Raw genomic sequence first — 72,089 nt, 5'->3', positions numbered from 1 at the left:
AGAAAGCCAGTACCGGACATTGTGTTTCACTGATATTTCCTTTAAAAAGATATACCATTTTAAAAGGCAATTTCTCTAAATCAGTGCAAATGTTGTGTAATTTCTTACCATTTTTAATGTTTATTTCTATATTTTAATGTTTTGGAGGAATTACCAGGATTTACTTAAGACAACCTTATTTTCTCTTTGATTACAATTTTACAATTGAAGCAAAGGAAATGGTACATCTGTGAATTAATGAGAGAAAAGCAAATCCCCTTTCATCCTCTTCCTTTATCTATTTAATATGCTCATTAAACCTCCACGGACATTTACATAGCTAAATATTAACAGATTGGTACAACACCTCTATCCATAGGTCACAAAAGTCTTTTAAGAGAATTTAAAAGAAGACTTCCCTGAGGGTAGTAGTCTGAATTACCAAACAGGAATGTATACATGTCCACAAATATGCACGTGCATATACACACATGTATTGTGCCTTTATTTACATATGTGTAAAGGTATATGTGTGTTCATTGTGCATATATGCTGGATTGTTATAGATAAACATATACACCTGTATCCTTAAGATTGTAAATTTTTAAGTATGTAATCTCTCAAAATTCAGGAACAAAAAAGGAAAGCAAAAACTTATGATACCTCAAAGGCTCACATATATATCAGGAAAAAATTAAATGTGGACATAACAGTATCCTTTCCTGTACTATTTCCATTTCCAATCAGAACCCCAACTTAAGGCATTCACGTACTGATCCTGTATTTTTCATATCCCTCTTTGTCCCCTCTTACAGTACACTCACAAGGTAAACCAGGCCAACTCCAGTTCTTGCAAACTTCTGATAAAGAATAAAGGATAGCATTTTAACTAATTAGGGAAGAGACCCTAAGATACCCTGCTAACAGAATAAGTAAAATATTCAGCAGTGCTGCCATTGGTGAGGTGGAAGTACTATTTCATAACCCAGGTTTGAAAAAACCATCTCACTGACTAGTACAAATAACTGCCAAATTCTGAGATCAACAAATATTTGTCTCAAATTTTCAGCCAAGTTTCATGCGATAACATGAATGATAAAGCACAGAAAAGTCAAAGGGAGAGCATCAGAGATCTACAATATCCTCCATCCATCTCATCTATAGCTATACATAACACTCTACATCCTGTCTATAGACTTCCACAAAGAATTCTATCCTGTAGATGAGCAATAAGCACTTGTCTAAGAAGCATCTGAATTGTTAACAATGGATGATCAACTTCCAATCTCTGTGATGCCCTCTCAGGACTTGTACAAAATAAATCAATCTCTAGTTAAACCAGAGGCCTTTGATCATTTGGGGATTATACCATCAGAACTATTTTTTTTTCTATCCTCTAAACTTTGAAGATAATTAGTTTCAAACCTTGGCAAGCAATTAGAAGGTGTGGCTACCAAGAAAAAGTGAGTATTTTTTCTTTTAAATGGGCAGAGTAGGCAGTTTGTTCCTCATACAGCTCTAATTATATCACCTGTGCTTATTTGGGTCCTGATATACTGATAGGCCCACTTACTTCAGCCACACCTAGGTGCTAATGAAGGCCTCCTTCAAGCCATTAAGAAACAACAAACTCAGATGTCAGAATGAGTCAATTCTTTATCATTGACTGGAAATTCCATCCTTCTACTGGTAACTCATATTCAGTTCACTTAATAAGAGGAAGGAAAGATTGCTCATTCATTCTGCTCTATATGATGAGATTATATTTTAAATACAAACAATTCTTAATAATGGAGGTAATAAAGAGTGAAGTATTGGGGGTGTTTAGAGAGGACTAGCACTTCTGGTGCATGGGTTTGACAAGTCTTTTTCAGGGCTGTTTACTCAACTCTCATCTCTGACTCCAAGAAATTAGCATGTGCAGCAGCCACACCAACAGTAAAACCATCTCAGCAAACAGGCTAAACCACATAGAGGGTAACCAATATACCTCAACTCCATCAGAGGGTTGGGGGAGTGTCTACCCCAACCATATGAAGACTTTCTCTGATGGAAGTACTTAGATCTCAGTCAGACATCAAAGATACCAAGGTGATCTACCGAATATTGAGCCATAGCCAGCTCTCCTGACTTTTGTCTTGCCACTGGACTTTGATGACTCAGGAAGAGAGAGTAAGGCTGATGACTTTGTGCAACTCTGCCTCACTTAAATCCAATTCCCACACAAGTCGAGACATCACCCCATGATGTCATTGGTCCTTTTCAAAAACAAAGAATGAATAACAACAGTCATCTGTAGTCACTTGCCAACCAAAACTTTACAGCACTGAAAAGAAAAAAAAATTCATTTATTCAAACATTCTGTCACTTGTTCATATAAAGATATAAAGATCATCAAATGGTTAAATTGTCACATCATAGAGTTAGTTAAAAGGTAGAGATAATTGGTTAGACATATAGTCTAGTTAAAAGGAATATAGATCATCCTTGACCTAGATAATTAAAGGTTAACTTTACTTTTTCATCTGACTGTGATTTGACCTATTAATCCTATTCCTGCTTTAAAAATATAGACAAACATTATTGATTCTAAAACTCAAAAAATTTTAAAAATCGAGGAAAATCAGAGTCCTTGTAGTTTTAATTCATATATAAAGTGAATTCTTTACTATATTAAACCCAACAATTCATCATTCAACTTCCATATGTTCCTCCAAGAAGAGGGAACCCATTTCTTCTAGAGGCAGTCCATTCCACTTTTAGACAGCTCTAATTGTCAGGAAGTTCCTTCTCACATTAAGTCTAAAGAGGGTTCTTCAATTTCTTCCAATTATTTCTGGTTCTGCTTTATGGAGTCAAAAAGAATATATCTAATTCCTCTTCTGGCTGCTATGTGGCTCAGTGGATAGAGCTCTGGGATGGGAATCAGAAAGACCTGAGTTCAAATTCAGAACAATTATCTTAATCCACTGAAGAAAGGAATGACAAACCACTCTAGTATCTTTGCCAAGAAAACTCCATGGACAGTGTAGGCCATAGAGTCATAAAGAGACAGCAATAATATTTATATAGATAACCTTTCAAATACTAGACTTGGATATTTCTTGACTTAGAAGACAGTTATGTTATCATTTTCCCTCTTCATTTGGCTAAATATCACCTGTTCCTTCTGCTATCCTCATATGATGTGGATTCAAGTTCCTTCTCTGTGTTAGTTGTCCTCTTCTGAATATTCTCCAACTTGTCAATGTTCTTCTTAAACCATGACATCTGGAATCCAGTTCTCAAGATAAGACCTGATAAGGGTAAAGTTCAATAGATTATTACCTCCTTATTCCTGGAAATTCCTTTGTTAAAACTTCCCAATATTTTATTAGTTTAGGGTTCTCCATGTCATACTACTGATTAATATTGACTTGTGGTCCACTAAATCCCTTAGATTTTTTCAAATAAACTGTTACCTAATTACACTTCCTCTTTCCCCCATCTCATACTCTATCATCTAGCCCATAACCTTTCATCTCACAAGAATAGTATGAGAGGTAGAAGGAAGTAAAAAGGCATTTATTCAATAGCCAGCATGTGGTAGGCACTGTGCTAAGCTCTTTAAAAATAGTGTGTCATTTGAGCCTAACAACAACCCAGGAAGATAAGGGCTATTATTGTCTCTGTTTGGTAGATGAAGAAATTGAGGTAGACAACAATTAAGGGTCTTAACCAAGGTCACACAGTTAGTAAACTTAAAAGGTTCTATATGAACTCATTCTTTCTGATTTTAGGCTCAGTGTTCTATCTACTACACTAACCCATTTCACAGGATGTTGAGGCAGACTGAGGTTAAGTGTTTTGTCTAGGGTCAGTGTCTCAAACCAAATTTGAACTCAGATCTTCTTGATTCAAGTCCACTTCTCTATTCATTACACCCTGTTGCTACCTCTGTATAGACATGATATTACATACACTAATCTATAAAGAAATTAATAAACATTGAAAAAATCCAAAGATAAAGAACAACAAAGAAAAATAGTTATATGGTGAGACTTTACAAATTGATGAAAGAAAAAAAGAAAAAGAAAAAGAAGAGAGAGAGAGAGATACAAAACTGAACATGGAAGTTCAGAAAACAGAAAGGAGAGGTAAAGTTTTCTTTAATGAGCAATGCGAAAAATAGAAGAAAACAATAAAATGGGAAAGACAAGAGATCTCTTCATGAACATTAGAGATATAAAAAGAATGTTTAATGAAAAAATGGGCAAGATAAAAGACAAAAGCAAAAAGAACTTAACAAAAGCAGAAGAGATTAAGAAAAGGTGACATGAATAAATAAAAGAACTGTAGAACAAAAATAACCTAATAGTTTGATTACTAATCTAGAGTCAGACATTTTGGGGAATGAAATCAAATGGACCTTAGGAAAAATAAGACTGGTAGAGGTGATGGATTTCTAGCTGAGATAATTAAAATCCTAAAAGATGATGCTGTTAAGTAGAGCCATCACTGGACCAGTAAATTTGAAAAACTCAACAGTGGTCACTGAATTGGAAAAGATCAGTTTTGTTCCAAGTTTAAAGAAAAAAATAATGCCAAAGAGTATTCAAATTATCAAAGAATTGCACTCATTTTTCCTACCAAGAAGGTTATACTTAAGGTTCTGCAACCTAGACTTTAGCAATATGTGAGCCAAGAATTACTAGAAAGACAGGTTAGTTTTGAAGAGGCAGAGAAATTAGACACCAAATTGCCAACATTGGTTGGATTATGAACAAAATACAAGATTTTCAGAAAACATCTACTTTGTATGGATCATAACAAAATATCTTCAAAGAGATACCAGGAGTACCAGATCATCTTACTTGTCTCCTAGGAATCTTTATGCAGGCCAGGAAGCAACATTGAGAAGCCAACAAGAAACAATTGACTGATTTAAGATTGGAAAAGGAGTATAGCAAGGTTTTATATAGCCCTTCATTTATTTAACTTATATGCTAAGTATATTATGCAAAATGATAGGCTGCATGACTCAAAAGTCAGAATTAGTTGCCAGGAGATATATCAACAATCTCAGATATGCAGATGATAATGCTCTGATGGAAGAAGGTGAAGAGGAATTAAGAAACTTCTATAAGGGTAAAGAAGAGTATAAAAGCTTGCTTAAAGCTTAATAATCATAAAAAGACTTTGATGTTGGGAAAAGTTCAAGGCAAAAAGAAAAGGAGCAGCAGAGAAAGAGATGAATAGATAGAGTGGATGAACTTGAATGAACTTGGACAGACTTCCCAAAAAGGGTTGGGCATGCTATTATAGTACATGGGGTCACTAAGAGTTAGACAAGACTAAATAACCAAAAACAAAATAACCATATATTATGCTCAAATATGTTATTAATAGGTGTGTATAATTCAAAAAAGTTGGAGATCAATGTTTCACATAAGATTTTCTACATACCTACACTCTTTGGGCTCCTTCACATAATATGGAAATTCTAGGCCATCTAGTCATCATAGGTCTCAGAATACCCAGCAAGATCAATTCTTTCAGAATAATTCTGAACATCTTACTTTTTTACTTGTTTCTTCATCTCTGCCTCTTGATTTTATGAAGAGGAATTTATTTGATAGCTGATGGTATTGAAATGCATTTCTCCTTATTAGCATAATCATCCTTTCCTTTGAAGTAGATGACTTCTTCAGAGCTTTTCTCTTCATTTCTTTTTTAGTCATCTTTCCTATAGAAACATGGGATAACAACAGCATCAATATCAACTAATAATGGTAAATACTTGAAGTTTTTCAAAGTGCTTTGCATATATCATCTTATTTGATTGTCATGACAGCTTCACCATTTTACAGATAAAAAATTAAGAGCTAAGACGTTAAATGACTTGATCTGGGTCACATAGTTAATCAGTATTTGAAGCCATATTGGAAATCAGGGTTTCTTGATTAAAATTCTAATACTATTTCCACTATGACTCCATTTCAGGCTCCTCTTCTGGGAAGCTCACATAAAAAATACTTGTTTGTTACTCTAAGTACAAATTTAATCTTGTGTCTCTAATGATTAGCATAATACCTTGCACATATTAGTCATTTAAGAGAGGCTTCTTGAATTAAATTTAATTGAACAAGGAGAGATAGCTCAGTGTGGTAGAAAAAATGTAAAATAAAAAAAAGCTAGAGTTAAAATTTGACTTTACTATTTCTATTTCTGTGATCTTTGTCAAAAATCACTTTACTTCTCTGTGCCTCAATTAATTTCTTTGAAAAATGAAGGAGTAAGAAAGGAAATAGTATAGTAGAAAGAATATTAACTATGGAGTCAAAAAGACCATCCTTGACATTTATTACCTGTGTAACCCTGGACAATTCAGAATCTCCCTGGACCTCAGGTTTCTCACCTGTCAAATGAGGGGAATGGACTAAATTTTTCTGTCAGAACCCTTCCAGTTCTCAGAATATTATTCTTCAATCTCTTAAGTGCTCTCTCCATCTAAAGTCAATTTATAAAGGAGAATGATCCCTTTATGATCTAAGAATGAAAAACAATGCAATTCTAGAGAGGAAAGCAAGTTGGAAAGATTAGAATTCTAGTTCTACCTACAACAACAGAGGTATAAGGCATAAGCCCACTTCTGACCCAAAGAATGGTACTATTCAGGAATCCAAAGAATATGATAGTAACTCTGGATGAAGCAAACTCTTAGAAATTCTAAGGATCACTATTGTTTTTACATATTCTCACTTGTTCACTTCCTATCCAAAGTTGAATTGGGGGATTCCAGGTAAGGTTTAGTTACCAGTCAATAGATTGTGCAGTTAGAAGTCAGTGCAAGGAGGAAGGCGGGGGGAGATGGTATAGATTAGTTCTACTGTTGAGTTCTTAAGCATCTTAAACAAAACTCTCCTTTCCCCTTTGATTTATTTCAAGAGACCATTAGGCAGGAAGAATCCCAGGAAAAGATCGTTACTTCATTTCCTTAAGGAAAAATGTCTAATGACAGCTAGGTGGCCCAGTGTATAGAGTGCTGGGCCTGGAGTCAAAAATACCTAGGTTCAAAGCTGGTTTCCAACATTTACCAACTGAGCAGATCACTTAAACCCTATAAGCCTCAGTTTCCTCTCCTGTAAAGTGAAGAGAATAAGAGTTTTAGTGAGGTTTAAGTGAGGTTTTAGTGAGGATTGTCAACCAGATGAACCCCCAAACCTCAAAATTCAGAAAAGTACAAGTTGCACTGAAAGTAGAACTTTATTAGAAGGAAAATTAGACATTAGTGTTGAGGCCCCTAATACAAGGTACAAAGGGACTCATAGCCCAGGATAAGAAGAGGAGATTTATAGTTGAAAATGACAAAGGGCAGGGGTTGGGAGAAGAAATGGACAATCTTTCCCAAGAATAGGTGGACCTAGAAGCAAGATGCTTTAGTGGGAATTGTTAACCATAAGGCTCAGCTCAGCAAGGTTAGCCAGAGAACACCTGCAAAGATGTCTGAGAGTGAGCAAGACTGGTTCACTGCAGTCACTGATTGACTCCTTTCAGCAAATAGGCTTATATGTATCTAGTACATCTGCCTGGTAAGGTAACTCATAGAAAACAGACTTCTAATCTCAGGGGAGCTTCCAGAGGATCAAGTGAGATAGTATTTGTATTATTAGCACCAAACCTGGCTAGTTTCTTTCCCTCTTTAAAATGGCTACCTTGGGAATAAATTTCTCCAGGATCATTTCGTCTACCCTCTTTTAGGAACCATAGCTAATGTATGTGATGCATAGAATCATCAGATGTTAGCATTGGAAAGACCTATTGAACTTATCCTGTCCAGTCTCTGATGATGATGATGCCCCAGGAGATGAAGTGATTTGCCTAACATCATGGCAGAGTCAGGATTCAGATACTGGCCTTCTTAACCAAAAATCCTGAACTCTCTCTACTGAACCATATTTTTTCTTTCCATGGATCATTTTTTCTCATAAAAAAAAATCTTTGAGAAGGACTTAATTTTGAAAGCCCACAAAGGATTACTCAATAAGTCATTGAATACTCACCCCTCCCCACTTCACCTCCTTAGCAGAAAGAAGCAATATACATATGAGTATTTTTCTAGGCACATAATTGCTTAGGAAACTGAAATAAGGAAAGATGAATTTGAATGAAAACACATGTTAATGCATGGAAAACAATAAACTTGTCAAAAGGAAGTAAGTTGGTGGTTCAAAATATATTTGCCTTCATTTAACTCAGTTCACTGTATTGTTTCATATATGATTTGTTTGGGTTCAAACTGCCTTAATGATCTTTTAAAGGCTGGTCAAACTGAAAACAATATTAACATTTTTCAGGGTCGAATATACCAACCAAGATACTTCTTGAAATTTGAAAAGATCTTTTTTTTTTTGTAATATAACCTTCACCAATGCAAATGACAGCCCACTGGTGGATATTAGTACATAGTTGCATGCTATGCCTTCTAGGCAATGATATTCTCTGAACTCAACTTGATTGGTATTAAATGGAAACACACAAAGTTGCTCACTAGGGTCAGAGCTGTAACTTGGATTTTTTGTTGTTGTTGTTGTTGTGTGTGTGTGTGTGTGTGTGTGTGTGTGTGTATGTGTGTGTGTTTTCTTACCTTGGGTAAAAAGGTTTGAAGGGAGATAAGAAATGGGGAGACATTAAGAGAAACTCTAACAGTGAAGAAAGGAAGACACATGGTTGTGGTATAGGATAGTCATATCACTGGTACATTAGCACTAGGAGAGGGTTACTACAAGTATTCTCCAGTACTTCCAGCTCATTTCCTCTCAGGATTAGAGGATAGATAAGCTCTGGGCCAGGGCTACTATACTACCATAATCCTATGAATGTTAATGTGAATTCAGTGGAATTACAATCCACAGCACAGACCAGTGGAGCACAAGGGTGAGCTTCTAGACTTTGTATCTTTAGGCAAAGTCCCAGTAACAAACCCCACACCAGTTTTTTCCCTGCTTAAAGTCTTTGTAGCATGGTAGAACTTGCTAAAACTTGGTCTGTATTCAAATGTATAGCCATAAAAAATAAGGTCACTCTAGTGGCATGAAGTCTTCAAATAGGACTTCAGAAGAGGATCAACCAATGTCATTTGATAAAATTGAAAAGTAAAACAATAATGACACTTACTGAAAAATCATTTTATAATTATTTGACCATAGCCATATTTTTCCACTCATGCAAAAAAGCACTATAGGAAGCTAATTCCTATTTTCACAATGCATGATAAAACAGCTACTGAAAAATTCCTAACAACAAAAATAACATTTCTTTATCCCACTGCAGCCTTTCAAGATTTGGTATAAAAAGTCTATAGCAGTACACAAAGTTGGTAAAGTACCTAGCATACCTTGTACTAGATTCAAACCTTGTGACATGATAGATAGATACATAGATAGATAGGATGGAGAAAGAGAATTATAGAATTATGTGTCAGAATACTATATGCCATCATATAAGTCATTTCTTCTCACTTAAAACCCCAAAGGGCTTGAACATAGAGATTTATGATTTATGATTTCATATCCTAATGTCAGAAATAATATCTAACTTTGAGTCTGTTCAATAATCCTAATATATGTATGTATGGGTCAATGTATATAATTATGTATATATTGTATTATGCATATCCATGTGCATAAATTTCATGAAGGTGTTGACCTGTTTCAGTGGAGGTAGCTTCCTTATCTTGAAGTTCCTTATAGAAATGAAATCACAGGACTATTTCATATTACATGGCTTTAAAAATCATAACAAATAAAACTGTATCAAATGTTATGGACCATTACATCAGTCATTTCTTCCAGCATCTAAAGGCAAAATTCTTGAGCTATAGGTTATATTTTCAAACTCACTGAGGACTAAAACCAGAACAAGCCCAGACAGGCTATCCCAAAGATCTTAGTGCATTTCTAAGCTTTAGTAGCTTAAAACTGCACTAAGACTTTGGGGATATCTTACACACACACACACACACACACACACACACACACACACACACACATATATATATATATATATATACCCATACATGTGTGTAATATAGGTGTACATATATTTTGTATATATGGGTGTTTCTTCTTGTTAAACCACAAAAATAAAACTATTGAATGTCATTTGCCATCATATAGGTCATTTCTTCTAGCTTAAAAACTCAAAATTCTCAAGCTTTAAATTACATTTTCAAGCTCATTGGGGAGAAATAATACAGACTTACCTCTAGCTCCAAATTCTAACATGTCATTTTATTGTCTAGTCTCTTGCTTTCTTCTGCTCGGTTTGTGGGGGGCTATGTGGGCGGGGGGAGCCTGTCTTTAAGAATTTGGTGTGGGAGACAGAGTCTAGGACTTGAAAATATTCCTAAGTTCTGGCATAGTTACACACTGCTCCCAGTTGACTTTGAAAGTACTGCTTTGTATTCCCCTAGATGACACTCACTTCAGATATATTAGTCATCTGACTAGTTGTGCTCAGGACTGTGGCTAAGCATTTTTGTTCTTAAGGGAGGATCTTGCTAAACTTTTTGGCCACAAACAAAACACTAAATTGCAAAATATATTTCTCAGACCAAAGTACAATTAAATTTTGATGATGATTTGATTTTGTAGTTTGGTAAAGAGAACGCTGGCATAATTTAGGGTAATTTATGACTTGGTTCATTAAGAGTGAGATCCCAGATACTTAATGAGACCTCTAAAGTTTTATGCACAATTTTGCTCCAGTAACACATATAGCATTGGATATTTGTAAATGCGTCTACAATGCATTTTGGAATGTGGGGGTTGAGGGGGTATGCAAACCTATGATTTCAACAGCATAGAAAATTCTTTCTACCAGTGAAAACCAGCAAATAATTCTTCCACTTACAATATTAACTAGCTTTCTGGGATATTGAGAAGATTAAAAACTTACCATGGTCACCCAGTTAGTTTTGGAGGAAGAAAGGACAGCCCTTGAATCCATCATGCCACACAGACTCTCTCCATGATGTATAATAAATTCCAGAGACAAGAAAATGCAATTGTCCACAGAGTTAACTCTCAATTAGCCATGATAATTAAGAGGAGCTTCAATTAAAATCCTTCTCCAGTGCGTCAGCTTGGCATTTAGGTGACCTAGCCATAACCATCTGGTTAGGGGGGCATCTGTTGTCTAAGGACCAGTCTAAGTCCATCAGCAAGTTGACCACAAAGTGATGGACTTGTCAGGCACACAACTCTCAAAGCTCCTACGGACAAAAACAGAAATCTCCCAAGTATTGAAATAATCAAGGGAGAAAAGGGCATTAAGTAATTTTAATTGGATAATTAAGACAACTGATGTATCACTTTTTTGAGCTGCTATTATGTAGTAAAGCAAAGAGTGATGAATTCAGTGTCAAAGGCCTGAGTTCATATCCTTGTTCTTTGATAGTCTACAATGTCTGTCTAAGTCACTTCATTTCTCTGGGTCCTCAGTTACCTCATCCATCAAATGAAGGCTTTGGACGGGACAACTTCTAGTATCCCTTCTAACTCTAAATCTATGTTACTATACTTTTCATTATAGGGTTCTAGCTTTATTCAAAGTGATCCACATACATTTAAACATAAGAATGTAGGAAGGAATGGAGTAAGGGAAAAGGAAGGAAGGGAGGGAGGGAGGAAGGAAGGAAGGAGGGAAGGAAGGAAGGAAGGAAGGAAGGAAGGAAGGAAGGAAGGAAGGAAGGAAGGAAGGAAGGAAGGAAGGAAGGAAGGAAGAAAGGAAGGGAGGGAGGGAGGAAAGTGATTGGGAGGGAGGGGAATAGGAGGGAGGGAGGGAAAGAGGAAAGAGGAACAAGGGAAACAAGAATTTATAAAACACCTACTATGTGTTAGGCACTAAACTAAATACAAAATGATCCAAGATCATGCAGCTTAACCAACATCAAAGCAAGGACTGGAATACTGTCTAATCCAGTATTTTCCCTTTACTAGCTCACTTCAATTTCCCAGAACAAAAGATTTTTTTTTCTAGTGGTATTTGAGATAGTCAATAAAAACAAATGCTTCATCTAAAAAAAAAAAGAAAATAGGGGTGGCTAGGTGGCACAGTGGATAAAGCAGTAGCCTTGGAGTCAGGAGTACCCTGGGTTCAAATCTGACCTCAAACACTTAATAATTACCTATCCATGTGGCCTTGGGCAAGCCACTTAAACCCATTGCCTTGAAAAATCGAAAAAAAGAAAAAGAAAAAAAAAAGAAAAGAAAATCCCCATCTTTGACACAGGTTTTGTGAACACTGGACAAATTAATCTCCCAATGAACAAAAGCAACTCTCCCAGAATACAAACCTGAAGACTGGTTGTGACCTACACCTTCCATTGGAAACTCCTTGCTCTTATGAAACTATGGGTCTGGACTCCATCTCCCCACACCCTAGAGAAAAAGTTAAAAATAATTATTGAGCAGTTGCATCTATAGCTGGTTTCAAATACAGTTTCCTTATATCAGTTAGAATTTATTAGTTATCCTGAACTTTCTAATAGTCTCATAGCTTGTCAGTGGTCCTTATCATTTTTGTCAACATGCATAGAAAGAAGTATTTTGGAAAGAAAGCTATTTAGCTCACCAAGTCTGTTGGTGCTCATATCATTCTGTGCTCTAGGATATGCAGTCTCATGTTTTTTGTTGGTTTTTTTAATTGAATGGAGAAGTATTAACAAAAAGAATTCTCTAAAATTCATCTTTAAAAAGTGAAATTTTGCTTGTAATATTTCAAAGTTGCTGTTTGCCTGTTTGCTCTGATTTCTAAAATTGCATTTCCCACTTCTTACTTATCCTTCCTAATAATGGTATGTTATTTACAACTCTCCTTCCAGGCTGATATTGATGGGATTGTAGAAAAAATAATCACCAAGGAGGAAAAATCTGTGGGTAAATTGATAGGATGATTATAATACAAGTAAATAATAATTACACAATGCTATATTTTGTGCTAATAAAACTTATTCTGCCCACCAAGCCTACAATTAATAGCAATGTTTTTAACATCAGCCAAATTAATTTCATAACTGACATTTCAAGCACAAAGCATTAGTAATTTGCAGTCTTGTGGTTTTTAATCCCAGCACCACCTACTAATGTTATAGAATGTTTAAAACTACTAATAACACTGATTTAGAGCTTCTGGATTATATTTTGTTTAAGTGTATATTATGTTAACTGATATTTTTATACTTATAAAGGAATGCTTCTTGGACCTGAATGATCAACCTGATCCAAATTAATCTTCTGATAGAATAAAACTGGACCATAGTCCTGTCTGGGGGTAAAAAAAGGAGGCAATTTGATATTTATGAAATTTTACTTGATTAAACAGAGGATATAATTTGTTTTTCTTTAAGACTATCTATAGAAGGGAATTTGGAGCTTGAGGATGTGGGTTCAAATCTTTACTCTGTTACCTACTATCTCACCTATTCTAATAGTAGTAATAGAGTCACAGTAATAGAGTAAAAGACCTGAGTCAGATCTTTCAATTTCTATGAACCCCAATTTCCTCAACTATAAAGTGAGAGGGATAAAACATATGACCTACAATGTCCTTCCAATAGGATATAATCAGGTATTAGAGGAAACTTCCTAGGAAGGGCAAGACTAGAAAGCCCTTTTAGAATCAGGAAGTTATCTGAAATGATTTAGAATTTTATCTGCTATTAGCTTAACGTGTGAATATTTTGGGTTTGTTTAGATTAGTTTATTATTTGACCTAAATCAGGACAAAATGGAGATCTTTCAAGCTACCTGAGAAGGAGAGCCTTCTGGATTCACTGATAAGCCCAAGGGAATTGAGTTACTTTGGTAGAAAAATAAAAAGAAAATAATAAGCAACTATGTAATATAAGTTTAATAATAATGAAGATATTAAACTGGAGATCAATGGTAATTATGATTATTAATACCTGGCTTACAAGATAAAAAAATTTATTATTTCATTTAATTTCATTCACTTCAATAATTTTACTTTCAAAAAATTTGGTAATGATTATCTCAGATTCCCCTAATTCTCAATAATTCATGAAGAAAATTAAAACAGAGTTACATCTAGAAAAAGTTTGAATTCCTTCTATAAGGCACAATAATTAGAAAGTCAGGTCTGGAATCAAGAGAATCTGAGTTCAAATCTAGCTTCAAACACTTACTTGTTATGTAATTCTAAGCAAGTCACTTAACTACTGTATGACTCAGTTTACTGTAAAAAGGGGAATGATAAGAACACTTGCTTCACAGGGTTATTGTGAGGATCAAATGAGATATTTGTAAAATATTTAGCAAAGTGCCTAGCACATTGAAAGTGATTAATAATTGCTTCCTTCCTGTAAGAATCTCTAGATTTCAGACATTTACCTCATAATCTTATTAAATTAAACAAGTACTTTGAAGGCAGAGTCAAGGTGATGGAGAGAAATCAGGAAGTTACCTAAACTCTTCCCAGTTTCCTTTGAAAATAATATTGAATCAAGCCTCTAAACAATTCTGGAGCAATAGAACCCACAAAAAAGACAGAAAAAATAATTTTCCAGCTCAAGGTATCTTAGTGGGACTTAGTTGAAGGGGAAGCACAATTCAAGATAGATGAAGTGAAGGAAAAGCCAGATGCAGACATTTAGCTAAAGCAAAGACCAAAAACTGAGTCCCCTGGGTCCTGGCTCCACCTTCTAGCAGTACAGCAGGCCAGCACTAATGGCCCCAGACCCAGTGCTGACACAACAGGTAGGACAGGATCAGGACACCCTAGCACAAGGAGAAAGCTACCAGTGCCTGAGGCCCCAGTGTGGAAAGACAGAGACTAGGCTCATTCTCCTTAGCACAAGAAACTTGGGATTGTGGCCCTTGTATCCTGGGAGCAAAGCTCAACTTTAAAAAAAAAAAAAACAAGCAAAAAAAGAGAAGCCTAACTATTATGGTGACAGAAAAGTTCAAAACACAAACTCAAAAGATGAAAATGTCAAAAAAAGACTTACATGTGGAGCCTCAAAGGGGAATATGAACATGTCTCAAGTTTAAAATGTTCCATTGGAAGAGCTCAAAGAAAATTTAAAAGTCAAATAAGAAAGGTAGAAGAAAAATTGAGAAAAGAAATGAGAGTTATGCAGGAGAATTATGAAAAAAGTAATCATCTTGGAAAAGAAAGCACAAAAATTGAATGAAGAAAAACAACTTCTTTAAAAGTAGAATTGACTAAATGGAAAAGAAGATACAAAAGTTAAATGAAGACGATAAATCCTTAAAATCAGAATTGGGCAAGTGGAAACTAATGACTCTCTGAGACATCAAGTATCTGACAACAAAATCAAAAAAACAATGCACATAGAAAATGGATCTAATAGAGAAAATTTAAGATGGAAGTTTAATGAAATAGAGGACTTTCAAACTTTCCTGATGAAATGATCTGAGCTAAATAGGAAATTTGATCTTCAAATACAAGCCTCAAAGGTAAAAAGGTAAACATGAAAGGCAAAAATGTAATTCAATAAGATTAAACCATTTACATTCCAACATGGAAGACAATATTTGTAACTCTTGAGAACTATATTTCTATTAAGACAGTTAGAAGAAGTTAGACAAGTAGTGTGGGCATAAGTTGATTTTGAGATGATGATGTCAAAAGAAATTAAAGCTTACAAAAACAGATTGTAGTGGGAGAAGAAAGATGAAAGCAAAATAGGGTAAATTACATCCCATGAAAAGGCATAAAGGACCTCTTATGATAGAGGTTAAGATGAGGCAGGGACGGAGGAAGCATTGATGAATCTTATTCTCAATAGATTGGCTCAAAAAAAGGAAATAAACAGCACTCCAAATTGGGTTTAGAAATTTATCTTACCTTAGAAGGAGGTAGGAGGTGAAAAAGGAAAGGGAAGGGAAGGAGGGACTAATAGAAAGGAGGGGCAGATTGATGGAGTTTGTGTTCAAAATGAAAACACTGGTGAGCAGGGGTAGGATGAAAAGAGAAAAATGTAAAAATGAGGGGAGGGGAATAGAGAAATAAATTTAATAACCAAAATTATGAATAAGAATAGAATAAATTCCCATAAAATTGAAGCAGTTAACAGAGTAGATTAAAAGAATTCTATATGTTGTTTACAAAAAAAAAAACATTTTTGAAGCAGGGAGATAAACACAGAGTAAAGGTAAAAATCTGGTGCAGGCTCTGTTTTGTTTTAGCTGAAGTAAAAAAAAGAGAGAGAGAGAGAGAAAAGAAGAAGCAGGGTAGCAATCCTGACCTCAGACAAAGCAAAAGCAAACATAAATTTAATGAAAAGAGATAAGGAGGAAAACTACATCTGCTATAAGGTAACATAGACAATAAAGTAATAACAGTATTAAATGTATATTCACCAAGTAGTGTAGTATCCAAATTCTTAGGGGAGAAATTAAATGAGCTATAGGAAGAAACTGTCAGCAAAACTATACTAATAGGGGAATTCAAACTTCCTTTATCACAATTAGATATATCTAACCACAAAATAGACCTCTGAAAAAATTTCAATGAGGAATAAAAAGGAAGCTGTAATTGGCACTTACACAAAAATTGAGCATATATTAGGACATAAACACCACACAATCAAATACAGAGAGGAAGAAATATTAAATGAATCCTTCTCAGATCTCAATGAAATAAAAATTATATAAATAAAAGACTATGGAAAGATAGACTAACAATTAATTAGAAACCAAATAACCTAATTTTAAAGAATGAGTGGATCAAACATCAAATCATAGAAACAATCAATAATTTCATCAAGAGAAAGACAATAATGACACAGCATAGCAAAGCTTATAGGATGCAATCAAATAAGTTTTTAGGGGAAATTTTATAGCTCTAAATACTTACATGGAAAAAATAGGAAAGAGGAGATCAATGAATTGGGAATGTGACCAAAAAAAAGTTAAAAATGAAAAAATGTTCAAATAAAAGTCAATTAGAAATACTGAAAATCAAAGAAGACTAGAAATTAGAAATCTACTGAACTGATTAATAAGACTAAGAGTTGATTTTATGAAAAAAAATAACAAAATAGACAAACCTTTAGTTAAATTGACAAAAAAAAAGAAAAATGAAAAGCAAATTACAAGTTATCAAAAGTGAGAAGTGTGAATTCACTACCAAAGAAGAAAACATTAAAGCAATAATTCAAACCTATTTTTGTCCTACTATATGCCAATAAATCTGACAATCTAGGTGGAATGGGTGAATATTTACAAAACTACGTTGACAAGATTAACAGAAGAAATATATAATCATATTTCAGAAAAAAGAAATTGAGTAAACCATTAATGAACTCCCTAAGGAAAAAAACTCCACAGGTCAGATGGATTTAAAAATGAATTCTACCAAATATTTAAAGAACAATTGATTCCAATTCTATATAAACACATTAGAAAAAGAGGTGAAGAAAAACTGCCAAATTCCTTTTATGACACAAATATTGTGCTATTACCTGAGCCAGGAAGAGACAAAACAGAGAAAGAAAATCATAAACAAATTTCCCTAATAAATATTGGTAGAAAAATTTTAAATAAAATATTAGCATAGATATTATAGCATTTTATGACCAGGAAATATAGTATGACCATGGGATTTATACCAGGAATTTAGAGTTGGTTCAATATTAGGAAAACAACCAACTAACCATATCAATAATAAAATTAGCCGAAATCATATGATTATATCAGTACATATTGAAAAGACTTTTGACAAAACACATCACCATTGCTATTAAGAACAGTAGATAGTAGAGGAATAAATGGAATTTTCCTTAAAACGACAGGCAGTCGGGGTAGGTGGGTAGTGCAGTAGATAGAGCACTGGCCCTGGAAACCTAATAATTGCCTAGTTGTATGACCTTGGACAAGTCACTTGACTCCATAGCCTTAAATTTTTAAAAAATTGTTTTAAATTATAAACAGTTAAAAACCTGCAACAAGCATTTTATATAATGGCATAAGCTAAAAACATTCCTATTTAGATCAAGGGTGAAACAAGAATGCCTGTTATCACCATTATTACTCAATTTTGTACTAGAAATGTTGACTTTAGCAATAAGAGGGAAAAAACAAATTAAAGGAATTAGAATAGGCAATGAGAAAACAAAAGTATAATTCTTTAAAGATGATATGACAGAGAATCTAACTTACAGAATCCTAGAGAATCAATTTAAAATGACTTGAAATAATTAACTTTAGCAAATTTGCAGAATACAAAAGAAAATCACATAACTCATCAGTATTTCTATATATTACCAACAAAACTTCACAGAAGTGAGGACTACAAAGAAAAACTCCATTCAAAATAACATTAGACAGCACAAAATATTTTTGAGCCTACCTGCCAAGAAAAACTCATGAACTATATGAATATATTTACAGAAATTATTTTCAACAGAAATAAAGTCAGGTCTAAACAAATGGAAAAGATATCAATTACTCATGTAGGCTGTGTTAATATATTAAAATGACAATTCCGATTAAATTAATCTATTCAGTGCTATACCAATCAAACTACTAAAATGATAGTTTATAGAGCGAGGAAAAAATAAAAACAAAATTTATCTGGAAGACGAGATCATAGATGTCAAAGGAATTTTTTTTTTAGGTTTTTGCAAGGCAATAAGGTTAAGTGACTTGTCCAAGGTCACACAAATAGGTAATTAGCAAGTGTCTGAGGCTGGATTTGAACTCAGGTCCTCCTGACTCCAGGGCCAGTACTCTATTCACTGCAGCACCTAGCTCCCCCCATGTCAAAGGAATTACTGGAAAAAATGCAAAGGAAGGTGGCCTAGCCATACCAGATCTAAAACTATATTATAAAGTGGCAATTTTCAAAAATGGGCTGTACTAGATAACAACTGAAATCATCCAAATTTTTCCAATCTAATGTATCTTCTGTATATTTTCATAAATTTGATGAACTTCTCCACCACACTACTTTTTCCAGTAGATTCATCCATTCATTCATTCATTCATGAATTTTATGAATTTCAACATTTTCACCTCCTCAAAGTTTGATAATGAAGTATGAACTTCTGGAAAGCAACTAGAGTATTCAACAAATACTGCTTTAAAAATACTTCCCCAAAATCTTGAGTTTCTCTCAAGGAAAATCTTACTACCTTAGTAAAGGCTTAAGCACTATTAGTAGAGCACTAGCAGAGAGTACATTTAGTTCCAGGCAAATTTAATGACTTGTTAAATGCTATTTTCTATTTTCAAGTCTCTTCCTTATTCCTTCAATTTTTTGCAAAAGAACCTTATCTCACTCTATATTTAATTATCCAACTGCTTTTAACTTAATTGAAATGAATTCATGACCATGTAGACGTTTTTCTTAATTTGTGAAACTATCAGATCTTTTATGACAGATAAAGAGAAGCATATTAAAGAGGAACTATTAAAAAATAAAAAAAAAAGAAAGAATGGCATCTAGGTGGTGTAATGGATAGAGCACCAGGCCTGGAGTCAGGAGGACCTCAGTTCAAATCTGACCTCAGACATCTAATACTTGCCTAGTTGTGTGGCCTTGGGCAAGTCACTTAACTGCATTGCCTTAAATAAAATTTTAAAATATATATTTTTTAAAAAGAATGAAAAATATGTATAGAGTATATTTAGCTTTTTTCACCAGACTTGAAAAAATAGATCTTTTATGAAACTTCTTTAAATAATTTGCATAACATGTCTTGCCCTTCTCTTTAGTGATTTGTAAAATTAAATTGTAGAATTTTGTGATAAAAATAAAATTATTGTTCCAGGTACTTTTGTAAGCACGAAGTACCAGTTCTACCTACAAGTTAGAATCTAAAGGACTAGGTGCGTCAATCTATTATTGAGATCCTAAACTTATGGGTAGGTGATGCATTTATCCATCCATATATACATACATATATATATATGCACACATACATATGTGTGTATTCTTGTTTATACATACTCATATATATATCTATTTATATATATATATATATATAAACATACATATGTATGTATATATAGCCTGCTTCTCAATCTAATATGTGTGGATATATCTTAATATATCATGTGTATAAATATATATATATATATAAATGCAAAACAACAATAAGCACATGTCTATTGCATACCTAAATATAAATTATCATGTATGCATATATAGTATATATTGTGAAATATATATGTTGTAATGTGTTGTATGTATACAAATATGTAGATGCACATGGTTTTATATATAGATATATACATGTATTTAATGCTATTGTGTATGCATATACCCAACATATATATAAACATTCATATGCATATGTGCACCATGTACATACAAAGATAATAAATATGTGTAATAACTATAAATAGCCTTTAGTTAATAATAAAATATAATCATTGCTGAAGTGCCATTACAGCCTACAATATGACAATAGTGATATTCCTATATTGCATAATTGAGATGTTCTTTTAAAAGTTATATATAAAGTAAGTTTTTGTACATTAAATTCTTCAAATGTGTGAGGAAATCTGCTTATTAATTTATTCATTATTAAGTATAAAATAATTTCTCCTTAAGATACTGCCTTAAAATATATTAGAGTAGTTTGTTGAGAAGTTGTCTCTTTTGACCTTTCCCTTATGTAGGGCATAGGTCTATGTGCTCAGACTTTTAAGACAAACCATTTTGATTTGGGGGGTGGGGTTGCTTTGTATTGTTTTGCTTTGTTTTCTGGCTTGGAGCCCTAGTGTTGCATTTCCCATTTTGAATGTGACAAACTGCAGCATACTACAACATTATAGGTGCCATAATTATGATTGTGTAACACATTTATTATAATTTATTATAACAGATGGAAGTTGAGAATTTGGTTACTACAGTAAGTTAATATAGAGTTGTTCACATAGAGAACTCAGAATACAAAACCAAAAAGGGAAGAGAAATAGACAAAATATCAACTAAAGCTGAAGCTGAAAGTAATAGATATAATAGACAGTTTCAGTTAAGGATCAAATTCAATTGAGTAGAAGATCTTAGAAGCAAAGAGTCAGAGAAGTTATTCTCAGATTGATCATTTAGGCTGATACCTGTCCAGTGATGCATCAATCCAGATTATCAATTTTTGTCTCTAATGTAGCTATATTCTTCAAGGAATATTTTTGTGGGGAACAGTTCTTGAAAGAAATACAGAATCTAATAATATATGACTCCAAATATATAAATTACATAAAATATGTGAGTTTTCCTTACTCATGTGCCTACTCATCCACTTTCTATAAATATAAAACTATTTTTCCCTACAAATACTAAATTCATTTGTATTAAAAAGTATGTGTGGGTTGAAATCAGGATTTTTAGGGAGGACTACTATTTTTGATAAGAGGCCTTGCCAAGTCCTTTTCAGGACTATTCATACTCCTTTTCTATCTACCTGCCAACCAACTCTCACCTGTAGCTCCAAAAAGCTATTACATTTGCAGAAACCATCTAAAACTGTCTCAATAGACAGCTTAACCAGATAGAGGGTAACCAATAAACCTCAAACCCAACAGTGATTTGGGGGAATGGATACCCCAACCATGTGAAGATTTTCCCTGATGGAATAGATAGACAAGTTGTTCCAACAGCTGTGAAGATGGCAGAAGCAGATACTATGTAATGTGTAGAGCCTGATCAGACATCAAAATTGCCAAGGTCACCCACTGCATACTAGGCCATTGCCAGTCATCTTGACTTTTGTCTTGCCACTGAACTTTGATGACTCTAGAAAAGAGACATTGATGACTTTTCCTCACTTAAACCCAATTCATGAGTAAGTAAAAGTATTCCCCTATTATGTCATTGGTCCATTTCAAAAATAAAGGTTTAACAACAGCAAAAATGTAATTAGTATTTCTTCATTGCTTAAATAAATGAATATTCATATTTTTATTTTTATTTTATTTAGACATTACTAAAATATTCTTGTTTGAGTAAACATTATACCACTTTCCCCATAAAAAATATAAAACTTCATGAGAAATAAAGTAAAAGAAAGAGAAAAAATGTGTTTCAGTCTGTGTTCTGATACCATCAGCAATGTCTCAAGTGGATCACTTTCTTTATCATAAGTCCATCATAGTAGTTACTTCTATATTTTTCCATAGTTACTGTTGCTAATTGTAATTCCCTCCACCCATTCCTCTCTACTACCATCTATTATATTTTGTCTCTCCTTTCACTCTGTCCCTCTTCAAAAAATATGCTGTGGGGCAGCCAAGTGGCACAGTGGACAGAGCACCGACCCTGGGACCAGGAGGCCACAAGCCTATATCTCACCCAGAGACCCAGCAACCACCTGGCCCCATGGTCCCAGACAGACCACCCAATCCAAGCACCTTGTAAAAAGTAAAAAAGAAAATGTGTTATATCTGTCTTCTCCTATGATCTACTACTCTGTCCTCTATCACCCACATTCCCCCTCCCCTCCCCCATCCGTCTTCTCTCCTTTTTCTTCTAGATGTCTATACCCTATTGAGTGTGTATGCTGTTTCCTCTCTGAGCCATTCCTGATGAGAATGAAGGCTCCCTCATTCCCCCTCACCTTCCTCCCTTCCATACCATTGCAAAAAAGTCCATGAAATATCTTTTATATAAAGTATCTTAGCCTATTCTACCTCTTCTTCCTCTTACTCCCAGTCCATTTCCCTTTCACACACTGACTCCATTTTTACAATATATTATATCTTCAAATTCAGCTCTCTCCTGTACCTCACCTATAAAAGCTCCTTCTACCTGCTCTATTAAATGAGAAGGTTCATATGAGTATTATCAGTATCATCTTTCCATGCAGGAATACATGCAGTTTATCACCATTAAGTCCCTCATAATTTAACCTTCTCGTCCACCCTCTCTGTGTTTCACCTGAATCCTGTACCTGAAGATCAAACTTTCTGTTCTTGTTGAAACAACCAGAGCATTTGAAATTTTCCTTTTTCAATGAAAGTCCATCTTTTCCCCTGGAAGAGGATGTTCAGTTTTGTTGGGTAGTTAATTATTGGTTGCATTCCAAGCTCTTTTGACTTCCAGAATATTATATGCCAAGCCCTATGAGCCCTTAATATAGTTGCTGCTAAGTCCTTATGATCCTGACTGCAGCTCCACGATATTTGAATTGTATCCTTCTGGCTACTTGTAATATTTTATCTTTGACTTGGGAGTTCTGGAACTTGTATTCCTGGGGGTAGTTTTTGGTTTTGGGTTTTTTTTTTAATCTCTATCCAGGGGAGATTTGATGGATTCTCTCAATTTCTATTTTACCCTATGCTTCTAGGATATCAGGGCAATTTTCCTGTAGAAGTTCTTTAAAAAGGAAATCAAGGTTCTTTCCTGATCATGACTTTCAGGTAGCCCAATAATTTTTAAATTCTCTTTTCTGGATCTGTTTTCCAGATCAGTTATTTTTACAATGAAATACTTCACATTTTCTTCTAATTTTTCATTCTTTTGGTGTTGAAGTATTATGTCTTGACTTCTCATAAAGTCATAACCTTCCTTTAGCTCCATTCTACATCTAAAGGATTCGTTTTCCTAAGGGAGCTTTCTTATCTCCTTTTCCATCTGGCCAATTCTGCTCTTCTCCTCAAATAACTTTTTGAATTCTTTTATCCTTTTGACCTAAGCTAGTCAAAAATATTTTCTTCAGCATTTTTAGATCTCCTTGAGTAATCTGCTGACTTCTTTTTCATGTTTTTCCTGAATCTCCCTCATTTCTTTTCCCAATTTTTCTTCCACTTCCCTTACTTGATTTCCAAAATCGTTTTTGAGCTCTGCCATAGCCTGAGCCCAACTTTTATATTTCTTGGAGTCTTTAGATGCAGAATCTTGGACTTTCTCATCTTCTGATTGTGTGGTTTGGTCTTCCATGGGACCAAAATAATTGTCTGTGGTTAGGTTCCTTTTTTTTCTGTTTACTCATTTCCCCAGCCTATGCCTGGTTTGGGGTGCTTCCTGACCTTCTGAGTATTATTGGAATACCTCCCCAGCAAGGACCTCAGTGTGTGAGGTTCTGACTGCTCTCCTGGTCTGTTGAATGACTAGAAGCACACTACTCTGCCTTGGAGACTGGGGGGGGGGGCGGTGTCCCAGCTCTATGGGGGCCTTGGATTGTGACCAGGGTCTGAATGTGTTCAAAGTCCCCCAGTCCTGTTCCAGGGACAAAGGCCAGACCTCAGCAGTATCCCTCCACTCCCTTACCTTCTGTGGACTGAGCATTCAGTGCACAGCTACCTGAAGGCTCCTGCTGTGTGACTCTATAGATCTGCCTCTGTTTCCTGGTATCTGGGCCATGCTGAGGGCCATGGCCACACTGCGAGCCTGTGCTTCGCACTAGCTCTGGCAGAGGCCTCCCTGCTAATCTTCCAAGTTCTGCTTGGTGCTCCCTATGGTGCCGGTCAGGAAACTGCTTCTGTTGCTAGGAGCTGGTATTCCTAGGTGCCCTGGGGCTATTCCCAGGAGGCTGAAGTTCCTTAGTTCCAGGGGGTAGTTGCCACCCCTCCCATCCCATGGAACAGAGAGTCTTTCTACTATTTTCCAGGTTACCTTGGGTTGGAGAATTGCCTTGCTAGATCCTTCTATGGGTTCTGTCTCTCTCAATAATTCAATTAGTCATAATTTTAAGGTTTTTGAAATATTTTGGAGAGAGCACTTAAGATAGGTTGTAATCCCACCTCCATCTTGGCTCCACCCCATGAATATTCATTTTATTATTTTTTGCCTTGTAGTTAGTAAGTAGTTATATTAAAGTTTCATTTTTATTAGTACCTGACTGTGTAAATGAAGACTCATTGATGAGGACACAAGAACTAGTAAGTTTGTATGCTATAATGCAGCAAAGATTCTGAAAATAATACAGTATAATTTCATGATAGAGTCCTTCTCTAGGAACCCAAACTTGTCAATGTAAGGACAAGATGAAATGATCAAAACAGAGCAGAAAGTGAATAAGTGTGCTAGAAATATGTTAGAAATATGGTATCCTACATTGTAAGTTACCTTTCCATGCAGAGCTACAGATATTCCATATATTACTTTTCTTTTTATGCCACACTCATTTCTTAATATATCCTGCTTTCTACTAAGTCTTTTCCTTACAACAAAGAACAGCAATAAGAAAGAATAAAAGGTCAATATATTCCTCATTCTGTTTCTCTCTGCGGAGGAGAAGAAGACATGCTTCATCATCTATTCTTCAGATTGAGACAGGGCACTGAAATTACTGTCTGCCTTTTAGTTGAATCTTAACATATTATTTTAATAATTATGGATATTATTCTGTTTGCTTCTGTTTGCTTCATTGAATCAATTCTTTTAAATTCTTCCATATTTTTCTTAACTGTTCATAGTTGTGGATTTTTCAGAATGCGAAGGACTGAGAGGAGAGGGAATGCAGTGTCATGAATTTTTTTGTTTTTTTAAATGTATTTTTAAAACTTTATTTCAATATGATTGTGTCCCCTTGTAATTCTATATATTTTATGCATTTGAAAACATTGTTCAGAGAAAAGGATTTATAGACTTCACTGGTCTGCCAAAATTATCCACAATCCCATTTTGAGATTTAAGATTTAAGGAACATTTGTGGTAAATCCTTCGGGAGAGTAAGAGTATTAGTAACAGCTAATAGTTGGGGTTTACATTTATAAATCTTATCACATTTTGTTATTACAAAATCTGTGGGCAGTATATGTTATTATTATGTCCATTTTAAAGATGAGGAAACTAAGGTAGACAAAAGTTAACTGATTTCACAAAGCTAGTCAGTGACTGAAGTCAAATTTGAACACAGGTCCTCCTAACTTCAGGTCTAGCACTATAATTACTATGACACCTAGCAGTCTTTAGCATATTGATTTTATTTACTTTTCATGATTTGCTTAAAGTTGAGTATTTCTGAATTTTATAATCTCTATAAAATAAATAAGGATATGGTACCATACTGAAACTATAGAGATTCTCAAATGTGGAATGTTACTAACTTAATTAAAAATTGGATTAAGCCTTTGGTATTATATTTCAGCATTCTTAGGAAAGATGCCTTACTTTTCAAAACAGAATTCAGTTACATACTGTGATATATTTTAAGAAGCCTGAAGTCATTTAATGGGGTTCAAGGAGAAAAGAAAGGGCATATGAAATTGATAGCATGTATGAAAAAATCCTGAAATCACATCTGTCCTTTATAAAGATGAGAGAAATGTATCTTTTTAGAGAGAAATGTATCTTTTGATTTTTTGTTCATTTTTTTCTACCTAGAGTTTTATTTAGTTCCACTGTATAATAATTTTTTATATGTAAATCACAGAGCAAAACTGCTGAACACAATTGGCAAGAATCTATCTCTACTTCCTTATATATGTTTATGTATCACCAGCCAGGTGGTGAAGTAGATATGGTACTGAGCTTGGAACCAGGAAGACTCATCTTCTTGAGTTTAAATCTGACCTCAGATATTTGCTATCTCTGTGACCCTGAATAAGTTACCTTAACCCTGTTTGCTTATTTGTAAAATGAGCTGTTGAAGAAAATGGCAAACCACTCCTGTATCTTTGCCAAGAAAACCTTAAAATGGAATCACAAAAAGTAAAACATAACAGAAACAATAACAATAAGCATTACTATTTAACATGTTTGAATGCTTTTGGTATATGTAGTCTTCATAATATCAACTATGTGACTTTAAAAAAGTCACTTAACTTCTCAGTAGGAGAAAGCATTAACCAGTGCAAAGAATACTAGGTTTGAAGTTCAGAGGGCTTTTGTTCACCTGTGAACTCTTCTAGCTACAATCTATATGCCCACTTTGCCTCTCCAAGAATAGTTTTCTCATCTGCAAAATGAAGGGATTGAACTAAATGACCACTAAAGTTTCTTCCTTGTCTAAATCAATGATCCTATGATTTGGGTGCACCCAAGCAATAGTGTAAAATTATAAGTTATTTTTTAAAAAAAGGATTAGTAGGGAACTGTTTGCATGACCAAGGTTCTTCAGATAAATGAAGTCATAGGAGTAGAGTGGTATGTGTGCATACATACATACATATGTATTATATAAGATAATACAAACATAAAATAAAATATGACTACATGTTATTTATAAAGGCATGTCTGAATATAGTTCTTCTACTCTGGGGTGTTGCTTTGATGAACTTTCCATGAAATAAACAAGCAAGTTTGGCCAGCTGGTAAAGCACATTTGTTAATTTAAAATAACCTGTTTCCTAATTACTTTCAAGCCTAGTCATTTGGTTCCTGCACTTTGAACCCTAAAGGTAGCTTGGAATAAATATGTCTGAGAAAAAGAGGTAATTAATGCAAGCAGGCAGCCATGACTTCCAGGCCCAGGTTACATACAGAGTGGGGGAAGCAGTAGCAAAGGTCTGGACCTAGTACATGTGCTCTGAGGAACTGTTCCTGCTGCTTTGTCATTGGGCTTCCTCTCCTGTTCTCTCCTGCCATCTAGTTGCAGGCTACAATTGGCACCTCCTGCCAAAGGAGGGGGATCCCATCAGCCCTCTGGCACACTGTGTTGATCAGTAGATAAACCTTTCCGGCAGCAGCAGCAACAGCAGCAGCCCAAGCTGTCTCCCCTGGCCCAGCGGTACTGCTCAGTTTACTAAGTACCTTTCCACCTGCAGCCACCTCTTTCCAAGTCCCTGAAGGTTCTTGTTGCGGATAGTTACGGTGTCTGCTTGACCCTAGGCCTTTGGGCTGGACAGCTTCCAAAGAGTTTCCCTAATGACAAGGTTTATAAAAGATTGTGTTCACTAGATTCTGAGAACAGAGCAAAGAGGGAGAAGTGAAGCTATTTGCAATAACCCAGAATCCCAGCTATTCCCTGAAAGGGAATATTTCTTCCATCATTCCCTCAGTTTCCAACTCCTTGAAGAGTGAGAGAGATACACTGTGACCAGCAAAGAAAAAAAAATCAGCCTCCATTTTCTAGGCCAATACTACTTAGTTTGTTGCATCCTCAAAATAGGAAACAACTTCCCTGTGAGTAATTTAAATATGACTGTAACATTTGAAGCATAGGCAACACATATAGGCTTTATCTGATTGATTCTCCTGTAACCCTTTGAAGTCCTCCAGCAATCTAGGTAGTTACATCAATTTATAATTTTTAATGACTTTTTTCTTGTGGTGCCAAATGAAGGATGGCATCAGGGCAATGGTTAATGGGATGTAAGGTTGCGAGCACAGCAACAAAAACTGTACTTCGAAGACTGAGTTGACTTAAAACCAGCCAGACTTGTTTTCCAGTGATATATGCAGTTATTTCTGAGTGAGGTGTTTTTTTGCCCTCTTAGCAACCACATTTCTGTTTGAATGTGGTGGTGGAATGTGTGCCATGATGGTGCAATTGCACCCAGTTTTGAGAGCTGAAAGGACTGAGATGACAAATTCTGATGACTCAAGGAGCCAGTCATGAGCCCAACTCACAATACACTTAAAATCAGTAGAAAATAGTGGTACTGGCCTGGGTTCATTTTTCCAAAAATTAAGCATATTTCAATTTAATACCTTGAGATCTCTGACCCTTTGATGCTTGACACACCTTAAGAAGATCAAAGAAGTGATAGAAACAGTTTCAGAACTTTAGAAGGCAGGTCATCTGGCTCAACCCCTTTGTTTTACACATTCAGAAACTGAAGTCAGAAAAGTTGTATTGTAGATCAGTTGCTTTTCATTAATGCCTAACTTTTTATGTCCCCATTTGTGACTTTCTTGGCAAAGATAGTTTGCATTTTCTTTCTTCCAGCTCATTTTATAGATGAGGAAACTAAGGCAAACAGTGTGAAGTGACTTGTCCAGGGTTACACAAGCTATTAAGTGTTTGAACCTGGATTTGAACTCAAAAAGATTACACTTCCTGACCTGAGGGCTTGCACTCTGCCACTGTGCTAACTACCTGTTCCATAAAAGTTATATAACTTACCTAAAATCATATAGATACTAGTCATGTCAGAATCTCAACTTGAATCTTGATCTTCTGACTCTGCACTGACTACTTTTTTCCAAAGTACCACTATGTCCTTTTAGTGATTGAAAGCCCCTCATGTTATTATAATATGAATAAGGCACATTTTCTCAAAGATCAGTCCATGATATATGAGGTCTGGACTGGGCCAAACCAATAGACCTTCTGAGAAGTATCCCTGTATCCTCCAAACCTAGGTCAGGAAGAACTAAAAAGAGAAAGCTGCTCTGACTTGTCCATGTCTATAGTCCTTGCCAAGATATTCTAAGGTCCATACTCCCCAGAGCATATTTAAATCCTCAGATTGTTTCTATAAATAATTCAACATATGTCTCCTTTAGATGACCTAGGGCTAAGCCAAGCCCCTAAACTCTGCCTAGTGCAGACCTGTAACATTGTGTCTGGGCCTTACCCAGACTGGCCTCCAGGACCGGAGATCATCAACTAGCTTGGCTCATTTTCTTACCCCACTGCTGTCATCCTGCTAATCCATCTGTGTCTCCTTTCCCTTTCATCATTTTATTTACCTAGTTGCCAGCCTTAAGGCAAAATTAAATAATACTTTCATTTTGTGATCAATTCCTATAGCTTATAACGACTTATATTTTTCATCCTTATTTTTCTACTAAACATGTTCACTTTCTATAATTGGCTAGCTAGTTCATTGGGAGCTAATTAATTAACCAAGCATTGTGGTGCTTTCTCTCCTTGGCACTGTAGTAGGTCAGAGTTATTATCCTTGTTTTACTGGTGATGGCTTGCTTCCCATAAGCAATGACTTGTTCTCATCCTTTGAGATAAGAAACTTTGGAGAATAAATTGTAAACTCCTTCAACCTCATATATTCTTCCAGAACTTTAGAGGTAAATTTTTCTTCTTAGATTCTTTCCCAAAATGATCAGGTTTTAAGTTTGAGAAATTATTGTTCCAGATTTACTTCCATGAAAGGATTCAGAATCAGAATCTCCCTCCTCAATAAATAGTGCTCTAACCCACAGTATTCCAGACCATTTAGTGGAATTTATCGAAGAATATTTATCTCACCCACTAACACAAAGTACAGGACTCAGTTTTAAAATCCTTTGATCTGTAGTATTGTTAACTCACTCAAAAGTTCAAGAAAGGTCCTGGCACTTTGTCTTCTAAATGTATTCCATCCATTATTTGTTTTTTCATATATACATATATATATGTATATATATAATATATATGACTTTGATTTTTGCCTTTCATCCAGATCAAAGATTTCATTCATGAGGAAAATTCCCAGTGAGGATTTTTAGCCCCACTGATACACATCAAGCTGTCACCTCACCTTAGAGATTTGCCTGAAACAGTGGGAAGTTGATTCACTTGCCCATGATCACCTAATGAGAGGACTTGAATCCAAATCTTCCTTACTCTAAAACTGGTCCTCTAATTTTCATGCCCTACCATCTCTCAACAGTCACAGTGCTTGTTTATTTTGATTATGCATATACACCAATCAAGCCTTTTCATATCATTTCTTATAATCTTTGATTAACTTGAAAACAATAATTCTATATTCTCTCCAGAATGAAAATAACATGAATAATAGAGACAGTGTAGTTTTAGTCAAAACTATATTTTATAAAGATATTTCTAGGTATTCTTTTACATCTCCAAATCCTTTCCAAATCGTCCTTCATACTTACTGCATTTTTATTTGATTTTTTCCCATTTCATCTTAACTTCGAGGCTATTCCCTAAAACTAAACTTCTTCACTCTGATTTCATCAAAGCTTTCCTTCATTTTCTCTTTCAATTCCTTCCTAAACTCATCTTTTCCACTGTTTTTCCATGACTAGGGAAAAGAACAATGATGACCAATATTCAAGGTATACCACACCCTTTTACACAACCTTGACCAAAAAAATTAAGTGACATTTATAATTCAGGAAGTCCATCTTTCACCAAATCAATATGCTATAGCAATATAGTGCCTTGATGGGAAGAGAAAATAGTATTTACAAAACTAGGCAGTATCCTAAAAGTGATTTCATAATAATGTTTCCTTGAATAACATATTTACACAGCACCTCCCTTCTGAGATGACCAAAGTGCTTTAGAAACACCGATGCAAAATTTTTACCTTAATTTTGAGATACTTGTCAGTATCAACATTAGCATTTTCCAGACAGGAAATAAAGAAAAAATTACTTATCAAAATAAATCAATAAATGTTGAAAACTATATGAGTATTTAAAAAAACAAAATTTTTTAAAAAGGAAAACACATTATTTTAAAAATAACATCAAAAGTCATATCTCTGCAAATGATGAATTAGAGTTAAAAGTCAGTTTCCCAAATCCCTACTTCCCCCATCCCTGTATAAAGCTACAGTTTAAAGATTAAAAGCTACATTTGAGATATATTTGCTCCACACATAAAAACAAAATAAGAAAAAAAGAAAAATACATGCTGCTTGATAATCCTCAACAAGAAATATAACCTGATCTAAAAACAATGGTTAATAAAAATAAAACTGGAAATAAAATAAAATGATTGTGTTAGATTAATCTAGGGCACGTGCTACTGAGGCATAAAGAAGAAAATAGACATGAAGGACAAAGGGAAGGTCATTCTGACAGACCTGATACAGAATTTACTTTTCTTGGCCTCAATGTGGATGTGTCATTGAGAAAACCAAAGACCTTTCAAAAGCAGGTCACCCACTTCTTGGCAGAGACATGAATAAGGTTTTGGCCCTTTTAAAAGCAGAAGGAGTTCATTGTCAGACCCTTCACCAAATTTCTGAGACCATGCTGAAAAGAATGGCCAAAGGAGAAGTCCCATGTATTTCTGCCACACTTTGGCTACACTATTACAATAAGATTTATATATTTCTTATTTTGGTTTACTTAAGGACAATGTAAATAATACATTTCCAACAGAACAAATTTCTCACGTAAAACTGTTTGTTATGACAGATGCTTCCATTAAAATGAATGGCCCTGCCTTCTTATTCAAGGTTGGGAGTCATTGCTAGATTTATTGCATACTATTGCAACATATGTTATGTCACATAAAGGTGGGTGACAAAGATGATTCTCACAGTGTTTGAGTATCTCTGGAACATTCAGTTCAGTGGAAACTTGTGCCTACATACAGTCTTATATCCAATTTTAATGTATACCATGAGAATAGAACATTTTCCCATACTTTTCTGTAAAGGAAAGAGATTTGGTTAGTAATTGTGTCTTTTTTTAAATGAAAAATTTCAGTGGTCAATCAGTTCATTCAAATGTCATGTCTGTGATGGTAACAGCACCCATTGAAGAAACGAGGAATTACATTCTTTCCTGTCACTGAAGGAGGATCTGAAGCTATTTTTCTTATTTTTGAGATCCCTGACATTTATCAAGCTACAGATTCAATCTAACTTTTTTTTTCCTAGACTAAATCTACCTTTTAATTTTTCAGTCATCTCTTCAGGAATTTATAAAAGATTATATAGTAAACAAGAATTTTTTATTGTAACTTTGAACCATACTTTTTTTTAGTTTTGTTTTTTTTTTTTGCAAGGCAAATGGGGTTAAGTGGCTTGCCCAAGGCCACACAGCTAGGTAATTATTAAGTGTCTGAGGTCGGATTTGAACCCAGGTACTCCTGACTCCAAGGCCCATACTTTATCCATTATGCCACCTAGCCACCCCAAACCATACTTTTTCAAGAACTTTATATAGCAGTTGTTTCAAAGAGTATCCTTTGCACTGGAGTTCTGAGTTTTGGGGTTAGTTGTACTTTGTTTTTGTTATGTTTTCAGTGGGGTGGGGAGAGTTGCCTTGTTTGTTAAGAAATATGAAGACTAGCATTTATGACCATAACTGCCTCTTCAATTCAAGAAATAGAAATAATTCCCCCCAGAAAGAAATATTTTAGCAACTACCCTTATGGTTATAAAGAGTAGTTTTTTTCCCTAAATAATTCATATTTTTTTTCTTCTATATCTCCATTTATCCTGATCCATACCTGACCACTGGATCCAAATGACTCTGGAGGAAAAAGTGAGGTTGGGGACTTTGAACAGTCCTCACTCACTTAAATTCAAGTCACTTGCAAGTCATGGCATTGCCAGTCTGATGCCATGGTTCTCTTTGAAAATGAAGGACAAAAGTATAGATTTGTAGTTTTGGGTCAGTGAATTATTATAAGTTGTGGTTATCAGAAATGAAAACCTAGAATAAAAAAACTAGTTAAAGAATTATGTGAATGAAGGGGAGCACATGTTAAAATGAAACTTTTATTCCTACTCCTACTCCTATGTCTAACAACCCCTGCTACACCAAGTGAAACAAAATAACTGCGTTCTGATTTACTATCAGTTCAATAGAAATCCATCTCTCTATAATCTCTAGATTAAAGTATTTTCTCCATTTTTCTTAGGAACTGAGGGGAAGGTGGTAAGGAGAGACAAAAGTGATCACATATATGTTGCTTCCATTTGAAGCTCTCAGAGATGCATAAGGAAATGTTGGAAAGTGATCAAGTAGGTAGCAACCTCTTAGAAAATAATCCGAGTCAGAAAATTGTTGTTATTGTTCAGTCATTTTAATTATATCCAACTCTTCATGAACCTATTTGGGCTTGTTTTTTGCATTGTTTTGGGTTTTTTGGCAAAGATACTAAAGATACTAAGATACAAAGATACTAATGTCATGTCCTTCTGCAGCTCATTTTAAAGATGAGGAACTAAGGTAAACAGGGTTAAGTGACATGGCCAAGAAATCAAATGGCTATAAAGAGTCAGGTCTGATTTGAACTCAGAAAGATAAAATTTCCTGATTCTAGGCCCAGTACTCTATGCTGCCTAACTGCCCTGGGATCAGACAACTGGAATTCAAATCTACTCTGTTACTAGCTATGTTACCTTAGAATACACTTAACTTCTATGTGCCTCCGTTTCCTTATCTATAAAATGGAGATAACAATAGCACCTACTTTCTAAAACTTGTAAGAATTAAATGAAATAATATTATAAAGTGATTAATATAATACAGTGCTGTACTTATAGTAGATGCTTCATAAAGGCTTATTTCTTTCTTTCCTCTAAGGATCAGAGTAGCTTTCTTCTTTCCTCCACAATGAGAGCATGTATTCCCCAATATGTAGAGTTGAATTATGCTCAATATTTATTATTATCCAGTATTCCCCATTCATTTCAACTCTCTGAAGTTTGAAATCTTCAAATGATACTCCTAATAGACCCTATGTATTTATTTTTCTTGATTTTGGTCTGGAAACTATTTCAGATAACTGGGATATAATTACTCAAGCAATGGATCTGGAGTAAAATAGATTCTGGGTTCACATCTCAACCTTGCTCCTACCTATGGGTTCATCACTCTCTTAGCTGTTAGAATCTAGTTGCCAAGGTCTGTTGATTTCACCTTTACAACTTCTCCCAAATGCTCCCCCATATATAGCTCGTCTGACATTGCTAACACTCTGGTGCAGGTCTGCACTTACACACACCTGAACTATTTCAGTAATCTATTGGTGGATCTCTCAAGTCTCTCTTCACTCCACCCAGCTGCTAAAGCTATCTTCCTAAATAAAGTATAACTCTAATCATGTCACCTCCCAACTTAATAATCTCCAGTGGCTCCCTATTACCCCTAGAATCAAATAGAAAATCGCCTGCTGTTCAAAATCCTTCATAACTATCTCTTCCTATTTATCCATTATTCTTACACTTTACACCTTCCCAAAAGACAAGAAAGCAGAATAGAGAGGAAGGGAAGAACAATAAAGTAATCAAGTCAAGTATCTGTGTGGGAAGACCAAGGCAGGAGCCAATGGAATGATGATTCTGCTTCTTTCTACTAAGCTCAATAAAGCAGAATCATAACAAGGAAGAGCAAACCTGGCCTCTGTCCTAGAATGATACTGTAAGTTATGGTGACTGGAAAGATCTTAAGGGAGAGAGGTAACTATCAATTCCACATTCTCTCCCTGTTTGAGGTAGTTCAGTCCCAAGACAGACAAGGCTAGTTCCAGGTTAAAAGTCTAAAGACTTCAGGGGATGAAGAGTGAAGCCGGGAATGGATGGCATGACACACTTTCAAGTTTTAACTACATTATTAATATTTTCTGCCTCACTTTATTAACCCTACAAAACAATAAATCAAGACTGATTTATAGCATCTGCTAATGGATTTAAAAAAAACTGGCTATAATACCCTGAAAAACTAAATAAATCAATCTCTTAGAAGTGGCATACCAGAGACAGAAGAGATGAAAAAAACTATAGGTGCAAAGCTGGAAAGGAACCTCTGTCATTGGAAACAACTCTCTCCCCTCTCACTTTACAGTGGAGGAAAATGAGATGAAGAGGAGTTTAGTGACTTGCCCAGGGTCACTCAGTTGCTATGTATCTGAGGTAAGATTCAAATCCAGGTCTTCCTAATTACAGGTCCAGAGCTCCAACCACCATAGAATAATGCTTCTTGGGAAGCTGTCTTGATGTTTATAAACTTGGAAAGACTTCCATTTTCAGAATGGATAAATAAAACTTAACCTACGTTTGATATCTTGATAGCTCAAATAAGAACTTAGGGCCCTTTTCCTATTGTGCAGACTCTTAAGCATGTGCCAAATTATAATGTTCCAAGAAGAAGTATTGGGTGGGGGAAAGATGTGGCAAATTCTCATTTTTCCTAAGGGGAAATCCTATGTAGAAACATGAGCCAAAGAGATTTTTAGAAAGAAAATCCCAAGTTTTTTTTTTCCCTTGTCACTAGACAAGAAGCTAGTCTATGTGAATCGAGAGTTGTGGTTCTGGGCCATGTTTGATACTTTCAAGGTATTCCAAAATGCAAGGATATTTTCTGAAATAAGCCCATTTAAAAAAATTAATATTTCCCTTCTAACCGTGACATACGTGAATTTAGTGATACTAACAGTTAATCATATAGTTAGACTGCATGCAGTTCTACTGATTAAATGCTAATCAGAACTATGACATACTGATTCACTTCCTAAAGGAACCTTATGAAAAGGCACCTTATATGATCTCCTCTAGCCTGGCCAGCCACACAGACTGCAGCATCAGTAGTCCATAATTTAGGAAGTGGCCTAAGGAGATTCTTGATCATCTCATTAGAGCTGTAGTGAGCTGCTCACCAGAGATTTAAATTCCTAGGCATGAGGCCCTCTAGGCTGACTTGAAAAAGCCCAAGAACTCAATGCCACTCACCCATTAAGCTGAGGATGAAAAGCAGGCTGGGAAAAAAACTAACTTGAAAAAAAAGATGTGGAAAAGAGAAGAGAATCACCAGGTCCACCCTTCAAGATTGAAAAACACAAAAGCTAATCGCCATTCCCATCTGGCTGCACAAAAAATGATGCAGGAGGTTCAGTTCACATATGATATACATGACATATAGGAGAGGCTCAATTTAGTATATCCTTGGGTCATTTTTATGAACAAAGCTGCAAAATTATTTAATAAATTATTTAATAGCACAAAATGCCCAGATACATACCTTACCTTTCCTTAGCTTTTGAAGAGAGTCTTATCTATCTAGTTGACTTCTGCCAGAAATATGAACTTTATTATAGTAGCTTACCCAAACTTAGACTCCTTAAATACAGCCTTTGTTCCAGTCCCTTCTTCCAATAAATGTGCCCTCCCATCATCGTAAATCTTTATACAAATCTTACAACCCTATGAAGTAGGAATTATCATTATCCCCAAAAATTGTCTAAGGCAGAATTAGAATCAAGTCTTCCAGAATCCAAATCCAACCATCTATTTATTCAAAAATAGTATCACCTAGTAAGGAAAGATGTATGTCCCAAGAGGGAGTGTCTGTGATATAATGTAACAATCATTTCTTTGTTGTTTCACAGATCTCATTTATATGTAAAACATTTACTGAATGCCTAGAATGCTACCCATTGTGCTAAGTATTTTGGAGGTACTGAATAAACAAGGCATAGTACTTGTCCTCAAGGATTTTACCATCTAGTAGATGAGATAAAATATACACAAAAAGTAAATAATAAAAAGGGTCAACTAGGTGACATAATGGAAAAAGTGCAGGACCTGGAGTTGGGAAGAATCATCTCCCTGAGTTCAAAACAGACTTTAGATTTTAGCTATGAGACCTAAGCAAGTTACTTAACCTTCTTGCCTCAGTTTCCCCATCTGTAATATGAACTAGAAAAGAAAATGGAAAACCATTCCTGTATCTTTGCCAAGAAAATTCCAAATGAGGTCCCAAAAAGTTGGACATGACAATAACAATAACAAAAATAATAAAAACAAAATTTCAAAAAGTCAGTAGTATGAGAATTCAGGAAAGGTAAAGCTTACTTCCAGAAAGACTCAAGGAAGGCCTTTGGAGGAGAGATTTGAAGGAGGGGGATGGGTAGATAGTCTATCATCAGAGAAAGAGAATGAGACATAGGGAGTGGTATGAGCAAAAGCACAGAGGAAATTTCAGGGAATGGCAAGTGGTCTAGGCAAGTTTAATTGACAGAGGATTCAAGAAGCAAATAGGTTAGATTTGTGAGGGGGGTTCTAAACTAATTTATGGAGGGCTCTGAACACCATGTTTGAACTTTATTCCAATGGCAATCAATGGTCAATCACTGAAGATTTTTTTGAACAGGAGAGTGCCAATTATAAGACCCATTAACAATTATTCTAATATTATGCATAGGAGGTACTTAAGGGTCCTCAACTACTTTGTGTGTAAAATGAGGGGTGGGGGGGCTTGTGCTATCCCCTGTTCTCTAAGATTACTTACAAAATTAAATCTCATGTAACCGAAAAACAGAGAAGGAGCATTTGTATCTCCAAGAAGGGTTATTGTGTGAACTTTGAATAGTGTTAAAAATATTGTCTCCTCAATAAGGGAAAAGGATAGGATGAAAGTGGGAGGGGGGAAAAGAGAAGGAAAAGGAGAAGGAAGAAATTATCAAAGAAAATGTCTGTAAATGGCACTTTCTAGAGAGAGAAGAGAGAGAGAGAGAGAGAGAGAGAGAGAGAGAGAGAGAGAGAGGAAGAGGAAGAGGAAGTAGAAGGGAAGGGAGAGAAGAAAGAGGAGGAGAAGGAGAAGGGGAAGAAGAGGAGAAGGAAGAGAAGGAAGAGGAAAGGGAAGAGAACAGAAGGGAAGGAAAAGGGGAAGGAAGAAATTATCAAAGAAAATGTCTGTAAATGGCATTTTCTACAGTACCTGGCACATATAGAAAGCATTATATAAATGTTGACTCCCTCCTCTTCCTCTCCCTTTCCATTTTTTATACCCCTACACCCATTTTAGAAACATAGATTGCAATTTTTTATAAGAACAAAAGGATTAAATCTACCTTGATCAAGTCACTGAAAATATGAGTTTCCTTCTGTCTTCTTATTTTTTTGGCAAGTAACAGCCCAATTATTGAACAAAGTCAAGTCAATTCAATAAGCATTTATTAAGCTATTTGTCCTTTAAAAGGATTATGACAGAGAGGGGATACCATAACTTGTAGGAGAATTGGATTTATTTTTTTGGTTTATTTTAGGGTTTTTTTGCAAGGCAAACAGAGTTAAGTAGCTTGCCCAAGGCCACACAGCTAGATAATTATTAAATGTCTGAGACCGGATTTGAACCCAGGTACTCCTGACTCCAGGGCTTGTGCCTTATCCACTACACCACCTAGCCGCCCAGGTGAATTGGATTTAAGGAAGTGGAGGGAATGCTGGGTAGTCATCAGCCCCACTCTCTTCTCTGGAACCATCTTGGTCCAGTGTCCATATATGGATCAGAATGATTCGAAATGACCCCAATAAAGTGAGAGACCTTGGCCTTTTTATGCTAAGGTCTTTCACAACTCTCATCTTGATTGAAGTAAACCCATTCAGTGATTAAGGTAGGTAAAAAAAATGAGGAAAAGCATGACCTCCCAGTGCCCCTCCACAAAAAAAAAAAATCAGTCTGGGAGGGCAAGAAACTTAGGGTTCCTGGTCAAAATAGAAATAATTATTATTTACACTTACTCTGAATCATTAGGACCCAAAAAAGGATCAAGTGAGGCTCAGGCTGGGACCTCTTACTGACAAATCTATGAGAGCCAGGATGATTTGGGTTTAAAGCATGGTTCATTAAGAAAGAGAGAAAGAGAGAGAGAGAGAGAGAGAGAGAGAGAGAGAGAGAGAGAGAGAGAGAGAGAGAGAGAGAGAGAGAGAGAAGAGAGAGAGAAAGAAAGAAAGAAAAGAAAAAGAAATCTAACCTGTAAACCCCCAAGATATTTTGCAAGGTTTCAGCAATTAAACTTTTATTCCTTTGAGTAGAGCTCCTGCAGGTAAGGGTATGATACCCTATGTGGACAAAGAGAGAAGAGGTAGGGAAAGAAGGGAGGGAAGAAAGAAGGAATGAACAAATGAACCAACAAAGCAACAAAAGAAGGAAAGCAGGAAAGAACCTATTGATTAGATATAGATAAACAAGTTTTGGTACATGAATGAGATGGATTATTATTGTGTCCTAAGTAACAGTTAATATAACTGATGTAGCATGTTTTGATTTGCCCTTCTGGGGCAGGGAGACAGCCTCTGTTCTTTTTCAGTCTACTATATGGAACTTTGGAGATTAAATTCTTGCCATTTGTGACTAAGGGGCTAATACTGTGTGCAAATGAATTACACTTTCTAATTGACTATGAATATAGAAGAACTGTTAAGTCAAGGATTGATTACCTAGAACTCCTTAAAAAGGAATGAGTTACCCTTGCATTTTTCGCTTTACTTTGGGTCCACAAGGAGGCAGTACTACTTTGAGTTGCCTATGATAGTGGATTGGAGTAAGCGTGGACTATCTCCCACCTGGCCAGGCAATAGTAAGAGCACAATCAATTCTATATTTTTTTAAATATTTGCTTCTCTCAGTAGGTGACTGATCAGAATTTTTAAGGTGACTATCTACGGACATTGATCTTGTAAGCTAGGTGGATCTAGATGTACTATTGGTATTTGATACTGAATATTATGGTCACCAGAATGGTAATGATATATGGCAATAGAAATACTGTAATAGATATGGAAAAATATTCATCTTAGCTTAGCTTAAGGAACACCCCTTGTACCAAAGGGGAATGTCAACCATGAACTCAAGAAAGGACTTCCAGAGTTGTGAGTTCCTCATTTATCAACACATTCATCCCATGTTCATCCCACATTCATCCCACACATATGCTTCACTACCATTGTGCTTTTAGCTCATTGTTGCTCAATACTTTATGTATATGGGATTATTTATACTAATTGAACATAACATGTTACCTTAGTAAATACCTTTTCTAAAAGCTAATTGAGTCAACTAGTTATAACATAGGAAACTGTGCTAGTTCCTGGAGAAACAAAGAAAGCCAAAAACTATCTTTGCACTTAAGATCAGATTAATGGGGGAGTAACAGAAGTAAAAGAAGCTTTATAGATAGAAGGTAATCTTGGAGAGAAGTCACTAGCATGGTGAGGGACAAGGGGAAGGAGTTTGGAAAGATTTCTTCTAAGAGGTGGACTTTGACCTGAAACTTGAGGGAAGTCAGGGATACCAAGAGACAGGAATGAAACAGGAGAGAATTCAAAGTATGAGGAACAATCAGGGAAAAGTCTTAGAATTGTGAAATGGAATGTCTTAAACATTAGAAAGACCAATGTTGGTGGATTATAGAGTGGGTGGAGGGAGTAAAGTGTAAAAAGACCAAAGAAGTAGGAAGGACTCAAGCTATGAAAGACTTTAAAAGCCAAACAGATTTTAACTTTGGGTCTAGAAGTAAGAAGAAGGAGTCAAAGGAATTGATTGAGTAAATGGTATTCTGGAAGATTCTCCTGGAGTTCTGGAAGAATGAGTGGAATGTGTAATGGAGTAAGGAGAGACTTGAGGCAGGACAGCAACCAGATCCTGAAAGTCTCTTTAAAATATAAATTGTAACAAGTGACAGTGAGACTGCTGGCAGAAAAAAGGGGGGGGGCAATTGATGAGTACAGAAATGATAGTCTATCTTACTATTTTTGCCACAGAACAGGAGTAGCAAGTGACTGATCAGCAAGATTTTTGGAGATAGTGCCATCAATTGATTCCAAGTCAGGCTATTAAACACAATGATGTTCAAAATTATAATCATTATTGTTATTGTACCTTACAATTACCAGTAGCTTAATTAATTCAAACTTGGGAAGTACTTTGAGATCTTTAGATGAAAGGTGCTATGTGAAGTATCATTATTCTCCTACTGCTTCTTTCATCCAATGTTATTATGGTTCTTCATAAGCATTAATTAATCCTCATAACACCCCCAGAAGGTAGGTAAGTGTGGGAGTTCTTACAAGGTGCAAGTCAAAAAATTTGCCAAAGAATCTGAGTAGCGGCTGTCAGTAGTCATTCTGGCTACTGAGAGTTTCTGATATCAGAACAGGGCTTTGTGATCTTTGTCACAAAGATTGTCACAAAGACACCCTTATTTGGTATAACCTAATGAATACCATACTGATGATGCTCAAGATCTTAAATATACATATATATATATATATATATATATATATAATATCTGTTTGATGCTCTGCTTTATGATAATGGTATCTTCAAAGACTAAGTTGAAGAAGAAAAGAGTATATTTAGGCTTTTTCAGTAGTGTGACAATCTTGGAAACAAACAATTCAAAAACATTGACAAAATTGCAGCATATTAAACATAGAAGGAATGTCAGAAACTTTGTCCAACTGACTCACTTTACATAAAAGGAAAACTGAAACATTTAAGAACTAATAATACTTGACTACAGTCAAGTTAGTCCACTTAGCCAAAAATCTTCCCCTAAAATATTGGCATGCTTCTGCTTATTCCAGAGTATTCTAAGAAGAGGGAAAAAAGAACTTCCAGCAACAAGGAGTTATGAATTCCCCCACTGCCTCATCTATTCTCTAAGCTTGAACCCATTTCCCCTGGCTAATATATGTATTTATGGGAGAGTATGTCACAGGCTTCAGAGAGGTGGGGGCAGAATGTTTTCATTCATTCTTATTTTGCCACATTAGTAAATATCTCTTTCTAAAAGCTCATTCATTTTAACATTGAGAACCACACGCTGGAATTGGGGTTTAGAACTGTGGGAGGAATGTGTGTAGCCTCACTAGAAGACCTAGCTGATCAATGTGTGAGTTTGTATAAGGATTCTGAGAACTTATACGGGCAACATTTGATTTTCCTCTTATCCTCAGTAGAGCTTTTTTAAGCCCCTTTTTGTTATCTTTAGCGTTCTTTGCAAGCCTCAATTCATTCTGGGCTTTAATGTTTCTGACAATATTCTCATAGGACCATGGCACTCTTTATATTCATACTCATTACCTGCCCTTTGTTTCACTGACTGTACATTTTTTTCAAATCTAAGCTTTTTGATGAATTTCTTGTGCACCTACATCAGTTTCATGATATGGCTTTCCTTCACTAGAATAATGTGTGTGTTTTTTCAATATTTCATTCTTGATAGCACCCAATTTCTCTTGCATGTATTTTAATCTTTAATAACAGCAACCATTTTAATGAAAACAACTCATATTTATATATCATTTTCAGCATTTTCCTATAGTTTAAATTATAGGTTTCTATCTGGTTTTTTCCTTTGGACTTTAAAGTCTGCTTTACCAAAATCTAGAGTGACTAGCCTCTTCTCATCTGTTATAATCTCTAAAATGAAGTTAATCCCTTGGTTCTAATACTTATTACAGTAAGCATTTCCTTTTTTGCTGGTCAGAAACTGAACCAGAATAACACTTCCCCTCATTCATTCTTCCATATTCTGAGGAATTAAATTTCCAATAAATGAAATAATGCAATATTTTTACCTGGGGCAAGCAGAGAGAATATAAATCTGGGGAAAGAGGAAGTATGCCACAGGCAACAACCAAGGATACAGCTGCTATGGGGAGGAAGAACACCCAGGGACAACCAAGGTTTGTGTTGTCCTGAAAGGCCAACCTCCAAGTAGAAGAAGCACATGGACTACCACAGAAAGAGCAGGGCAGAAAGAGGGCAAGGGGCAAGACCAACAATGACTATTATCATCATTACCTGGACTGGCAAAGAAAGGAGTGCTAGTGCCCTCTAATTTACCCACCCTGAGGCAGAAGTCTGAAGGTCCCACCTTAGTTATATCTCTGTTTAGTGAAGACAAAATTTTAATAGTTACTCAGTTTTTAGCAGAGAGTTGCAACAGATATCTGGATAGCCAAAATTGTTAGCATTCAACAATTTATATGCCTATTACATTGCTGTGCTATACTTGTCTTGGGGAGTAATTATTCAGATGATTATTAATACTAACATCACAAGTGATAGTGATTATTGTTTATTACTGTTATTGTTATTCCTGCTCCTTTTATTACTATTACTACTGTTAAGTGTTAAATAATAAAATTATAATTACAGTATGACATTTATTGGGTTTTAGGAAACTCGCCAATCCCATACAGTTTAAACAGAAAGAAAAATAGTGTATATTTGCTTTTGATCACAGAATTTCTAATGTTTTCCATATTTCCCTCTATTCTAAACCAGTGAAATATTACAAACTATTTCAGTAGAATGTGTCTGCTAGTAGCCAAGTCTGAGTCCTTTGAAAGTGAAAAGGATCCCTGCAAGGACTGCCCAGTGTATTTCCCAGAACTTTTTTCTCTGCATCTGTATGTCTACCACTTAGGCTCTGTGAGGCACAATTGGTTTTAAGTAACTGCTTCTTTTAAAATTCTTTTAAAGAATTCATTTTAATTTAATAAGTACTTGTGTGTCAATTCAATGCCCAGTATCATTCTCTTACTGACACTCTTTAGTACCAACTTTCTATATAGCTGTTAACATTTGAGCAACAATATTACTCACAAATATTCAACTACAAAATCTGTTTGGGGAAATATACAGATATTTCAAAGTAAGTTGCTAGTAAAGGGTTACCTTTCAATGCCAGCTCATTTATAACAAGGCATCATTCTAAATCAAAGTGATGAAAAGACTCTTCAAAAAAAAACTTTCTCCATAGCAAAAACTAAATGGTCTCCAGAGATATGTTTAAGGAGGAAGCTTTTGAACATCTTAATAATTTTGCTCTTTCCCAACTTTCAGGATGAATATAATGTTGGGTAGTGAGTAAAAATATGAAGACAAATTGCTTAGACTGCAATGGAGAAATGTCTCTTGCTTTCATTGTTTTTCTACACATTCTTTCATTTCCAACAGGTTCTGACACTGGACTTAGAAGGAATTTAAGAAAGATTCACCACCCTTCAAAAATACTTAAATATCCAGCTCAAAGAAAATGACTAGATAGAATTTATAATAACACTTTAAGATTTGCAAAGTACTTTACAAATCAAATCTTATTTTACCCTTACAATATCTATTATCATGCCCATTTTAAAGATGAGAAAATTGGAGCAAATATATATATATATATATATATATATATATATATATATATATTATATGAATTGCTCAGAATTACACACCTAGTTATAATCTGAGGCAAGATTTGAACTCTGGTATTCCTGATAACATCTCTATCTATTAAACTACTCAGCTGCATGTACAATGAATAAATTAAGAAACAAAGGAACAAATGCTAAATGGGGGAAAGAAGTAGGAAGGAGAGAAGAAGAAATGGAGAAAAAAGAAGGAAGGCAAGCAAGAAGAAAGAAAAGAAGACTGACAGGAAGGCAGGAAGAAGGCAGGGAGGAAGGGAGGAATGAAAGAAGGAGGAAGGAAGGAAGGAAGGAAGGAAGGAAGGAAGGAAGGAAGGAAGGAAGGAAGGAAGGAAGGAAGGAAGAGAGGGAAGGTGGAAGAAAGGAGGGAGGGAGGAAAGGAAGGAAGGGAGGGAAAGAAAAAAGGAGAAAAAAGGAGAGAAAGGAAGGAAGGGAGGGAAAGAAAAAAAAGGAGAAAAAAGGAGAGAGAGAAGGGGAGGGGAGGAAGAAGAAGAAGAGAGAGAAGATATTTATTAAACTCTATCTACATGCAAAGTACTGAGAAACTAACTAATGTTATAAAGACAAAAATGAAATAGTCCCTACTCTCAAAGATTTCCTAATCTTTCAGCAATGCACACAAGTATACAAATAAATGCAAAGTATATTAGAAAGTAATTTCAAGAGGGGAAAAGTGTTACTAAGGGGCAGGGGACAGTCAGACCATACTCATGTAGGAGATGACACCAGAAGAAACTTTGAAGAAATCTAGGGAATCTGGGAAAATACTGAGATATAGAAGAGAGATGTCATTGCAGATCTGGAATGTACTTATACCTAAGCATAGAGGTAGAAGATTGACCATTTACTCTGGATACAGAGGCAGCAGACAAGTCTGAAAGAAATGGAAAATTATGAAGAGGAGTAATGAATAACAAGACTGAAAGTGTAAGACAGAGGGCTCTAAATGCCAAGCTGAAGACTTTGTTTTTTATATTAAGGGCAACAGGGAGACAAACAATGAAATTTTTAAGTATGCCAAATCTGTGTTTTAGAAATATCAATTTGGCAATGAAGTGGAGATTTTAAAGAAGTAAAAGAAGACAGAAAGAGCAATTAAGATGTCATTGTAGGGGCGGCTAGGTGGAGCAGTGGATAGAGCACCAGCCCTGGAGTCAGGAGTACTTGAGTTCAAATCCATCCTCAAGCACTTAATAATTAATTACCTAGCTGTGTGGCCTTGGGCAAGTCACTTAACCCCACTGCCTTGAAAAAATCTAAAAAAAAAGATGTCATTGTAATAGTTCAAACAAGAGGTGATGAGAGTCCGAATAGAACAGAGGATGTATAAGGGTGTATGTATGTGTGTATATATAAATATATATATATATATTTATATATACACAAACACACACACAATATGTTGTGGATGTAGAGGACAGGACAACTCTGAGTTTGTGAACCTAGATTACTAAGAGAATGATACTGCCATCAACAGAAATAAGAAAATTTTGAGAAGATATAGTTGGGAGGGGAGGCAGAGGAAAGATAGCATGAGTTCAATTTCACACTTGTTGATTTTGAGGTACCCATAGAATATTCAGCTTTAATACAAATGGAATTCACAGGCATATAGGAACACAAGGGCTGGAGAACAAAGTGATAGAAGCACCATCAATATGGGTATTAAAATCCTCTTAAGGTTGAAGCAGGGGAAGGAATGAGAAAACCATGAGAGAGATATCAAAATTAAGAGAAAGGTTAAAAAAATTTTGTCAAATGACAGCAATAATGGAAGAGGATGAATAGCAGGAATTTCAAAAGACAGGTTGCTGAATAAAGTCAGCAAAGAAAGATTTTGAAAGAGAAGAGGAGAAAGGAATCTACTAACACAACCTACAGGTCCTTTGAGAAGTGATGAAGTAATTATAGGGAGGGAGGAGCAGGATTAGGATTGGCAAGGATGAAAATCTTGTTTGGAGGAGAGGTTACTGCAGGACATAGTTACATATAAGTTGGGACATCAAGATGACAGTTCATAGGTGACTTGTAGAGACCTATTGGTCAAAAGTCTCTTCCACAGAGGAAAAGGGGATAATGAGTAGACAGAGTTATGTAATGGAGAAGTTTAAGGTTCCATTAAGAATAGCTGAGAAATGAATGATGTGACACAATATGCTCCCTATTAAATTATAAACCTGATAGATGAAGCTGTTAGTTTGATTGACTGGAGCAATGTTGTGGCAGAAAAATAGTACAATATAGAAAAATGGAGGGAAAACCCATCTGGAAACTTTCAAACCAAGTACCCAGTTAATTAACTGGGTTAATTCTAAGGGTCTTTGAAAAATCTCTTTGACTTGCTTTGTCTCCACTCAATTCTGTCCCTGGGATTATCCTAATTTGAGTTATGCCACTTACTAAGGATGCTTAGTGCCCTGCAGGCAGTAAGGCTAGCATAACTAAATATAGGACATGCATAGTTGAACCTCAAGAAAAAAACACAAAGCTTTTTCACTGCAGTCCATAAAAAGTCAAGACAGATCCTATTCTTCCAAGGGGCTATTGTCTTTCTTAGGAAGCTATGTGGTCTCCAGCTTGATATTACAATCCTTGTTGGAACATACACTTGAATGCAAATCACATATGTGCTTGTGCACACACAGACACATACACACATACATACACATGCATTCAAAGAACTTATGTGAGATGTATAATCAAACAACTCACTTTCTTCTAGTAAGCCCCTCTTTCCCTAGAAATCCATATAATTTTTCCTGATTTATAGTATAATCCTATTTGGGACTGTATCTCAAGGGGAAAGACTCCCCTTTTAGATTATGGGGACATTGAGAGCAGGAATTGCATTTTGCCTTTCTTTGTTTCCCTAGAATTTAGCACACTGATTGATACATAGTAGGTGCTTAATAAATTCTTGCTGTTCTATTGACTTTATTTGATTTTTAGGAGTCCCTCAAAACACCTTCCCTTAGGACTTACAAAGTCCATATGGCTCACAATACCATTAATGGGGGAAGGTCAACCAAATGAAAATGCAGTGTCTTCCATGCCACATGAGTGTATATGGATGCACATTTACATTCAAGCATATATCTAGCCAGGAACATGCATACATATATATGTCTATGTGTTTTATGTATACATATAGGTATATGCATATAGTTAAGTCATGTGTGATTCTTCATGACCCCATTTGGGGGGTTTCCTGGCAAAAGATACCAGAGTAACTTGCCATTTCCTTTTCCAACTCATTTTACAGATGAGGAGATCAAGGCATGCAAGATTAAGTGTTTTGCCCAGGGTCACACAGCTGGTAAATATCTGAGACTAGGTCCAGCATTGTACTCCACATAGCTGTGGTAGTATATGTACACACACACACATGTATACATATATACAGATATGTATGTATACACATATAAGCATGTGTGTATAAATATGCAATATGTATAAATACAAACATAAATCAATGTGGCATGATTAACATTGTATTTCTTCATTTTAGATCTCAAGATGTGACAATTATTTTGCTTTAAAATTTGTTATGTAAAACTAGGGTTCAAGCAGGACTAAAAGAAGTGGAGACCTAGAAGCATTCAGGCAGTTTATGTGACCATTTCTCTTGTTTTTCCATAGCTTAGAATAAATAGAACATGCCTTTTCTCCAATCAAAATACTCATAAATTCCCCTATTTCACAGGCTTTTCAGTTTGTGTTCTTAAATTTCAAATTTAGTAAGATGAATTAATTTCTAGGATTACTGGTTTTTAAGTTCCTTGAGGATTATTGCCTTAAGCAATTTTGCATCTCAACACCCTAACATAATATCTTAGTCCAAAAAAGTATTTTCTAAGTATTTGCTGTTGAATTTATTCACTCTCTTGCAGAATTAGCAACCACAAAAAAAGTGCAGCCTAGCCTCCATCCTGAAAGTTAACATTCTGAACCCAATAGGAGGAGGGAAAGGATCATACACTCATTACCACTTTTTTTCATCCTAGGGCTTTAATCTTCTTTGTCTTCTAGGTGTTTGGGGAACTGACTTTTTTTTTTTTTTACAGTTTTTGGAGTGGGGAATACTTGAAGAGGAGAAACATAAGGTAAATTTATAACTTGCCCTTTGGTAACAGGACAAAAGAGTCATGAAAAACTCAACTATTTCTCTTTTTCTACAACTCAGTTGCACATAGATTCTTTTGATGGAGAGTTATTGCTATGTAGATAGTTAGATCTCCACAAGTTTCTACAGGATTGCATTTAAGGAAAACTTGTAGGGTTCTCATGTCTTCATGACCCTCCAAACTTCAATCCAGACCCTCCTCCTTAAATTTTTCTACAACAGCCGAGTGCCTGCTACCTTCATATCTCACCCTTTTTCAACCTCCTTTTAATGAGTTATATTCCTCAATAAGAATGTAAGCTCCTTGAGAGCAAGGTCAGCCTTTCTTTCTGCTTGCATTTGCATTATCAGAGATTAACATAGCTTCTGTGTCATAGTAAGCATATAATATATTATCATATTATAATATATAATAGCATAATAATATAATTAATATACGCCTGGTGGTTTGATGACTTGATTTTGTTATAGAGAACTCCTGGAACCAGTTCAACAAAATACAGTCTCCACTGACCATAAAAATAAGTTTTTTAGACTTATGTTTTCTTCATAATTGACTTTAATGTAAAAGGAAATTTGTTCATACCTCTCAAGTTCTTCCAACTCTCAGTTTTCCTAAGACGTATCTTCCCTATTTACAAAGAATATCTGTGTATATCTTTTAAAATTATATTTTCTTTCCTTATTCTGAGATTTCCTGGGCTCTCACTCAAGACCTTTCACTACCACACCAACCATTTTCTGATCTCAGTCTAAGCTTATAATTTATATAATTTAATTCAGTATGTTCACACAGGCCAATTGCCACCCAAATCTAACCTTGTTGAACTCTAACAAGTATCTTTGTGAATATATTCTGATTCTAGGACTTCCTGGCAGAGAAGGGTCAGCACTTCTCCCATTGGCATCTTAAGGCTTGACATATGACCACTAGAATGATACCAACATTCACAGATAAATCAGGTAATGTCTTGCTTGATCAGGGATCTGATCATCAGTTATTGCTACTCTGTAACTGAAACAGCATTAAACTATCAAGGACCAAATTACATTCTGGTTCATGGGGTAGTTTGCTGGGATAGGCTCCTCAGTCACATGCCATTTCATTGAGGCACCAGGTGTAATGATGCAAGAAATACCATAGAAAAATGTTTTGCTTCCTTACCCAGATTTTCATTTGGTAAAGTTAGTTGCTGTCTTAGAGTGGTTGGGAGTCAACAAAACAAGAGATTTGACATCAGCCTACTGTGTAATTTGGGGTAAATCTTTGAGCCTCGCTTTTTCCAACTGCAAAACAGCAGATTAATTTCTAATATCTACTTAACTTGTATCTAATAAATATTAGTCCAATTACATGAAACTATACTCCTACAATACTAAAGAATGATGTGTATGCAAAAAATTGTGTATATATACATATCTGAATATGTGCATATCTGTGCAAACCTTTTAAAATTATATTTCCTTTCCTTACACTGAGGTCACCTGGGCTTTCGCTTAAGTGAAACCTTTCACTAACCCACTGGCCATTTTCTGATTTCAGTCTAAGCTCATAATTTACATGAACATAGGAGAACTGACACATATGTACATATTTTTATATATGCATTATCTACATATGTATATGCATATTACATATACCTATATGTGTATAAGTTCATAGTCATGTGTCTGCTCTATATTTTCTGGGAGTAAATTGCATAAATGTTTCCAGGTTACTAGTGTATCACTAGATCAGTTATTTTCCTGAAAATAAGCAAATGGTTTGAGCACGTGCTCACACTAACTGGTAGAGTTTAGTAATTACTAATTTTTCAATTACTGAATTGAACTAGAACAAAAAAGATATATTGTTATCCTCTCTGGGTCAACTCCTCTTCTAGACATTACTAATAAATCCCCCAATTTAAACTTAGAAACTTTGACCATTTAGTTTGAGAATGCTAATGGACATCACTGAACTCTGCTCTTGTACAAGGGTGAAACTCCCAACTGACTGAGAATATAAGGTGCCATGCAGTTTTATATCTAAGTGAGTAGAAAAAGGATTTCTTAAGGCAAGGAGAATTTGAAGGAGGCCAGGTACTAACAATTACATGGATACCAGCAGCCCTCTGAGTCACAGACACCCTCCCACCCTGCCACTCAGATCATTCTTTTCTCAGAAGGTGAGATCCCATTATTTCCCATTTTCTTTTCCTCTATTCTTGTGTCTGCTTTTGCCTACTCTAATCTGTATACCTTGCCTGATTTCTTATTACTGCTTACATTGATAAAGAGGTGTGTTAGCTCTTCATGTTAGTTTTTCATGAAAGCAAATTTGGTAGGAGGGAGCTAAGTTGACAGAAGTGAGGTATTACTCTCCTTTTGAGAACAACTAGAAAAGTGGCATTTATCCAGGGTCACAAAGTTTTATACTCTTAGAATACCAATATTTGAATTATGGTAGATAAATATAATTCTAATGTATTATACCTAATGAAGATATGTGAGGAAAGGGTGCCCCACCATAGTCCTTCACCTGCTCTCCACAAAGGCTGCCATCAAAGTTTCCAGATCTCAGATTAATTATCTATCTGTGTTAGTCATGAGCCACGTTCTCTTTATATTTCAACAGAACTATACATATACTTCACATTTGTATAAATTTTTAAAATCTAAAATACATGAATAAAATGTCAAATAGATTTACTTGACAATCTAAGAATAAAAAAACTGAAGTGTGGGTTGGAAGAAGAGAAGGGCAAGTGAAAGGAAACCAAATATTTAATAACCAAAAGAAAAAAAGAAAAAAGCGAAAAACTGTGTTCAGAAGACAGAAGATGTGGGGTCCTTTACAGGCTGTGTGACTCTAATAAAACCACCTTGCTTCAATCTGCTTCAGTTTTCTAATCTCCAAAAGTAGTCCTAATCAAATTCATAGAAGTTGTTAAGATGAAATGAGGCTGCATATATAAAAACTCTCTATCAAGTTAAAATTGTTATCCAAATGTAAATTTATCATTATGGTTATTTCATTATTACATAAAACAGGCTACCAAATTTTCCTGACATAAAACATCCACTGCCTCATTTCTGAGTCTAGTTCTAATATTCTCATATGTATTTGTTAATTGGAGAATAAATAGGTGAAGAACTTAGTTTACTTGAAAAAAAATTGACATTTGAGGCAAATGGAACCTGAGATGATCACAGTTTGACATTGCAATGCTAATTTCCCAGGACAATATCATAATGATTTTCCTGACTAAACTGACTTTAGATATGGGCAGAAGATGATTTCAGGAAGAAGGGGTTCCATTCTACACACACACACACATGCACAGAAGCACACATACATGAAGCCCTACAATTTAAGACTGAATCTTCTTCCCTCCCTTCAACAAATAGCTCCGGGCAGATTAAGATAGGCACAAACTTTAGGCTATCAGTCGTTAATACTTTAATATGTCTAAAGAATCCAAGAGCAGATATTTTAAGGAGGAAAAGAAAAACACATGGAGGGATAATAAAACCTATGGATTACTTTATAGAGTTAAAAAAATAAAGATCCAACACAGAGAAACTGTGGTAACAAATTGCACAACTTCAAACTGCTTTCTAGAGCCAAGTCTGGTCCCTGAAAAAAAATACTAGGAATCAGCAATTTTCATTTTGTCTCCTGTTCAGATCTTTTTTTTTTGACAAAGCTAATTTTATGACTGAGTTATCATTTCTGTTAATATTTATCAAATACATTCTGAAGGATTATTGTTGTTGTTGTTGTTCAGTCATTTGTATCATGCACAACTCTTTGTGACCTTAATGTGTTTTCTTGATAAAAGATACTCAGGTGGTTTGCCATTTCCTTCTCAAGTTCATTTTACAAATGAGGAAACTGAGGCATTATAGGGTTGTGATGTGCCCAAGATCATACAACTGGTAAGTGTCTGAAATCAGATTTGAAAACAGAAAAATGAGTTTTTCTCACTCCAGGTGCAGATTTCTAGTCATTGCACACCTTACTGCCTCATTCTGAAGGGATTCATCCCCTTTCCCTCAGTTTCCATTTTCCTTCCTCTATGATCCTCTACTTACCAAAACCTATTTGTTATACTAAACATTAGTGGGTACATAGTATACATCTCCCTTATTATTTCTGTGGAACTGAGGATGAATGGAATGACTGCTTTTAAAAAATTTTTTTTGGAATGACTACTTTTAAAAAATACTATACGGTGCTAAATCCTCTCCTTTCTCCTCTTTTTTTTCATTTTTTTAAGTAGACATCTCTGGAGGCTGCAGGAATGAACTCAGTTTTAACTATGGAATCCATTACTAACTAGTCTACTAGAGGTGGAAGGGGAAGAACAGTGATAATATCATGTCACACACGTAATGGGATTCAAAGAAAAGGAGAAATGACAATAGCTAACATTTTTTTTTTTTTAGTTTTTGAAAGGCAATATGGTTAAATGGCTTGCCCAAGGTCACACAGCTAGGCAATTATTAAGTGTCTGAGACCGGATTTGAACCCAGGTACTCCTGACTCCAAGGCTGGTGCTGTATCCACTGTATCCACTGCGCCACCTAGCCACCCAATAGCTAACATTTTATAGAACTTTTAGATTTGCAAAGTTCTTTATAAATATTATTTCATTTGATCCTCACAGTAATTCTAGGAATTGATTGCTATTATCCTCACTTTACATTTGAGAAAACTAAGGCAGATAGAGATTAAATGACTTGCTCAGGATCACTCAACCAGTTTCAGCTAGGTGGCACAGGGAATAGAACACTAGGCCTGGAGTCAGGAAGATCTGAGTTCAAATGCAGCCTCTGCTTACTAGCTATGGAATCCTGGACAAGTCACTTAACTATGTTTGACTCAGTTTCCTCATCGGCAAAATGGACTGGAGAAGAAAATGGCAAACCATTCCAGTATCTTTGCAAGAAAACCTCTAAAGAGTCAGGCATAACTGAAACAACTGAATAATAACTTTCTGACTCCGGGGCCATAGTTCTCTATCCATAGCTTATAGAAAGCCAGAGTAAGAGACCTTCATCTTAGTAAATTTTCCTATTCTCAGCCTTGTGGAACTAACTTAAGCACAACCCGTTTGTCTACTCTAACCATTTTATATGTTTCCATATAGACAGAATAAATCTATTTCTGGAGAATTGGGGGGAGAGGGGGAGGAAAGGATTGAAGTTGACCGGCAAGTTACCAAAAAAAAAACCCCTCTTGCAAACTGCAAGGTTTGCAATACTGGTCTAGATGAATGACTTGAATTGACTGGGTAATTCAGAAGTTGAGATGAAGAAAATAAAACTCCTTTTTGCTCCCTCCCTCTCTTTCTCTCTTCTGTCTATTATTGATACTACTCTGCTTTTTGATCTCTGCTCTCCTTTGTTTTGGCTTCCCAGGTGCCAAGGGAAAATGGCTAGCAGTGAGTTCTTTAGCTTTTCCTATTCTGCAGCCCCTCTGGCTCAGCCAGCTGGATCACACTGAATTAGTCAAGTACTTCATTATCTCCCCTCTCTGCACATTTTGCTCCAGGTAATAAACGCCCAAACAAGAGAGCCAATGCCTTCTGCTGCAGTCTGTGAAGTTTCAGCATTTGGGCCAATTCTGCATATCAGCATTGTGCTATGGGAGGGCATCACTTTTCATCCCTTGCCTGCAGTGCTTCCCAATCTCCATTTAGTCACAGCAGTTAGCTAACCATGTAGCTGTTGATAACAAAGCATGGCTTTGGAGCCCTTGAGCCCTCCGGAGGTCCAGAATTTCCCTGTTCAGTGTGGACCTACCAGAGGAAGAGTGACTGGCTGGGAAAGCCAGACCAATTACATAGTTGGGAGAGATGGAGCACTACATGGAAACCACTCTTGTTAACAGGCAATGGGGTGTGGGAGCCTGCACCAGGGCGATTCTGACAAGAGTGGCACAAAAACAGATTTTTTAGGCTGACTGGAGAAAACCACAGGATAAAAAAATTAAATAGTAATAATTTCATACCAAGTGGCTACCTTTCAAGAGGACTTTTTGGAAGAAATCACTATGTCTTCATTTGCATAGATCAGGAAATAAGAGACTACTTATTTTTTTTGGAAACAAAATCTACCTCCCACTGTGAATCCCCCTCCAAAAAAAGCCTTCTATTTGTTTGTTTGTTTTTTATTTCTACCTGTGCAATCTTCCCCACAAAGACTTTTGATTTATGTTCAAAGTCACCTGGAGGTAGACTTGTCTGGTCTCCCTTCTATAGATGGGTAAATGCACCTGTATTTAAATCCTACAGAATAAGAGTTCAGTCCATTTTTCTAGCTATGTCTGTGAGCACATCCGAACTGGCATGATCACAACTGGGAGACTGAAAAACTTAAAATATATTTTAAGAAAACCAAGAAGTTGACTGGTTTTGTAAAAGTATATTTTTCTGGTAGGAAAAACTGGGGATTCTTTGTTGCAGTTTCCCTAGGAAAGCAAAGAGAGAAAAACCAGAGACAGACAGAGACAGAGAAAGACAGAGTCAGAGACAAAGAGAATGAGAATGAGACAGAGAGAGAGAGAGAGAGAGAGAGAGAGAGAGAGAGAGAGAGACAAAGAAAGAGACTGAGAAAACTATACAGAAGATCAAAATCTGTGTTGCTGGACTTCATTCTCCCCCCCCCAAAAAAAAAAACCTGTGTTTACCAAAACCGTAGTCTAAACTATTTAATGTGGTATCGGTGTCAAGGCAGAGGGAGGTTGGTGGGCGAGGTTAGAACCAAATCACATCATACTAAGCAGGAAGTTAATGAATTTCACTGGTAAGGAAAGGGGAGGGGAGAATCTCTGGGGTGAGGTGTGAGGGGGACCCCCAGGATAGGCAAGTACTAAATAACAGAAAGGCGGCTTTCCTGACAATGGAGGTCCAGACTGCAACATTTAGATAAAAATATCAACTGCAAAATACTGCTAAATTAATCCAACTTCTTTTGATTATTGATGTCCTACTGTTTTGTGCCTGAAACAACACACAAGATGCATCAGTCATCCATAAATTATTCATTCAGTTATTTTGGCAGCAGTGTCTTTCCATTTATCAACTGATAAATGTATGGAAGATAAGAAGGGTAATTTTATAGCCCCTTGACATTTACCTTTGACATGATTTTCATATTTAATAAGGGGAAAAACACTAATGAAATACGTCTGACAACACCGTAGGCATCACAGATTAACACCAGCTAGAGCTAGCCATAGGCAACTGGTTTCCCAGCTCTGGTCAAAAACTCTCAGCTTTCTAACTACCTTTCCTATGCCTTTTTGACTTCCAGTGTATCTCCTAAATAGAAAAATTTACAACTAGATTCTGTTTTTTTTTTTTCCAAACTGCTTTGCTTTCTCAAACAGATGAGTATAACAGAAACTTAATTAATAAATCTGCTTGCAGACTGACCTAATCTTTTGGGCCAAAATAGTTCATTTGAGAATAATAGAAATTCAGACATGAAAGGGACCTAAAGTGACAATCTAGTCCAGCTCATAATAATAAGTTCCATTTATGTTGTTCAGTCATTTCTGACTCTCTCTAACCCCATTTGGGTTTTTCTGTGCAAAGATCCTAGAGTGGTTTGCCATTTCCTTCTCCAGCTCATTTTACAGGTGAAGAAACTGAGGCAAACAGGATTAAGAGACTAACTCAGGGACACACAGCTAGTGAATATCTATTGTCATATTTGAACTCAGGAAGATGACTCCAAACTGGGCATTCCTTTCCCTGGACCACCTAGCAAGTTCCTTTTATAGGACACTTTAAAATTCTAAGCATTCCTCATATAAAAAATCTAAGAGTGAGGCAATGTAATCCTTCAAAGTCCCCCTTATTATTCCTCCTCAAAAACTTTGACAGATAATATCAACATTGTTGATTCTAATCTCCCAACCAATGCTAGACCCAGAACCCCCCACATGCTTTTTGGTCACTAACATCCCTATTCTTCCCACTCTCTAACATTCTATTTCCTCTGCCCATTCTTGTCTCTGGCCCACATAGTCATTTATGCCCCATTAGTCCTGAAGTAAGGGAAATAAAAAAAGGTATGGGATGGGGAAAGACAATTAGCCTAGGAGCAAAAAACTGGGAGTAATGATTGGAAGTTATACAGGTATATAAAGAATCAACCCATCTGGATACAGATATCAGATAAGGAATAGCAGGAAAATTAGATGAGTAAAAGAGTTCATGGAAGGATGCCCCTGTTTACGAGTTTAGACTGGCTAGTCAAAGATAAAAAAATAATAATAATAGATTTTATTTATGCAATGCTTTATAGTTAGTAATTACTTTTACAGTCAAAAGCTCATTTAATCATAGGATCATTTAATTTAAAACAATAAGGAATCAAAGAAATTATTCTAAGAGTTAGAAAAAAAAGGCCATCTCACCCAACTTCAAATTGACCAATAATATTATATCTAACAATAGATATTAAATTTCTTCTTATAGGTCTCACCCTGTATAAGCCCCCTCAATCTGAAAAAACTCATCCAAAATGTTTTGACCCTTTCTTCATGCCAGAGAAGAAGTATGAATTATAATGGTATTAAAAAAATAAAATATGTTAATGTTACACAATACTATATGTGTGTACAGTACGTTTCTGAGTTTCTAAACTTTAAGACAGTTTATTCTTCTCCTGTCTGACCATCCTACCCTTATCTCTCATCTACTCTATTTGATATTCTGTGTAGTTCTTTTAATATTGTGATTGCCATCTTCTGGGCATGCTCCAGTTTGTCTTTATCTTTTCTAAAATATGAACTCTACTATTTAACATGATCGCTCTTGTTATAGCACAACCAGAGCTTTAAACTAGAAAGAAAATCTCCAAACTCTACTGAAAAACCAGCTACTGGGAGCAAGACTTCATTTGAATGATAGATAGGGAAGAAGTGGGTCTTATCCTGTAGAGGTCAGAGTCCTGTACCAAGCATGGCAATGGAGTTGGGCTGGAGGAAAGAGAGACCAACAGAAACAAGAGCTCACCACAATCTGGTGATTTCTATTTTAACTATTATCATTATTCCTGTACTTCTGAAAGATGGAAATTTCTTTTAGCACCTTCTAAATTTACCACACTTTAAAGCCAACATGATCTAAATTCTGTACCCTGAGGCAAAACCCAATTCACACTGTGCTAGTTACAGCTCAGGTTCTAACCAAAGTATAACATAGTGAAACTAGTCATAATAGCACCCAACTCCCATGGTTGTTGTGAGGATTAAGTGAGATAACATGTAACGTTATCTGTAAACATTAGACCATTAGATTAATGCAAGCTATTAGGAAGAGGAGGAGGAGGAGGAGGAAGTAGGACTTTTTCTCAAGTCCATACTTGGTCTTTGTAGTGTTCACATTAAATGAGAATCCTTCAAGTCAACTTTTTGGGTTTTTTTTTAAATTTTTGCAAGGCAAATGGGGTTAAGTGGCTTGCCCAGAGTCACACAGCTAGGTAATTATTAAGTGTCTGAGGGCAGATTTGAACTCAGGTCCTCCCGATTCCAGGGCCAGTGCTCTATCCACTGTACCACCTAGCCTCCCCCAAGTCAACTTTTTAATATAAAGTCAATTGAGTAGAGAAAACTGGGAAGAAATCTAAGAATTCAAGACATGAAACCCCACAGTGGGAAGAGACCCTGGAACACAGTTAGATGGGATGGGAAATAAAAACCCCAAATCATGACTTCTAATAGAGGAAACCCTTCAATATAGTGAAATAATAGCTAGGAGATAAGTTTGGGTCATTATGGTGAGGGACTAAATAAAGATGGAGCCATTAGTGGGGGAAGGTGGGAGTGGAATGGGGAATAAAAAAATAGAAGAATCTATTTTAAGTATTTAATTTTCCTTAATATCCATGAAGTTTAGAAATAACTGAACTTCATTGACATGCTGAAGGAATACTAATGCTATAAGCACCTTCTAAATTCTGATATCCCAGGACAAAATTCAAATCATTCCACCCAAATTACGATTCTGACTATTATAGTCACTTTGTCTCTCCTAAGAAATTCAAAGATAACATTTAATATTTTGATTTCCATGCCATTTTATTGAGTCATGTTCAGCTTGTAGTCTAACCACATACCCCCAGATCTTTTTCACAAGATCTTTTAGTTAGACCTTCTTCAACATTAATTTGTGAAGTTATTTTCAAGTACAAGTTTGCTATAATTTTATATTTATTGTATCAAATTTCATCTCCTCAGAATTAGATATTTCAGAGTTAAGAGGGAAATTGGTACCTATATAATGTAATTTTATTTGCACGAATCCCCTCTACACCTCACAGATGGTCATCCAATATTTGCTTAAAGACCTCCAATGAAACAGGAAGGAAACACGCATTTCTTAAGCACCTATTTTGTACCTATTTGTGCACAAATATTATCTTATTTGATCCCCACAACAACCCTAGGAGTTAGGTATTATTGTTATCTCCCTTTTTCAGTTGAGAAAACTGAGGCAGACAAGTTAAGTGGCTTGCCTGCCTGAGGCCAGGTTGCAGATCAAGTTTTCCTAAATCCCATCGCACTACCAGTTGTCTCGGAAATCAGAAAAAAAATCACATCCTAAGTCAGCTTTTTTCCACCTGTGTATAATTGTAATTATTAGGGGGATTTTTACTTATATCAAGTCTAAATTTTCTTCTTAATTTTTCAAGAACCAGTAGTTCTGCTCTATGAGAGCAAACAGAATAAGTCTTCCCTGTGACAGCCTTCAGGACACTTAAAGGCAGTAATCATGTCCTCATTAAATCTCTTCTCCAAACTAAATAACCCGAGACCACAGGGTCAGAGGATCATAGACTTTAAACTACAAGAGATCTTAGTGTGATCATGTCTGATTTCCTCATTTTGCAGATAAGGGAAAGAAACCTGGAGAGTGACAGTGACTGCCCAAGGTAATATGACTAGCAAGTTTTTGAGGTGGAATTGAGATTTTTTTGAGTCTACCTGACTTTATCCTTCAAATCAAGCCTCCTATAAAACAAACTCTAGGCCCCCACCATGCTGCATGCCCTCCTTTGGATGCTCTCTCTTTAGCAATGTCCTTCCTAAAATATGGTGTTCAGAGCTCAATAAAATAAGAACTTAAAGTTAAAGTTGACTGACCTCAAGAGTAGTCCAAGGTAATCAAAATTATCCCAAATAACCATAGAAGTATTTTCTCTAAGCTGAATCATAACAAATACAGAAGACTTACTCAAATCAACCAGACACTTGGGTCAAACACATCAATATAGCTCATGTTTTTATCAAGATGTAAAGTGATTAAGACATTCTATGGTTTTTCACAAGGTAAATTGTGTTGAAATTCATAGAGAAAGGTATAGAGAAAGCTTGAGAATTTTAGAGGGAAGAGTTTAAGACTTTTATAATATAGTCAGAGAATGAAAATATCTGGTCTGCTTCAGATAATTCCTGGGTCTGGAAATGGGGACAAGATCAGTTTCAGTCAATTGTGTTTGAGTATATATTTGTGTATATGTGCATGCATATATGTATACATTGTGTATATATACATACATACATAAATACATACATACATACATACCAAGGTGTTTCAGGACTTCCAAGGAAAAGAAACATAGAATTTCAGTTGGAAGTTAATAACTCAATAACCATCTAATCTAATCCATTCTTGAAAAAGAATCCCCTTTACAACAAATCCCTCAAGTGGTCATCTAGCCTCTGCTTAAAAAGATCCAATGACAGAATCCACTGCTTCCCAAAGAAATCTGAGTCTTTTCTGTATAGCTCAAATTATTGGGAAACTTTATTTTGCTACAATTGTGGACAAAATGAATAAATGTTTGTTCAAGGAACTTGGAAAGAAGATCCAACATCAATTTTCTAAAAGCTCAACTCTGTAAGATTAGTACTGGTAAACAGAAATAGAGTCAGGAATGGAGACTGCCACAAGTCCCTGCTCCAATAATTTTTGAAGGGGTGGGTCCTTCACATATAGACATACAGGATCCTATGTAGCCTTGACAATAGTAATGACTGAAGATATAGAGCACCATTACTATCCTAAGACAATGGATTCCAAATGACAATTATATTCTAGTCATTTTATGAAGCCATTTTATTGACCACATCATTATGGTCAATGAAGAGGCTAGGCTTCTTTTGTGAAAGTAAAAACAATCATTTAAATATGTTATATCATAATGGATTTACCTTTTCTTGAAAAGTCAAGGATGTGAGTTAAAAAGTAACCACTATGAGGGGGCAAGTAGGTGTCGCAGTGGAAAGAGCACTGGCCCTGGAGTCAGGAGGATCTGTGTTCAAACCTGACTTCATAAACTTAATAATTCCCTAGCTGTGTGTCTTTGGGCAAGTAACTTAACTCCATTGCCTGGCAAAAACCTAAAAAAAAGTAACCACTGTGGCCTTGCAGTATCCAGATCCTATAAATATCTCTAGAGTGTTAGTATTGTGGCAGAAGGGACACTATTTTATGTAGCCTGAGCTCATCCTTGAGGAAGGCGAGATTTTTAATTCCTTGCAATTTGAGGCACAAAAAGTCTAGTTCATGGAGAATTGGTACCATGGGTTTTTTTTAAAGAGTTCTTACTGCCTTGGATGAATGGCTTTCTAACCTAATGTGGTCTATAGCCATGGTGAATACCTAAGCAGAAAAGAGTAACCATTTTATTGAATTAACATCTTTTTAACCATGGGAATTATGCCCTTGTTATCTTTTATTATTAATGAAGTAGTTTTTGTTGTATTTTATCTTTTGTCAAAAGCCTGAGATGGACTGGTCTACAATAAGCATTAATTACATTCAAATCCAGTCTTTCAAAGTTCCTCCATGTAATGCTCAATACCTAAACATTCTGAAGACACAGTGACCAGAGAACATCTTGGCAACTTTGTGCCCTACAGCTTGAATGGAACCATAGAAATTCACATTTAAACTCTAATGCCTAAGTAACTAAAGGATTAACTGAGGAAAAATCTCAAGGTGAAAGCCTGAATCTTTTTACTTCATGAGTAAAAGATGAAAAGGCCTCTACAGGAGTTGAGGCTTACAATCAACCTTGATGATGCCTTCTGGTCTTTTCAGTATATTTACTTTCTCAGAGATGAAGGACCTCAGGAGCCACCTAATTGAAATTTTAGTCATTGGCATAATCACACACACACACACACACACACACACACACACACACACACACACACACACAAACTTGACTAGGAATGAGAAGTATGTGGACTCTGATAAGTTTGGTCAAGAGAATTAAGGTGAATCATACACTGTTCCAGAAACTGAAAATGCTTTGTATTGTCTACTAGATAACCAATAATTAGCAGTCTCAGACTTGAACAGTGAGTACTTTAAGATATCCATAGTAAAGACATGTTGAAAAAACCCTACATTTTTAGAACACATTCGTCAAGAGATTTAGGGAATATCTGCCCCCTTTGCCAGTGGTTCTTAGGAAAGAGGCTAAGAGACATGAATTACTTAGAGGTGTTGATATATTGAGATGATCTCATGCTATTTGTCAAGATGTTGAAAGAACTTGAAGAAATATTACAATAAGTATATGTTTCTAGAAGTTTCTAGTTTATACTGCTTGCTCTGAAGAGCTTGTTTCAAAGATATGAGGCAGTAATTCAGCAAGGAATGAATATCAACCTTGGATACAGAGAAAAAAGCATCATCTATATACTGCCAAAGAATTATATCAACCTGAACTCATTTTGAATATTCACTGGCTTGTATCAGAAATTTATGAAGAAACTATGACATAATCACCAAGCTCCTCAAAGATATCCTTTGGTATATAACTGAGAAGAAACATGTAGAAAAGAAGAAAAGGAAACAGGCCTTCAAGAATTTGGTTAAAGGTCTCACATATATATTAGAGTTGGCCTTTTCAAATGCAAACAAATCCTCTGTGATTAGTCTAGAAGACTTTATAACAATTTTATTTTTTTCTTTTAAATTTATTTTTTTATTCTCATTTTATACAATTTTTTTTACATTAATAAAATATTCTTGTTTACAAGTAAACAAAATACCCCTCCTCCTCCCCATGAATATAGATAGACTTGTTTGGGCGAAAAAAGTAAAGGGGAGAGGAAAAAAATTAAAATAAAAAAATAATAATAGTAATAATTGCAGGTATGGCCAGGTGGCGCAATGGACGAAGCAACAGCCCTGGAGCCACGAGCACCCAAGTCCGCATCCAGCCTCGTAAACCCAACAATCACCCAGCCATGTGACACACAAGCCACCCGATCCCCACTGCCCTGCAAAAACCAAAAAAAAAAAAAGAAAGAAAAAAAAAGACCCAAAATAAAATAAAATAGTAATAATTGTAGGGGTGGCTGGGTGGCAGACAGAGCATTGGCCCTTGAGCCAGGAGCACCTGGGTCCAAATCCGGCCCCAGACACCCAAAGATCACCCCGTTATGTGGCCCCAGGCAGGCCATCCAGACCTACTTGCCCTGCACCCTCCCCCAAATAATCATAACAAAAAATGTGCTTGAGTCTTTGTTCCAACACCAACAACTCTGTCATGGGTGGATCTCATTCTTTATGATAAGTCCATCACAAAAGTTATTTCCATATTTTTCCACCATTGCCATTGCTGATTGCAACTCCCTCCTTTCTTATTTCTCCACTACCATGTACTCTATTTTCTCTCTCCTTTCACTATGACTCTGCTGTAGGGTAGCTGAGTGGCACAGCTGACAGATCCCTGGTCCCAGGGCCAAGAAGCCCTGAGCCCCCATACCACCTCTTAGGCCCAGAATCCACCCGGCCCTGTGGTCCTGGGCAGGCCTTCCATTCCCAGCCCCTTGCAAGAAGTAAGAAAGAAAATGTGTTATATCTGGCCACTCTCCCCCCATGGTCCATCCTCTCCTCCTTTATTCACATCTCCACCCCTTCCCCCTGCTCCCCCCCTCCTTCTTACTCCAGATGTCTATACCCCATTGAGAATATTTGCTGTTTCCTCTCCTAGCCATCTCTGATGAGAGCAAAGTTTCCCTCATTCCCCCTTGCCTCCCCCCTTCCATATCATTGCAATAGCTCATTGTAATAAAAAAAAAATCTTATGTGAAATATCTTGGACTATTCCCCCTCTCCTTTTTCTTTCTCCCATTCCATTTCCCTTTTTTTCTATTGACTCCATTTTTACACCATATTTTATCTTCGAATTCAGCTTTCTCCTGTGCTTCAACTATAAAAACTCTCTCTACCTGCTCTATTAACTGAAAAGGTTCATATGAGTATTATCAGTGTCATTTTTCCATGCAGGAATACATGCAGTTCATCCTCATTAAGTCCCTCATATTTCCCCCCTCTCCTCCAATCTCCATGCTTCACCTGAGTCCTGTATCTGAAGATCAAACCTTCTGTTCAGCTCTGGCCATTCCAAAAGGAACCTTTGAAATTCCCCTGGTTCATTGAAAGTCCATCGTTTTCCCTGGAAGAGGACATTTAGCCTTGCTGGGTAGTTCATTCTTGGCTGCATTCTAAGCTCTCTTGCCTTCAGGTATATTGTATTCCAAGCCCTATGAGCTTCCAATGTAGCTGCGGCTAAGTCCTGTGTGATCCTGACTGCAGCTCCACGATATTTGAATTGTGTCCTTCTGGCTGCTTGTAATATTTTCTCTTTGACTTGGAAGTTCTGGAACTTGGCTATAATATTCCTAGGGGTTGGTTTTTTGGGATCTCTTTCTCTGGGGGATCGGTGGATTCTCTCCATTTCTATTTTGCCCTCTGCTTCTAGAATATCAGGGCAATTTTCCTGTAGTAATTCTTTGAAAATGATGTCAAGGCTCTTTTCCTGATCATGACTTTCAGGTATTCCAATAATTTTTAAATTATCTTTCCTAAGTCTGTTTTCCATATCAGTTGTTTTTTCAATGAGATATTTCACATTTTCTTCTAATTTTTCATTTTTTTGGTTTTGAAGTATTGATTCCTGATGTCTGTTAAATTCATCAATCTCCCTGAATTCTATTCTTTGTCTGAAGGATTTGTTCTCCTCAGAGAGTTTTCTTATCTCTTTTTTCCATCTGGCCAATTTCGCTTTTTAAAGCATTCTTCTCCTCAATAACTTTTTGAATTGTTCTATCCATTTGACCTAAGCTGGTTTTTAGCATGCTATTTTCTTCAGCATTTTTTTGGATTTCCTTGACTAAGCTGCTGGCTTCATTTTCATGTTTTTCCTGCATCTCTCTCCTTTCTTTTCCCAGTTTTTCTTTCAACTCCCTCATTTGATTTTCAAAGTCTTTTTTGAGCTCTATCATAGCCTGAGCCCAATTTCTGTTTTTCTTGGAGTCTTTAGATGCAGGAGCTTGTGCTTCCTCATCTTCAGACTGAGTATTTTGTTCCTTCTTGGGCTCATTTGCAAAATATTTCTCAATAGTCTTCTTTTTGTTTCTCTGCTTGCTCATTTTCCCAGCCTGGGCCTGGTTTGGGATGTTTCTTGAGCTTTTGGGACACTCCCACAAGGGTCTCAGTGTGTGAGGTTCTGTCCTCCCTCCTGATCTGTGAATGACCATAGGCACCCCCCCTCTGCCAAGTGGCTGATGTGGGGTGGGGGGGCTGCTGTTCTATGGGGGGGCCTAGACTGTGGTCAGGATCTGAATGTGGTCAGAGCCCCAGAGTCCTGTTTCAGGGGCAAGAGGACAGAGCTAGGCAGTCTCTCTTCACTCCCCTCCCTCAGCTTAATGGGCTCATGCCCTGGGGGCTCCTGCTTACAGGCTCCGCCTGCTTCTGTTTCCTGGATCAGGGCTGGGGAAAGATGATGGCTGCTTGCTGTGTGCCCTGAGGGCTGGGTTCCACATGCCTGCTCTGGCAGAGGTCCCCTGCTGTTCCCCCACTTTGTGCCCAGTGCTCCTCGGGGTGCAGCTCAGGAGACTCCCTCGCTGCTGTGAGCTGAGATCCCCAGCACCCTGGGGCTGCCTCCAGGAGGCTGAGGTTCTTTGGCTCTGGTGGGCCACCCCTCTGGCCCGCTGCCTCTCCCACCCCGGGGAGCAGAGCCTTTCTGCTCTTTTCCAGGTTACCTTGAGTAGGAGAACTGCCTCACTGGGTCCCTTTGTGGGTTCTGTCTCTTGAAAGTTTAGTTAGAGTCCTTAGCCGATGAATTTTATCAGAGAGCTCCTAAGACTCAATCCCGTCTTGTTGCCATCTTGGCTCCACCCTCAGAACCATTTATAACAATTTTAGACCAGAAAAGTGATGATATCAGAAACCCACTGTGTTTGCATAGGACTCTGTGACAGTGAATGCAGCTAGGTGGTAAGGAAATAGAGTGTCTGCCTGCAATCAAGAAGACTCATTGTCCTGAGTTTAAGTTTGACTTTAGACATTTCAGAGGTGTGTGATCCTCTTTGCCTTAGCTTCTTCAACTGTAAAATGAGCTACAAAAGGAAATAGCTAACTATTCCACTATCTTTGCACACCTTTAAAAGATCACAAAGAGTCAGACATAGATGAAATAATTCCACAAAAATACTGATAATGAGAGCTATTATCCCATCTATAAATTAGAGTTAACAACTGTTGATGCTTCTAAACTCCAAGATTAGACAAAAAGAACACAATTCCAAGTATGTCCCCAACATCCTGACAAGTACTAAAATGGATAAAAGTAAGTGAAGAAGACTTTGGGCACTAACCAACTACATTATTGGTCCCCAAAAATCTAATGTGGATGTGTATGGCCCTTCCTATAAACTCTTCATCAGAAACTATGGTGACACTCAAGAAAGATGCAATGGTGATCTATAATATTCAAAAGGCAGAACTGATTCCATTTTTGAGTACTCTTGAAAGTCTTGGATTTCCTCTAAAGAATATGTCATTGATAACAGTAAATATTATAATACTGACCGAATCCTACTTGTCCTGATTGATAGTATCATTCAATATAAACTATTGATTTGTCTGGAATTGGGATAAGAGCCAGGAAAATAACCTGACCATGTAAGAAGGATATTGTAGTAACAGACATAACAATGGATCATTTTGCAAGTGTCACTCAGGCTGAAGATCCTAGATGAAGAATTGGTGAAAATATTAGATATATAGTTACTAAAGGAATACAAGTAAAATAGACTTTGCATAAAATGTCAATTTCCATATGATTCTGTTATGTGATATTTACTTATAAAAGATCTATGTGTTTGATCTACTTTATGCAACCCCACTTTGGATACCATATAATATATACCTTCAAGTAGTCTTTGCATCTAAAATAATTATTTGGCATTTTCAAATGTAAATTAATGGAGATTATATGCTATGTCCCTATAACTGTACATATGCACCTATTGTATGTGCCTGGATTATAAATTTTTAATGGGGAAGATACAATAGCTGTATGTCTGATTAAGAGAGTTACATTTCTAATTAGCATGTCTGGGCCCAGGGCATGATTACTTATTTGGAAAATTCCTATGATTTCCAATCACATGAGATCATATGCCTAGATGCAGAATGATTTTATCTAAAGGGCATAAACCTACTCCATACAAATGGTCTGTGATCATGGATGTGGAATGAGAGACAAGGTGTTCAATACATACATGTCTGCAACCCAGGAACCAAACTGTACTTGAGACCAGTCAACCCAAGAATTATTGGAGATGCAGAATAAAAAAGTGGGCAGAATATCCTGAAAGTGATAGTTTACAATTTACAGTGACAAAACTATTCCTTCCCACAATAGAACATAAGGCTTAGAAGAATGTTTTCCTTACATTTGAAGAGAGAGAAAAGAAATTGTATTCACTTCAGCATGTGAATCAGATGGTTTCTGACACTTTAACATTTATTTAAATCACACTGAACATTTTACTGATTCAGTTCTATCTTTGCCTGCATCCCATTAGCACATTGGACCACTGAAAATCTAGATACCTGAATAACTTTAGAAGTTCTCAGTTTTATATAGGATTGGGACAAAAGAGTTTGATGAATTAGATGATCTTTTTTTTAAAAAGTTCCCAATGAATCTTCATCCATATGAGTGCAGAAATATATTCCAAATTAGTTGCATACTCTATCACAACCCCCAAAGGTACACCCTGAAGAGTAACATAGGCTAATCTGAATATTAGCAAGATTATTTTGGCAGCCAGGTAAAGGATAAATTAGAGATAGAAAAAGGGAAAGGAAAAGTCAGGTAAACATGATAAAAAAAAAGTCAAGTAAACATGATAAAAAGTCTAGGTTAAAAAAATTATGAAGACTTGAATAAGGAAGTTATAATATGAGTGGAAAAGCAGGAATACATATGAGAAATATTGTAACATCAATTGGGCTTGAAGCCTGATTGGATGTGGGAGATGGAGAGGTGGGAGTCAAAAGTGACTCTCAAGTGGGGAACCTGAGTGTAATCACATTAACAGAAATGAAGTTGGGAGAAAGGAAGGTTTTTGCAAGAAAAATTACATCATCTAGATATAATCAATTTGGAGTACTAGTTTGGAGTCCTTTGAGGTGTAGACATTAAGCAGAACAAAAGAGACAGGCATTTAATAATGAAGCTAGGGCTGGAAATATAAATTTGAAAATTATAATAGTGAATAATTGACACATTTAGCATTTTACAATTTGCAAAGTTCTTTGCAAAGATGTTATTGCATTTGAGTCACACAACAATTCTGTGATATAAGTACTCTAGGTCTTATAACCATTCTACATATGGGGAAATTGAAGTTCAGAGACATTGACTCACTTAAAGATAAATAAAACCTTGGGAATAGAAGACATAACTAAATAAGAAAGTGTAAAGAGGAAAGAAAAGGACCAAGGACAATTTAATTCAATAAAAAAATTGGTGGTGCAGTGGTTAGAGCACTAGGCCTAGAGTCCAGAAAAATCATCTTCATAAGATCAAATCCAGCCTCAGACACCTACTACTATTGGCAAGTTGCTTAACTCTATTTGTCTTAGTTTCCTCATCAGTTGGAGAAGGAAATGGCAAACCACTCTAGTATCTTTGCTGAGAAAACCCCAAAGAGGGCATAAAGAGTCAGACATGAGTGAACAACAGTTTTATACACAATACTAGGCTAGGTATTCAGATGTGACATAATTCCTGTCTCCATGGCACTTACAGTCTACTAAGGGAATCAGACATAAAATACATTTCATTATATATGTTCACTAGAGAACTGCAAAGCAAAATGCTATGTGAAGCCATAGGAAAAAGCTGTCACTAATCAAGTATGTAAAGGAAGCCTTCATGGAGGAACTGACTTTTTTTGACTTAAAGGTGATTAATAGGATTTTAAGCGGTTAATAAAAAAAGCAAAGTTATGAGATCTCTGTATTAACGAAGGCAGAGTATCCATTAGGTTTTTTGTGTATGTGTGTGTGTGTACCAATGAACATCATTGAAATTTTAGTACACTAAAAATTTCATATTATTTTCAGACAAACAACTATTTAGTGGTGCCTCTTTTGTTTTGTAATTATGAAGCACATTCCTTGAAATCAAGTGATTATATATAATATGTATGTATGTGTATATTTTCAATTTTGTTCCAAAAACCCTAGCCAGTCAAGATCCATATTTGATCTTATAAAACCATAATAGAGTAATCAATTATGGTAGCCATATTTCAGGAAGGATATTGATAATCTAGAGAGCTCCAAAGAAGAATAATCAGGATAGTGAAGTACCTTGATATTATGACTGAATAGAATTAGTTAAAGGAGGAGGGAGTGTTTGACCTGAAGAAGACTTAGCAGAGACCTCACAGCTATATTCATATATTAAAAGAATTATTTTAGGAGGAAAAGAAGTAGAACTGTTCCAATTAAATCATTAGGCTTAATCAAATGAGAAAATTCCTAGCAGAGTTATACAAATCTGAAAGGAGGTATGTCAAAATATTCTCCCTCAGTGTGTGTGTGGGGGGGGGGGGGTCTTCAAATGGAGGTGGATAACCATTTCTTAGGATTGTATTAAAGGGATTCTTGTTCAAGTACAAGTGGATGGTCTCCAAGATCCCTTGCAATATTTTAACCTGTGTAAATAATTACCTTGTATTCTAACACAAATACCCTGGATCATCATCATCAATAAGACATATTGATGATCTTTCAATATCCTGAAGGAAAAAGTAATAGTAATAATGTAATAATGCTTTCTGAAATATGATAATGTGTTTTCCAAGATTTTTAACGTTTATGCAATTAAAGTAAATTAATTCCTCGTGGTCATATACTTAGTAAATAATGGAAAAGGGATTTTGGATTTAATTCTATAGCTAGGTCCCAATTAATACTAATAATGAATCCCATGAAGTAGTGAATCCACACTGCATATTTCCATTGGGCTGCAACCAATTACCACATTTTGCACAATTCTAAACTTTGAATAGTGAAAATTTGAATACATGTGACCACTTTGAAGGATTCTTTATTCTCACTAATTGGGTCCTGGTGCTCCGGACTTTAAATGTTACCACTCAATACATGTTAGCAGTCTGTTCAGTAAAATACTGGGTCATTAGATGAAGTATCATAGATTTAGAATTGGAATGGCCCTATTGAATCTGATTCTCTCATTTTATAGATGAGGAACATAAGGATTAGAAAGATTATATGATTTGAGCAATATCACATAAGTAGAAAGTTCCAAAGGCAAGACTTGACCCAAAATCCACTGACTCAGAGGTAGGTAGGTGGCACTAGGGATAGATACTAGATCTGGGTTGTGAAGATCCCTCTTGATGAATTCCAATCTAGAATTAGACACTAGCTGTGAGAACCTGGACAAGATATTTAATCCTATTTTGTCTCAGTTCTATCATCTGTTTTCTGAGTTGGAGAAATAAATCACAAACCTCTCCAGTATAATTGTCAAGAAAACTTCAAATAGGATCATAGTCAGAAATAACTGAACAACCACCACTCTAGAGTCAGTGTTATTTCTTTTTAAACTTTAAAATTCTTCTAATTAATAACAATTTATTTTTTTTCTCAATTCCACATCCTCTTCCCAACAATCACTGGAAGAAAGAAAGAAAAATGAAATTCTTATAAGAAAAATACATCAGCCATGTAAAAAAAAAATATGTATGTCTCACTCTACCTGTTAAGTCCATCACATTTCTGTGAGATAGGATACTTCATCATCAGTACTCTGAAATCATAATTAGTCATCACATTGATTGGAGTTCTTCTGCTTGTAAAGTTGTTTGCCTTTACAAATGTTGGGGTCATTGTATAAAAGTACTATACTGATTCTTCTCACATTCCTCTACATAAGTTCATAGAAGGTTTTTTCCTAAAAAACATTTTTCCTTTTATTTCTAATGACACAATAGTACTGGTTCTTGTCCTTCATTATCAAAGAAGATCAAAATGGACTCACTATATTAGAGATGAACTACAATGTGACTGACTGTAGCAGATCATACAACTATGAGCTCTATCACAGGCTGGACACAAATTGTGCAGGTAACTAGCGTGGTTACTCTAAAGTTATGTTTCTCATGTTTCCTTTGAACTGCTTAAATTCTGCCTTGCTCATAGAACACAGCAATATATCTGTTGAGGGCATGCCATCCTGTGTCAGTGTTTCCCATGTGGCACAGTCATTTTCAAAGTTCATACAAGAGACCTTCGTGATGTCCCTGTATGAGTTCTCCACAAAATAGTCATTTTGGCAATCATACACCTGCATTCAAATAACATGACCAGCCCATCATAGTTGAACTCTGTAATAACATATGAAAGCTTGGCAATTTAGCTTGAGAACTGCAGTGTCTGGTATCTTCTCCTGACAGATGATCTTTAGATTGTCCAGGTATCACAGGTATACAGTAATGAGCTCAGCACAATGACTCCATAGACCTGCATTTTGGTAGTCAGTCTAATACCTCTTCTCTCCCACACTTTCTTTTGGAGCCTCCCAAATACTGAACTAGCACTAGTAATGTGTGTGTCAAGCTCATTATCACTATGTGTACCTCCTTAGAAAGTGCAGAACCAAGCTAAGTGAACTAATTCCCAGTATTCAAAACTTCTCCATTTGCTGTGATTTATGGTTCCACATACAGATGGTGTAGAACTGACTGATGGAGGACCTGTGTTAATTTTAGCCCACAATGAGAACAAGCAGAAAAAAATCAATCCAAACTTTGTTACATCTCAGCTTCAGAGGCTGCATTGAGTGCTCAATCATCTGCAAACAGAAAATCATGCAACATCACACCCTCCACATTGGTCTTGGCTTGTAGCCTTTTCAAGTTGAAGAATTTTGCAGTGGCTGATCTTGACATCATGTTCATCCTCAGTGAAGGTGTTTAATACCATGGCTGAAAACATCACACTAATAAGCATGGTAGCAGAGACAGACTTCTTTCACTTCATTGGTAACCAGAAAAATCACAAGAACATCATCCACTATCCAGAATCTGGGCAAGCATATTGTCAATATCTTGACATACAACATTG

The sequence above is a fragment of the Macrotis lagotis genome, chromosome X (genome assembly GCF_037893015.1).
Source record: "Macrotis lagotis isolate mMagLag1 chromosome X, bilby.v1.9.chrom.fasta, whole genome shotgun sequence".
Taxonomy (NCBI): Eukaryota; Metazoa; Chordata; class Mammalia; order Peramelemorphia; family Peramelidae; genus Macrotis; species Macrotis lagotis.
This window is presented reverse-complemented; position numbering follows the sequence as displayed.